Here is a 60,948-nt window from a genome sequence, read left to right as displayed (position 1 = left end):
TAAATATCTGTCGTTCATTTGTTTTACGTGCTGTCAAATAATCCATTGTATGAATACACCTTAATTTACTTTTCCATTCTATTGGTGATGAACATTTTGATTAGTTACAGTTTTTGGTTATTATGAATAAGGATGCTATGGCATTTGTGCATATCTATCCTCGTACATCTAAGCATGCCTTTTTGTGGGGTATATAATTAGAAGTGAATCTGGGTCTGAAAAAAAAGTATATATCCTTAAATTTACTACAATGAAAAACAATGAAAATGAAAATGAATATTTCATTAGTTGTACTAGTTTAACTGGTTTTAAAAAATAATTTCTTAAATTCTGAGGGTAAATTCCATCTATTATTACATATTTCACATGGAAACAAGTAAATAGTCTGACAAAAATTTTCAAAATAAAATGTAAAATAAAGTATTAAATGCCTAAAAGAGATGAACAGATACTGGTACCTTTTCCTGATGAAAATACATATTTATTTCTTATAAAATGGTGAGACTGCATCAACCACACTTATCTGAATTCTTAAGCAACAGTGCAGACAGAAATAGATAGATCCTGTGGATATTCAAAAGTAGACTACAATGCTTAGATTTTCATTTTATGGAATTCACATTTCTCTCATAATATTAACGGAGTTTGAAAATCTTGCTTAACATCAATTAAACAACCATTGTATGGGTTTATTAAAGAACTTGCTCTTAAAATATAACTTCTACTTTTATATTTATAAAATTTCAACCATGAGAAGCAGCTTTATACTGAAAACAGTAAATCAAATCAGTACTCTCTTTGACCTGGGAACTACCGACTGGTTCTCCAGAAAGGAAAGAAAAAAAAAAAAAATTCCCATGCTTTGATTTACCATGAAACAAAATTCCTTTTCTTAAGTTATGTCAGAATTTTTGGAACCAGTATATTTTTTAAAGAATTTTTAGAAAGTATGTGTCATGATACTAAAGATGCCACTGAGAACAAGGTAGATTTCGTCTCTGCTGTCACACAGCTTAGCATCTAAAGGTAAATGCAGAAGAGTAAAGAAGCTGAGAAATTATGGCAGAGTAAAAAGGCACATTAAAAAGGGCACTTGAGCAAGTAAGCCCTCAAGGATGAAAAAGGCATGATGGAGGGGAAAGGATGAGATGAATTCTAGGATGAGGAACAAAAGCCCAGAAATGAGAAAGGAACTATAGGAGGATCAGAAAAATAACATAGGTTCTTTGAAGTCAAGCAGACATAGGATGAAATCTCAAGTTCACCAATTAATAACTAACTGTGTGACTTTAGTTAAGTCACTTACCCTTTCTACTTCTCACTATAAAATGGGGATAATAATAAATAAGATTTTTGCAAGGATCAGCTAAGATAATGTTTATAAAGCAAACATTAAAAATTCCTCCACAAAGGTAAGTAGCAACTTTTATAGCAGAATCAAATGTTGTGGAGTTGGGTAGGGGTTCATATAAGGCAGGACTATGGAGAGAGAAGAAGTCATCAAAAGCATTTGGGCCATATTAAATAACCCAGTCCAGATGCTGAGAACAATGGGGAATGACCCCGAAAGATCTGCATTTCAGAAAGGATGCTCAGGTAGGTTGTAGTAGAAACGGTTGGAAGGGCAAAAGAGGCAGGAAATCAAGTGAGGACCTAACTGAGGTTAGTGGCAGTAGAAATGACGGGAATTGGGTGTTTTTGAAAGATATTTAAGTACAGGATGTCCATTTCTTGCAGTATGGAAGACGAAAACTAAAACTCTTCCTCTGTATTCCTAAATAATAATGGTGTGTGTTTCTGTCTATCTTATCTGTATTTTTTCTTTAATAAATAAGTTATTTTTCAAGTAAGAAAAGGAAAGGCAAATGCTATGGGGCCAGAAATGGAGCATGAGTGTGAATTCAGGGAAGTTAATAAGCACTGAGGGTAATTGCTGCCTTGGGTGTATCTACTGATCTTGAGTAGCCTAGAGCTAGGTTTTATGCCTGGAACATATGGGGGACAAGAGACAAAGCCTTGCTCTATACCCACTCCTCACCAACCTCTGCATGGAGCCTGGATTCATAAAGACCTAGTTTAAGGAAAGGATGATCTAGAAAACAATGCTATGCAATGTTAATATCAGACAAGTAGTTTTTAAGGCAAAAATCCTATTGCTAGAAATGAAGAAGGTAACAATATATAATGATAAATTTTTCAAGTCATCAGAAATATACAATAATTTTTAGCTTGTAAAACACCTAATATTATAGCTTCAAAATATACAAAGTGAAAATTTGACATCAAAATGAGATACTTCATCACAGTCCTCTTAAAAATTATTAGGTCAAGATAAAATAATCAATAATGGTCTAAAAGATTTTAACAATATGATTAACCTAGATTTTGTTTGTTTGACAAGTAAAATATATGTGTAAAGCACATGTAAAGAACTGTGTACCCAACTTTTGTGGTATACTTAAGTTTTTTCAAGCACATATTGAGCATGTTGTTTCATTAAAAAGTCTTAAAAAATTCCAAAGAATCAATACACACAGACCAAAATTGCTTAATACTAAATTACTTACCATCTAAATTGCTAAAATTTAGATACATTTAGAAATCAACAAAACCAAAAATATGCTAAAAAATCTAATGTCATATATGTCATAAACAACTCATAGGTCAAAGCAGATTTCATAACAGACATTAGAAAATATTTAGACCTGACCAATAATAAGAAATATTTCAAATCTTGTGGGATACAAAAAAATTCTCAAAAGTAAATTATAGTATTAATATCTATCTCAGAATAAAGGTTGAAAATTAGTAATCAAACTTAAAAAGTTAGCAAAAAGGATAAAAAATGGTAAAGTGGGAATTCCCTGGCAGGCCAGTGGTTAGGACTTCATGCTTTCACTGCCAAGGGCGTGAATTCAATACCTGGTCGGGGAACTAAGATTTCACAAGCCGTGTGGCACCCCGCGCACCCTTCCCTCCAAAAAGGTAAAGTATATAACAGACATAGAAGTAAGGATATAATAAAGATCAGAAATTAATAAAATAATAGAAAATAAAGCTACAGTGTTAGCAAAGCTAAAAGTTGAATTGTGGGGGAAACAATGACAAAATATTGGCAAGTTATCACTACTTCCAAGATATCACTTTACACTAGATGTTCTGAGTTCTCCATAAAACATAAATAAATAAATAAAGTCTCACGTATTGGAAAGGAAGAAATAGCAAATGACATTATTTGTAAGATAAACTCAAAAGATGATCATCAAAATTAATTAGAGTTTAGCAAGTTAATATATATAAAGTATACCATATTCAAGAACATGGAGATTCAGTACAGTAAAGCTGTCAATTCTTTGCAAATACCTTCAACACAAATCTAATCAAAACCTCAAAGAGAAGTGAACTTACTCTACTGGATATCCAGACTTATGATAAAGCTATAGCATTTAAGAGTGTGATTTTTGCCTCAAGGATAGAAAATATACCAACAAAAGAGAGCCAAGAAATAGACCCACCAACGTATAGCAACAGGATCTAAAGCAGGGAAACTGACACATTGCACAATCAATGGTAACTGACTTGAGTTTCCACTGTTTGTTTAAAAAAAAAAAGAATTTGTCTTTTAAATCACACCATATACAAAAATCAATCCTATATCAGTTAAAACTTAAAAGCTGAATATTTTAAAATTTTATGAGAAATTGTAGGATATTTTTATGACTTTGGGGAAGTGAATGGATTTCTTATATAAGACAAAAAAATCACTTAGTATAAAAAGTAATCATAGGGGCTTCCCTGGTGGCGCAGTGGTTGAGAGTCCGCCTGCCGATGCAGGGGACACGGGTTCGTGCCCCGGGCTGGGAAGATCCCACATGCCGCGGAGTGGCTGGGCCCGTAAGCCATGGCCGCTGAGCCTACGCGTCCGGAGCCTGTGCTCCGCAACGGGAGAGGCCACAACAGTGAGAGGCCACGACAGTGAGAGGCCCGCGTACCACACACACACACACACACACACACACAAAAGTAATCATTATTTTATTTACATTAAAATTAAGAACTTCTGTTGATCAAAGGAAAGAAAAGTTTTCTGTTGATTACAAATAAATACAAAAAAGCCACAAAGTGGGAGAATAACATTTGCACACCTATAACTGAAAAACGTCATCCACATACAGTATAAAGAACTTCACTACAAAATTCACTAAGAAATAGCAAACAACATAATAGAAAAATGCACAAAAATACATACACATAAATTTTACAGAAGGGAAGACAAATGGTCAAAAATAAACTAAAATATATCCACCTACATTAAATTTCAGAAAAATGAAAATTGAACCACAGTGTAATACTATTTTATACCCACCATATTGACAAAAATAAATATCTTTAAAAATCAAGTGTTGGTCAGGATACAGAGCAACTGGAACTCTTAAACACTCCAAGAGGGAGTTTAAATTTTTATCTATACACCGGAAAATAATTTGGCCTTAACTATTTATCTTGGAAATTTGCACGTATTACAATCCAGAAATTCTACTTCTTTTAATAAGAAGTAGACTGGACTTTTAAAGAATGGACTTTTAAGATTCCTGTTCATGACATGTGAATTGAAGATAATAGTAAAAGAAAAATTAAGACACAAGTGACTATTGTTAGGTAAATGTATAAATAAACTGTTATATATTTATAAAATGTATACTATACAAGTTCCAAGTTAACTATCCCTACATGCAACAATATGGATAAATCTCAAGAAATAGTGTCGAGTGAAAAAAGCAGGTTGTTGAAGAAAGCCTGTGTTAGAATACCATTTTTATAGCCTTCAAAACCAGACAAATATAACCATTATTTTGTTGGAGGATACATATGAAGAAGAATGTGGCAATGATGAATACAAAATTTGGAACAGTAATGAGATGTGGGGGAATGAGGAGGAAGTGAGATGTTCTACAAAGCAAGCACCAAGTGGAATTCAACAGAAAGTAACAGTAACTTATATTTCTTAATTTGAGTGATGGGTTCATGGATCTTAATTGTAAATATTGGGAAGCTGAATCGCTAGTATATGTTAAGTTGTAAATGGTGAGGAAGAAGAAAGAGCAAAGGAGTCCCACATTAGTGAATTGAGCCATTGAGTGGGTCATGCTGCTATTTTAATGAGAGGAAGAAGAGGATCAGGCAAGAATGGGTGGGAGCAAGTGAGTGGGGAGAATGGTGATGAATAAGGTTTGAACTGTCCAGATTCAAGTATTTGCAATAATCTTAGTAAAATATTGGGGAGTCAATTGTGATATAGGATTGAATATGGAAAGAGACTCTGGGCTTTAGTTAGATAGTTCTAGGAATCTTTGGCATATAGATTGTCTTTAAGGCCTTGGAATGGATGAAATAACGTGGGGGGTGGGTGGAGGCTGAGTAATATTGGAGGAGTGAGGGGCTGGTATACCCCTTTACAGATGTTATAAGTTGGAAGTCCTAGGGAGTCTCATCTCAGGAGGTAAAGGATTAATAAATGAACTGAAACTCTTGAACTGAAACTTATGTGCAGCAATTTATACAAGTCCTTCTTTGAGTCCCAGAATATATAGCCAAATGATGCAGAGAGATGACCACAGTGCAAGAGTCTTTACAATTCCTAGTTTCAGAGTGGCTGCAAGAAAGCCCCGAATAAATTTCTCTCTCCTTGATGTGGCCTTCTGACAAGTAGTAATCTCTCCATACGTTTATTAAGACCAGAGCCTAGAGAATTTCAAAATGCTCCACTCTCAATTCTTCTGGTTGCCTTAAAGAAGCAGTCAACGTTGTGAGCTACCTATGGAGAGGCCCAGGTGGCACGAAGTACAGACAGCCTGTAGGACCTGCAGGCCTCAGTCATACAGCCTCAAGGAAATGAATTCTGCCTAAACCTGAATGAGTTTGGAAGTGGATTCCTCCCCAGTCAACCTTCCAGATGAGTACCCAGCCCTGCTGACATCTTGATAGAAGCCATATGAGACTCAGAGCAGAAGAGCAAGCTTAGGCGAGCCCAAACTCCTGTCCCACAGAAACTGTGTGATGATAAATATGTGTTTAAAGTGCTAAGTTTGTGGTAGTTTGTTATGCATCAGTAGAAAACAAATACAATATTGTGTGTGCATTCTGTGTGTGTGTGTTTGTGTGTTATATTCATCAAGATCTATGTGGAAGGTAGGGAAAAGATAAAATATGTCAGATATATTTTTATAGGTACATTTTTCCTTAAAGTTTAGTGGTTAGGAGGAACCATCTCTCTCCCTCTAAAATTGTATATATCAAAGTAAGAAGCCCTCATTTAGGTAAGGTGATTGAGTCAGAAACATCAGTTTCTGGATGGGCAAAGGAAGAGTGCTAGAACTTTGCTTCCACATTGTACCACTTATTCTCTGAGATTTTTATTTGTTCATTTTGGATTTTTGCCCCTAACCTCTGTCTCTCTTCTAAGATACATACTTGTAGTAGTTTGTAAGAGCCAACAGCCAATGGCAGTGCACTCCTGGTTGAAACCTAACTTACAGTGAGTAACATTTCTCTCAGTTTAAAATGCTGTAAAGTCCAAATACGGCTGGTTACATAAGCAGAATTAACTCACTTTTTCTGTACCCGTGACATTGATTGATCACTTTTATAAACTGATTGAAATTAACAACCAAATAAGAAAACCTTGGGAGTAATGGTGAAGTACATTGACAAACAAAAGTATTTGATAATATTATGAATTCTTTAATATTAAATTGTATTTAATATTAATAATAAGGAACTATAAGAAAAAACCTATAACCTGAATCTCACTAAACCTTAGTAAAAAGAAATTCTCTGAATGAAATATTGGACCTCTTAAATACCTTTCTTTTTTATGTGTCTTTCACTGATGCTATAAAGAACTCACTGAAGGTCAGCAATTCTTTCTGAGGTCTCCATAGTAACTGTGATCTTAGCCATATCTTTGATTTAGAACATCAAAATGTCATAATTGATATCAAACTCATGAACACTAGATCAGGGCACTGGTGCCATATTTGGTGCAACCTGAAAGCTGCTTACTTGTTTGTTCCTGTGTGTTCTTATTGTTCCTGGCTCTGTTTTTCTATTTTACTTCTTCCCTATCATAGGGGATGAAACTTGGAAATCTTAAAATAATGACAATGGAAAATTTTATCTAGAGTCTGAAATACACCAGAACAGCTGGAGAAGAAGCTGATGTTACTTTACTCGAGAGGAAGCCTCCAGGGCTGATCTTACAAGGCAGGAGCAGCTTTTTGTTTGAACCATTAGGTGAGATTCATGTAAAAATTAAGAGTGTGTGATGTGATCCTGGAAAGAAATTTTAGTCAGAGAGGTTAAGTTAGATGAATAGAAAGAAAAGAGAATGACAATATTCATTGGAAAAATAGAAGAAAGAACAACCACAGAAATGAATGTAAAAGGTTTATATTAACAAATGAAGTTGAGAACTGCCCTAACAGTATAACAGGTGGGGGAAACATCAGACCTTGAAGGGAGCAGAATCCCTTTGAGCTACTTATACTTGTGACCTCAAAGGCTGGTAAAACTGGGAGATGGCCTCAGCTTTAACACAGCTGCTTTTTGGCATTATTAATGGCACAAGAATGGATCTTGGAATTGGTAAAACAGTAACAGCTAACCAACAGTTAAAAAGTAGAATGACGTCTCCAAGTCATGAAGCCTATCCATCAACTGTACAAGAAAGGTACATTCTTGCTGGAAGTGAAGACAAGGCAAGAATCTTCAGCCTACATCAATTTCAACAACTCTGTCTTTATTTCATTTTGATTTTAACCCAGCCTAGTTTGTGTCTGTAGCTTATGGTTTGAATCCACTTTGGGAATCAGCTGAGTTCTCCCTGAACTCTCCCCCAACAGCTACCCAAGGGGACCACCCTGGCAAGATAAGCAAAAAGGTAGGATGGGCCTCTTAATGGTTCAAGCACTGAAAACAATCTTTCTCCCCATTTGTTTGTTATTTATAATTATATCGTATGAATATTGGGCCCTAAGGAAAAAAAGTGAGAAGAGTGTGCGGCTTTTCCAATGGTAACAGCTCACTGAGTAGTTTCTCTATCCTTCAAAAAAAATAATGGGCTACTTCAGGACTCAGGAAAATTATCCTGGAGACCAGTGCATCTCAAGCCTTAATGTTTATAATAATCAGCTGGGGAGCTTGTTAGACCAAAGACTTGGCCCCTGTGCCCAGAGTCTCTTGACAGAGATCTTCAGTGATGACTTTTTTCCTTATCCACGCATACCAGTCAAACCCTTAGTGTGAGGCTTGGCTAGAGAAAATTAGGTCTGTGGGAAATTTTGTATCTCTCACTTTTTCCAAACACAATTCAGTAGACGCTAGAAAGGCAATGTTGTTATGGATCAGTGCATTGGCCTTATTAACATTTCTATTTAAATCAAAACCTTTCATAGGATTGCTTTAGCATCTTTCTGATAGAGGCTAAAGATTAGAAAACTGTGATAGAATTGCTTAGCTTCATGTTCCTTTAAGTGCTTTCCTAGCCAGGAAAGTAAGCTGGTTTTCTTCAAAATTTCCCCATGTTTCTGAGGAAACAAAAAGGGGTGCTGATACTTATTGGGCACCTACCATTTGCCAGGCATAGTACTAGTCCCTTATTTAAATAGTCTTATTTAATCCTTACAATAGCCCTTATGAAATAGCACTCTTCTCATCCTCATTTTATAAATGATGTTACTAAGTACAGAGAAATTGAGTCACTTAATAAAATAAAGTCACTTCATTTGCTCAAAAGCAAATAAACTAAGATTTGAATCTTATTTCTTACTATTTTGCTACATAATTTGTCCCATTTTCTGAATTGCTTTAAATTACAAATTACCCCAGGGTCATTATAGTTATACTTCTAACATCTTTTCTATCTTAAAAGGTAGGAAATCTCCCAATTTATATTAAATAATAATTCTATCTGTTCCTAATCTCAGAGCCTGGAGAAATCAGTATTGCACTTCTTGTGTGTTTTTTTTTCTCTTATTATTCATTGCTAATCTAGACAAATTAAAGTACAAATGAAAATTTCTCTGTTTGCCATAACAGCAGGTCAACACTTCATTATTCCAGGCTTAATAAGGGTTATCACTACACTCCTCGATCTATTTAAAATATCTTTTACGAATAAAGAATAAGAGAACTTTCTAAGACACCATTTCATATGTTAAAGCCAAATTTGTTCTATTTAAAGAAAAAATGCTTTCAAATGCTCCATACAAATCTGGCATCTTTAGACATAAGACAATTATGAAGGAGACCTGTATGTTTCTCTTTTTCTTGAAAAGGTCAGGAATTTTCAGCCACATTATAAACTAACAAAGCCTTCCAAGAAGACTGATACTGACATTTTTTATATTCTCAGCTGTCTCCAGTTTGTTAATCTAGTCATGCATTCAGCAAAACTTTAAAGAATACTTTGGTGAACAAACTGATTAAATGTTATCCCCATTTTCATGAAATCCAAAGGCATGAGTGATCATCACTCATTTCCTCTAAGTTTCTAAATTAAATGTAGTAATTAAAAGCTACAGCAATCTTATGAAAAAGTTTAACTTAAATATAAATGTTAATATGGCCAATGCAGTGATCCATAGTAATATTACCTTTTTTTTTTTTTTGCGGTACGTGGGCCTCCCACTGTTGTGGCCTCTCCCGTTGTGGAGCACAAGCTTCGGACGCGCAGGCTCAGTGGCCATGGCTCACGGGCCCAGCTGCTCCGTGGCATGTGGGATCTTCCCGGACCGGGGCACGAACCCGTGTCCCCTGCATGGGCAGGTGGACTCTCAACCACTGCGCCACCAGGGAAGCCCAGTATTACCTTTTTAGCATCATAAATTTATATGTTAACTGTGTGATTAAATCACAAAACTAAATTTTTGCTGGTTTTTTCTTTTCTTTGGTGGTCGAGTTTCAGGTTTCACATAATAGTAATAATATTAAATCCAATAACATTCACAGGAGGAACAACCTGTTAGACATTTTGTATAGTGCAACTTCTACCCTTAACTTACTAATTAGAATAAATCTTTAGAAACTGAGGTAAATATAATTATATTGCTTATTTTTAGGTATCTTTAAGTATAAACATTGTTTTTAACCATCTACTTCAAAGCTAACTATCTTCTATCCAAACTCTTTTGATTTGTCTCTTTGTCTCAAATAGTCCCTCCTTAACACACCGCTATCTTTCATTCGTGCAAAGAAGAAATCATCATTCTGGTGACCATTAATCAGAGTGCCAACTCTCTTGGATAAAGACCTTATAAAGAATGCATTTGACAAAAGAGCCAAGAATATACGATGGGGAAAGAATAGTCTCTTCAGTAAATGGTCTTGGGAAAACTGGTCAGCAGATGCCAAAGAATGAAACTGGACCACTGTCTTACACCACACATAAAAATCAATTCAAAATGGTTTAAAGACTTGAACACAAGATCTGAAACCATACAACTCCTAGAAGAAAACATAAATCCTTAACATCAGTCTTGGCAATGATCTTTTGGATTTGACACCAAAGCAAAGGCAACAAATGCAAATATAAACAAGTGGGACTATATCATACTAAAAAGCTTCTACACAGCAAGGGAAACCATTGACAAAATGAAAAGGTAATCTACCAAATGGGAGAAAATATTTGCAAGTCATATATCTGATAAGGGATTACTATCCAAAATATATAAAAACTCATACAACTTAACAGAAAAAGAAAACAAATGAACAATCTGATTAAAAAGTGGGCAGCGTATCTTAAAAGGAATTTTCCCAGAGAAGACATACAAATGGCTAACAAGTACATGAAAAAGTGCTCAACACCACAATCATCAGAGAAATTTACATCAAAACCACAGTGAGGTATCACCTTACACCTGTCAGAATGGCTATAATCAAAAAGACAAGAAATAACAAGTACTGGTAAGAATGTAGAGAAAAAGGAACTCTTGTTCATCATTGGTGGAAATGTAAATTGGTGAAGCCACTATGGAAATAGCATGGAGTTTCCTCAAAAATTTGAGAATAGAGCTACCATATGATCCAGCAATTTCACTTCTGAGTATTTATCCAAAGAAAATAAAATCACGAACTTGAAAAGATATCCCCGTGTTCATCGCAGTATCGTTTGTAATAGTCAAGACATGGTAACAGCCTAAGTGTCCTTCAGTGGTTGAATGGATAAAGAAAATGTGGTGTCTATGTACACTCCTACCTCCAAGATATTGCAGGTTCTGTTCCAGACCACTGCAGTAAAGCAAATATCACAGTAAAGTCATATGCATTTTTTTGTTTCCTAGTGCATATAAAAGTTATGTTTATATGGATCAATGGAACAGAATAGAAAGCCCAGAAATAAACCCACACACCTATGGTCAATTAATCTTTGACAAAGGAGACAAGAATATATAATGGGAAAAAAGTCTCTTTAGCAAGTGGTGTTGGGAAAGTTGGACAGCTGCATATAAATCAATGAAGTTAGAACACACCCTCATGCCATACACAAAAGTAAACTCAAAATGGCTTAAAGACTTAAATATAAGACATGACACCATAAACCTCCTAGAAGAGAACATAGGCAAAACATTCTCTGACATAAATCGTACCAATGTTTTCTTAGGTCAGTCTCCCAAGGGAAAGGAAATAAAAATGAAAATAAACAAATGGGGCCTAATCAAACTTACAAGTTTTTGCACAGCAAAGGAAACCATAAACAAAATGAAAAGACAACCTACGGAATGGGAGAAAATATTTGCAAATGATGAGACCGACAATGGCTTAATTTCCAAAATATACAGACAGCTCATACAACTCGACAACAAAAAAACAAATAACCCATTTGAAACAAGGTAGAAGACCTAAGTATACATTTCTCCAAAGAAGACATACAGATGGCCAAGAGGCACATGAAAAGATGCTCCATATTGCTAATTACTAGAGAAATGCCAATCAAAACTACAATGAGGGGGCTTCCCTGGTGGCGCAGTGGTTGAGAGTCCGCCTGCCAATGCAGGGGACACGGGTTTGTGCCCCAGTCCAGGAAGATACCACATGCCACGGAGCGGCTGGGCCCGTGAGCCATGGCCGCTGAGCCTGCACATCCGGAGCCTGTGCTCCACAACGGGAGAGGCCACAACAGTGAGAGGCCCGCGTACCGCCAAAAAACAAACAAACAAACAAACAAACAAACAAACAAAAAACTACAATGTGGTACCACCTCACACCGGTCAAAATGGCCATCATGAAAAAGCCTACAAATAGCAAATGCTGGAGAGGGTGTGGAGAAAAGGGAACCCTCCTACACCATTGGTGGGAATGTAAATTGGTGCAGCCACTACAGAAAGCAGTACGGAGGCTCCTTAAAAAGCTAAAAATAGAGTTGCCATATGATTCAGCAATCCCAGTCATATATCCAGACAAAACTGTAATTCAAAAAGATACATGCACCCCTATGTTCATAGCAGCAGCACTCTTTACAATAGCCAAGACATGGAAACAACCCAGGTGACCATCAACTGGATGATTAGTTTAAGAAGATGTGGTATATATAACTACAATGGAATATTACTCAGCCATAAAAAAGAACGAAATAATGCCATTTGCAGCAACACAGATGGACTTAGAGATTATCATACTAAGTAAGTCAGAAAGACAAAGACAAATACCATATGATATCACTTATACGTGGAATCTAAAATATGACAGAAATGAACTTATCTATGAAACAAGAAACAGACTCACAGGCATAGAGAACAGACATGTGGTTGCCAAGGGGGAGAGGGGTTTAGGAGAGATGGAGTGGGAATTTGGGATTAGCAGATGCAAACTGGTGTATATAGAATGGATAAATAACAAGGTCCTAATTTATAGCACAGGAAACTATATTCAATATCCTGTGATAAACCATAATGGAAAAGAATATAAAAAAGAATGTATGTATGTATAACTGAATCACTTTGAGGTACAGCAGAAATTAACACAACATTGTAAATCAACTACACGTTAAACAAAATTTTTTTAAATCATTATGCTGTATACCTTAAACTCACACAGTGCTATATGTCAATTATATATCAATAAAACTGGAAGAAGAAACAATCAAAAGAAGTTATGTTTACACTATACTGTAGTCTGTTAAGTGTGCAATAGCATTATGTCTAAAAAAGAATTACATACTTTAATTAAAAAATACTTTATTGGGCTTCCCTGGTGGCGCAGTGGTTGAGAGTCCGCCTGCCGATGCAGGGGACGCGGGTTCGTGCCCCGGTCTGGGAAGATCCCACATGCCGCGGAGCGGCTGGGCCTGTGGGCCATGGCCGCTGAGCCTGCGCGTCCGGAGCCTGTGCTCCGCAACGAGAGAGGCCACAACAGTGAGAGGCCCGCGTACTGCAAAAAAAAAAAAAAAAACTTTATTGTTAAAAAAGGCTAACCATCATCTCAGCAAGTTGTAACTTTTTTTCCTGGTGGAGGGTTTAAAATATTTTGAGAATTACCAAAATGTGACACAGAGACACGAAGTGAGCAAATGCTATTGGAGAAATAGATTGGCTCAACACTCAAGCTGACAGGTATGCCTTGCAATGGAATACTATTTGGTCATAAAAAGAAGGAAATCCTGCCACTTGTGATGTGGATGGGCCTCAAGGGCATATGCTAAATGAAATAAATCACACAGAGAAAGACAAATACTATATGATCTCACTTATATGTGGAATCTGAAAAAAGAATCGAACTCAGATACAGATACCAGATTGGTGATTGCCAGAGACAAGGGTTGAAGGTAGTCAAAAGTTTCAAACTTCTAGTTATAAGATAAATAAGTCCTGATGATGTAATATACAGCATTGTGACTCTAGTTAAAAATGCAGTATTGTATGTTTGAAAATTGGTAAAAGAGTAAATCTTAAATGTTCTCACCACAAGAAGAAAAAATTGTAACTGTGGTGATGGATTTTAAGTAAACTTATTGTGGTAATCAGTTCATAATATACACGTATATCAAATCATTATGCTGTACACGTAAAACGAATACAATGTTATATGTCAATTATAACTCAAAAAAAATGCATTTGAGTTTGTTTGTAGTGACTCTCTTAAATAGAATATACAGAATAAAGTAGGGGCAGGTAGATGAATAGTAGAACATTTCTATAAGTGCATTAAATATTATAGATATGTGAAAAATGAAATTTGATAAACTAAATATGTCCATTAAAATACTTATTAGGATTATAGGGTTTAAATGAGAACAAATAAAGATACTCTGGTTCTCTCAGACAAGAGGAGAATCATTCATTTCCTTAAACCAGCTAGAGCAATGAAAAGAAAAAGAAACTGAAACTGAACATTTTCATAACTATAGAATTGACCCCATTCTCCATGACATTACACTAATTTCTATCATCTGGCTTAATACAAGGGGCTTTGTATACACTGAAAGTGACAGAGCATCTTTGTTACTTATTACCTGTGAAGTAGGGATGCGTTTTACTCTGCCTGTGTTTTCAAAGAGGAAAGCAAATTTCTGCTCTACTTCCCTAGAAACGAAAAGTCTGAGAAGGATACTTTCAATTTCTCTCCTTCCTCTTTTTCTCCTTTCTCTGAAAGTGGAGTGACTTACCTGAGAGATAAGTTTGGGATAGAAAGCTAAATGTACTTGACTTAGGCCCGGTGGCCTTTTTCAGAGCCAGACTGTCTGCCTGGTGCATGAATTCTTTTCTGCTCTCTACACTATGGTTAAGCTCATGAGAGCAGCTGTATCCCTGTTGGGGCATCTGTTCTTATCCAATCAAATCTGATTAATTTAGCTAACTCATTTGGTCACAGATCAAAAGTCATTCTCTCTGATGATAAACTTTATTGGTAGTAAAGTTAATATTTTGAGCTCCATTTGCCGGTTTTTGATTATATACGAACAGAATAAAGAGACAAATATGGGTGTCATTTATTGGACCCCTAAAACTCTTCAACTATTTAAATAAACAACTTGTTTGCATTAGAAAAGTCTATTTCTTTATAGAGGAATTCTGAATAATTTTTAGGCAACCTCAAGCATAAAATTCAGTAAGTGGCCTGGGCTTAAGGATGATAGAACTGTCCTTCCATATAAATGTGAATTTAGCATAAATGTCAAGAATATGTAATGACCATAGATAAAATACAGAGAACAAGAAATTAGAGTTTTTAATATTATTTTCAGTAAGTTATCCAATTTATCAAAATTGACACATGAAGCTTATGCACAATTAATCAAATTTTTGAAACATATCATTATAGGAGAAACACATGCAAGTTTGCAGTTGATTATTTAATCATAATTCATTTATTTTAGTTTTTGATTATAATTCTTCAAGTGTTTTATTATAATCGTCATTCTCTTAAAAATTGCTTTTCCTCCCACTAGGTAAAAAATTATGCGTGCGTGTGTGTGTAATGTGTGTAGTTTGTGTACACACACACACACACACACACACACACACACTACATACCTATGAACTAGAATTTACAATTGAATTATTTAAGGATTATTTGCTGTTGAGAAGATCTTTCCCTGGGGAAGCATGTTTTCTAGCATTTATATGACTAAACAGGGATTCTTTGGGTGACCTTAACTTTACACCCCACTAGAAGCAGAACTATAAACAAAGCAACATACCTACACAACAAACATTTCCTTCCTCATCCTCCGAAAACTACTGTTCCCCTTAGTCCTTAAGAACAATTTTTTTTTGTATTTCCTCGTACGTGTTTATCCACAAGAATTTTATGTATACACAAACATACATACACAGTGTTTTTGGTTGCACACTCTCACATGTGCACAAGGATACACACACATACAAACAGGGATACATTGCTCCTCTTTCTCTGGTAAGTAAACATTTAAATGCACAAATGACTGAGGAAATGAATCCATTCAATGCCAATTGTTTGCATACAGTAATTTCGTTTTCAAATGAAGTTTTACGTAAAGATAGTTCTTAGTCTGCTGTTCGTTGTTCAACTGTAGTTTAAAGTTTCAAACATATTAAAATGAAATCACGCTGTCTGAGCCTCAGAGGTCTTTTTTCTGGGTGATCTTCTCACCAACTATGTACATTCTGCATACATATATCTTCAGAACTGTTCATCTTTATGCCTGCCGGATGTCTCCGATATGTCTTAAAGTGAATATCCAAAATCAATGTGCCTAAAAGTAAATTTGGCATCTTTCCCCTCACACATGCTCACCTTCTTATGTTCCCTCTCTAAGAAAGGGCATCTCCACCCAAACCAAAGATCCTGCTTTCATCCTAGTTACCTTCCTCTCTCTACTTCATTCTTTCCCTCATATCCAGTTTGTCATCAAACTTTAGTCCTGCTAAACATATTCTCTCTCCTTTTAGACCATGAATTCTCACTAGATCTTGATGATAGTTTCTTGATTTAGTTCCACTGTGTTCTTCCTATAAGCTCTTACCAATCCACCCTCCATCCTAGTGTCGAAATCATCTTTCTAATGCAGATATGATCACGTTCACCCCCCAGAAGTTATATGGATCATCCCATTACTGATGTCACTGTAACACGGAAAGGTCAGATAATTTAGTAACTTAAGGGCGTGGAGACTCTTACCCTCTTATCTATTACTCTTTAAATTATACCATAACGTGATGTTCTAAAGCAAAAGACGAGTCGAATGATCAGCATGAAAGGCATTCCTACAACGCATGTTTTAGTTTAAGGAAGAAAACTAGATGCTGCTTTTTCTATTTGGTAGAAGGAAATAGTTGAGGCCCTCCTGAGTCAGCAGTTGTGCAATACTGTCCTGACTATTTCAGGCTCTGATTTCTGCAACTAGATATAGTGCTATAGTTTGCAAATCTTCACTTCACCAATTAACTGCCAATTTATTTGACTTCCCATAGCTTAGTCATTCCAACAGAATTCCTGGAGCAAGGAGGCCTAGGCTCTCCTGCACCTAAGGTCTCTGTTTTCCTTGAGAGTTGAGCATGTAGAAGGCTGTGTGCTGAGGGGCAGTCCCACAACAACCGCTCTTCCATCACGAAGCTGTCATCAGCAACAGAGCCAAGCAGAGGAAGCAAGTTTACAAGATCACACCAACACCCCAGTCCCCAGTCAGGCCTCTGGGGTTTCGAAAAGCTTCAAATTCTGCCAACAGCAAAGCCTACATATCCTGTTTCCTGTTCTACTATGGCCTTCTAGTTTATTCCCCAACTCCAACATCTGTCATTCCTTACTCTAGTCATCGCCGAAGGTGACAGTCAAATATTCTCCGCTTTACCCTCTGATATGCTGGTTCCTATCGAACTCACACCTTATTCCTTAGGCACACTTCAACTCTGACTGCCCCTTCATTCTCATCTCTTCCTCTTATGAATTCATTTTTCTACACTATCAAAGACTTTTGCATTACTCTGCCTTTACAGGAACTTGGCTCTATCTGTGATTTTATTATTTTCTTCATGACACTTCACTAAACAACTTTTAGGGAAAGAGGAGAAGGCAGTGCACACCGTTTTTTTCTCATTGAAACTTTTATACCATTGTTTCAAACCATTTCTGAGAGCCTCTGTGTTCACCATGTGCCTTATGGTTTAAATTGCCACCTTAAGCACCCAAGACCCAATAGCCAATCTTGTACAGTGCCATGAATAACTTGCTAGATTACCATAGATTCACGACATATTTACTATTTTCATATGTAAATATTTTAATGTCTATATGTATTCCCTTTTTCTAAAATAAATTGAATTTACAGTATGAAAAGGACTGTTTTTATAAAAATTAATGTATGCAGTAGGTAACCCGCAACTTTTTTGTTATCCAGCCTAATGGATTACTTCATCACCATCATCACATTCTTGACATTCATCTCTAACCTCTAACCCTGGAGTTTACTCTGTCCCTAACATTTACCTTCACCTTAGTGTGAGACCCAGATTTAGGTACTGGTTATTTAAGACTAGGACCAGTCATGTGTCAGGAATGGGATAGAGGCCTAAGAACTGAACTCAGTGATGGCGTGGAGATCAAAGATGGAGTAGCTGTCAAGTATGTTTGACTCTTAGGGATTTGTTGGAGGTCAACAATGGAGTTAACCTCAGGGAGAACCTGAGGCTCAGTGATGGGATAAACACCCTCCAAAATGTTGAACTCGTTACTTGCTAATGCAAAAACTATGAAAGCTCATTGTTTTTTTCAGATCACGAAATGCCCATAATCTTAAAATGGTCTCCTTAATCACTTCTCCCTTACATATTTACTCATTATCTTCTACCACGCCAGCTCTCCTATCTCCCTGGACCTGAATGACATTCTACTGACCATTTCCTCCAACTTGATTTTCAAGCTCCTAAGCACCACTGCAGAAGGCTGTGAACCTAAAATCATCGATGTCTACTATATACCTATATATCCTAACACTTCAGAGGAGCCTGTAGCTCACAGAACCTCTGATTTGACTTTGTATGAATCCTCCTTGTCACATTGCCATTCAGTGTTTTCTCCAAAGTTTTCTAACATGCTCATGCCCCAAAGCCATGCTGTACCTTCCCTTTGTTCTACAATTAGAATGACTTCTTTATTGCCATAGAGTTATCTTCTGTGAGCTCCTTCAATGTTCATTCTGTCCATGTCAGAATTTCTTTTTAAATCATCCAGTTCTCCTTCCTTCTGGCCTCAGATAAAGGATACTCTTACCCTTTACAATATTACACCTTGTACATTAACCACCATCTCTTCCCATCAATTTCAGCACTGATTGCTCAACTTGCCTTCACCTTCAGTCACAAAAAGCGTTTAATGCGTGTGTGTGTGTGTGTGTGTGTGTGTGTGTATGAATGAATGAATAGCTTTTCTGTCCCCTCACTACCATTTGTTTGTGGGCCAGAGATATTTTATGAACACTACAAAAGCATGTTATATTCCCAGCTGGCTGATGTCCTTGCATTGGCACTTCCAGCTCCAGTATTGCAGCTGTGGAGTGTGGGCATCAGTCAGCACATGGTGATGGTTTACCGGTTCTACCTTTTACTCCTTGGTCACATATCTGAGTTGGACACCAGGGTCAAACACTAGGCAATGAGGGCTGACTTGGCTGAGACGTTTTATCCACTTTAGAAGTTTGAGGGTGGGGCTATGGATTTCTCTGAGGACTAAGCAGTGGCCAGATTAAGCCATGTTCAATTTCTGGGCTGGTTTTATCACAAGCCTTTTGTAATTTTCAAGGAAGTTGGAGCTGGGGTTGGTGAATTTTTTAAAAACCAATCTATGGTTTAAAAAAGTTTGGTTGTATTGACTCTATTAATTGAGATTTTCCTCTAAAATGTGTTGAACAAATCATAATTCTCAATAGTTTTGTTTAACTAGAAGGTATAAACAGATTGTATGAAAAAAGGATTTTAAAAAATCAAGAAAACCAAGAATTTGAGGAATGTTTTATACCTATGCAGAATCCATTTTACAGTTTAAATCTTATCAAGAATAGGTATTGTGTTTTATATGCATTTAATTTAAACACTCATAAAATACTGAACTTACCTATGATACTGATTTATATTCTAACACTGGAAATAAAACAAGATTATTTTTCTTTCTTTTGCAAAGAGCAAAGGGTTTCAGAATCGAGTTTGTCTTCAAGCAGCAGCAAAGGCTTGCTGACAAGATATTTTGGAACAACTTGCTATTAGGAAGGAAGTATGAGTGGGAGGATGAGAAATAGCTCATGCCCATATGACACATACAAGTTGTGAATGTGTTAGAAGTCCATGATGTAGAACATAAAAGAGTGTAACAATTTATCTCAGTGACATAAAGGACCTTATTCTAATCTTTTGTTTTTACAACTCTATTCTGAATTAGATTTTCTTTCTCTCTCTCTCTCTTCTGTTCTCATTTACCTCAATCAGGTCATATGCTGATGGCTATAAACATTACAATTTATAACTTCATGAGAAAATGTAGAACCTGTCAAAATATCTTGAACAAATGGCATGGACTTTCATGGCGAAGCTATTTGCCCTTGTTATTCTAGGTATATGGCAAAATTGTTGCTGCATGAGAAATATCAGTGAATTTCGTCTTCTTTTTCATTTAATAATAATGTATAGTTTTAGCATTTCTTTATCTGAAACTGTCACAAGGGCTTTATATGCAAGCGTCTCTGCATCCCACAGACATTGGTAGTAAAAATATACTGTCAAATTACTATCCCAGAACAAAAGATGATCAAGTGATTCTTTTCCACAATGTAGTACACATGAATTGGAAATCCATCCCATAATTTGTTCAACAAACAGTTATTGAGCTTCTATAATTTTCAAAACTCTTTGACAGATGCTTGAGGAATTTGTGAGAATCATGGTATTCCTGCTCTTGAGGACTTTCGAGTCTACTCTGGGCCAAAAGCCTCTGTAATCCCAGTTTCATCTCAACTATATCTCCTACATATATATTTTTTATATCCTCTAGCAAAGAGGCTCTTTCCTTAGTCCCTTTTAATACTCTGAATTTCCATGTGGAACAAGTTTTGTCAATCTTCTGTAACAGTAATATATTTACTTATACAAGTAGACCGAATAGCTTGTAAGCCTTTGGGTTCTCTGAGGACAGGAACAATACCTTATATGTCTATCTTCTGAAATACATTAGTACCTAGTACCTTAACCTTTGTAATGTAATATGAAATATTTTATACCCATATCACAAGGCAGTTTACAGGGAATGCCAGATGGATGGTGCAGATAATCAAGAGTTATGGGTTATAAAGAAGTTATAAAGAAGATGTGATATCTATCTATCTATCTATCTATCTATCTATCTATCTATCTATCTATATCTATACACATACATACAATGGAATACTACTCATCCATAAGAAAGAATGAAATAATGCCATTTGCAGGAACATGGATAGACCCAGAGATTATTATACTAAGTGAAGTAAGTCAGACAGAGAAAAGCAAATATTATATGATATCACTTATATGTGGAATCTAAAATATGATACAAGTGAACTTATTTACAAAACAGAAACAGACTCAAAGACATAGAAAACAAACTTACGGTTACCAAAGGGGAAAGCAGGGGGAAGGATAAATTAAGAACTTGGGATCAGCAGATACACACTACTATACATAAAACAGATAAGCAACAAGGTCATACTGTATAGTACACGGAAATATATTCAATATCTTGTAATAACCTATAATGAAAAAGAATATATGTATACATATAACTGAATCATTTTGCTGTACACCAGAAACTAATACAACATTGTAAATACACTATACCTCAATAAAAAAGAATTAAAAAAAAAAGAGTTGTGGGGAAAAAGAGGAGAGGAAGGCAATTTCCAACCTGAGGCCACATAGAAATGCTAATGGGGAGACAGTATTTGAATTACAGATGGATTGATACCCTTTGATTCATAACATTAATATGTTTATCCCTCCAAGTTTTTTTTTTTTAAATAAATTTATTTATTTTATTTATTTTTATTTTTGGCTGTGTTGGGTCTTTGTTGCTGCATGCAGGCTTTCTCTAGTTGCGGCGAGCGGGGGCTACTCTTCTTTGTGGTGCACGGGCTTCTCATTGCAGTGTCTTCTCTTGTTGCGGAGCATGGGCTCTAGGAACGCGGGCTTCAATAGATGTGGCATGCAGGCTCAGTAGTTGTGGCTTGTGGGCTCTAGAGGGCAGACTCAGTAGTTGTGGCTTATGGGCTCTAGGGTGCAGGCTCAGTAGTTGTGGCACACGGGCTTAGTTGCTCCGCGGCATGTGGGATCTTCCCAGACCAGGCCTCAAACCCGTGTCCCCTGCATTGGCAGGCAGATTCTTAACCACTGTGCCACCAGGGAAGCCCTGCCCCTCCAAGTTTTAAAATTTAAATTACCAAGTTAGCCAATGGGAAAAGAAGACATTCACAATCTATTTTTTGTTTGGACAGGTTACAAAAGTAATACATATTTTTTTCAATTATATCTTGTATATTATTTCAGTTATGGATTTATTCCATCCCAAAATTTAGTGAAAAAAGCAACAACATTTTATTTTGTTTACACTTTGAATTCATGAATTCAGTCAGGGCATAGCAAAGATGGCTTATCTTCTCTACATGATGTCTGGGTCTCAGCCGAGGTGGCTCAAACAGCTAGACATGGCTGAGATGATTTGCCTGGGGCCTCCGTTCTTTCTGCCTGTCACTAGAATTGCTTGGTTCTTCTCCACATTGCTCCTGCAGGCACTGGCCCCTGGGCTGGGGTGCCTGACACAGTTAGGGGCTCGCTGGCAACTCCATTTTCACTTCAGCCTCTCTACGTAGTTAGCTTGGAGATCCTCATAGCAAGATGGTCTTAAGGTGTACATGGTATCAGGAAAACTTCAGTGCACATTCCCATTCAAAAGGAGGGAATGAGAAGTCAGTAGTAGTCACCAGTCCATAGCAGTTCTGAAATCCAGCTAGGACAACGATGCCAGTTCCTTAATTAGAAATTAGAGCCCAGACGTGCTCCTTGGGAATTGTTTCCTATGTTTTTATTAAACAAACAAACAATATATATATATATATATATATATATATATATATATATATATATATATATTTGCCCTTGCCATTAGGTTTATTTATTAGTTTTTAATTTTTAAAAATTTTATTGGAGTATAGGTGTTTTATAATGTTGTGTCAGTTTCTACTATACAGCAAAGTGAATCAGCTATACATATATATATGTTTCCTACGGTTTTAAACTCCACTCTTCAACCTACTGGATCTACATTTGGACTCATCCTTCCTTTCCACAGGAAATGGCCCAGGATTGCAGCTGTTTAACTTTCTTAGGTTGCTCTTCACCCATAGAAAGTTTGGAAAGCCTATGATATTTTTATTTTGAACTAACGCCCTTCCATTTAATTCAATTTGTCAGTCCTTCCACCAACATAATTGGCTTTCTCAGGAATGTTACTGATGTTTATACTTCCCACAAATCTCTTTGAAACAGGTCACTCTCTATCTTGGGCTGAGAGTCAGTAGAAAGGGTGAAAGGGTCTAAGAGACAAATTTACTAGCATTTTTTTTTTTTTTAGGTCTGGTGGAGAGGGTCTGTGAGGCATATCATTAAATCAACCTTCAGTCTCAACAAAGGGTTAGAGCTGCATTCTCAATCCCATCTTTAAACTGAGATGACATTCTACTAGTAGGTCCCTGGATTTGGTCAGTACCCTGAGTCCATTTCTTAGTCTACGTGGTTAACTGTCCTTGACCCTCTATAATCCCTCTAAGTTGTGCTAAAATACTAAATACTTCCTTCTTAAGTTTATCTTTCTTTTCTCACATCTACCATATGTAGTTAGAAGAAGCCAGTTAGCACTTTCAACATTCTCCTTAGCCAGATCAATGAGTTCCTTAGGTACTCTTTCTATTTACCACATTTCCACAGGTAAGATAATATTTCTGCCAATACATAACTTAAGCCCCCTTCCTCCGACTTCCAATAATAGTTTCTATATTGTCCTTCTTGTCTTCACTAACAGACTCTTTAGGTCCTTGCAGTGTCTTTCTATCACCAGTGTCAAAGTGATTGCCACATGTTTTAGTTTTTATGACAAAGAAACCCAGTTCTGGTGCCAATAGCTGTATCAGTCAGAATTCAATCAGGTATGCAGAAGTACTGTGCATATTAGGAAAAAGAAATGGGTAAGAGGAATCAGAATTTCAACACCTGTGAGAGAAGCTAAGAATGTAAAAGTCCAAAAAAAAGTAGTCATTATACCAGAGGACACCAGCCAGCCCTGACCCAGGTTAACGAGTTGGTCCTGTGTGGAAATCTGGAAGCTGTGCACATTCAGCTGAGAATCTGGGTCACGAAGGGAGGGGGAGGCAGGTGTAGAAATCCGTGGAAGGTTATTGGCTCTCCATGGCTGTTGTCTCTGTGAGTTCACAGCAAAGCCCTGGTGGTAAGCCCAGGGCTGCTGTTGGCCAATAGATGTGTCAGTCAGGCAGGAGAGCTAGACATAGGGGAGAGGGGAAAAGCTGGAAAGCACCTACAGCTCTGTATCTGCCTCTCATTTCCACTAGAGTGTATTGACTCTGTTTTGCTTCCACCTTCCAGAATGCACACAGCATTACATTGGTCAGCTAGAACCCAGAACCACACATGGAGGGAGCGGACAACAGAACAGTATGTAACTGTGGTGACTGAAGAAAATGGGAAATTTATAAAAACATGTAAAGAAGCAGAATAAAAGTAACCCATATACTCAGTACTGAGAGATAAATGCTATTAACATGGAACAGAGTCTCATCTTTTTTTTGAAACATTTCTGTTTTATTATAGGAGATTTAGCATCAGCAATTTGCTTATGAAGTATGACATAGTGATTAAGGGCCCAGGTTTTGGGTTGCTTTGCTAGGTTTGAATATTAGATCCCTCACTAATAACTGTATCACCTTTGGGTAAAATAATGAACACCTGTTCCCTCTGTTTATTTTATCTAAAATGAGGATAAAAATAGTACCTACGTGTGTTAGGTAGAATATGGCCTTCTAAAGATGTCCATGCCCTAATCCCCAGAACCTATGAATATGCTAGGTTTCATGGTAAAGGGGAATTAATATTAAAGATGGAATTAAGTTTGCTAATCAGCTGACTATGAGATGGGTAGTTTATACTGAATTATCCAGGTGGAACCCCAATGTGACCACAAAAGTTGTCATAAGTAGGAGAGGCAGGAGAGAAAGAACCGGAGATATGGTAGTCTGAGAAGACTCAGCCTGACCTTCCTGCCTTTGAAGATGGAGAAATGGTGCCACAAATGAGGAAGGAAGGCTAGAAAGTATCTAGAAAAGGGAAGAAAATGGATTATTCCTTAAAGCCTCCAGAAGGAACATAGCCTTGCCAACACCTTGAGTTTAGTCCAATGAGACCCAGTGAACTGTAAGAGAAGAAAGTTGTGCTGTTTTAAATCACTAAGGTTTTGATAATTTGTTACAGCAAGAATAGGAAATTAATATGTGAATTCATGGGATTGTTGTGAGAATTAAATGAGATGATACGTGTAATCATGATTAAAATAGATCCTCGTACATGGTAACTGTTCAATAAATGTGATTATCTTCTAGAAAAAATTATAATTATATATGTCATACATATAATTATAATTCAATGTTATATGTATATATAATCTCCTGTTGTTGCATAGTTAAGTTGTATTCAATTTCCTGTTATTAGAAAAATACTTCAATGGAAAAACTCTATGGAGACCTGTCTGTCTTGATGCCTATTACAGACTAACTGGCTAATACAATGTTGGACACATAACAGGGGTCTATAAATATTCATTAACAGATAAATAAATAAATGATTTGTGCCTATGTATGTTTTTCACATTTGTCTTTTGTCTTTAGGCCAGATTCCCAGACATGGAATTACTGGATCAAAATGAGCTGAACATTTTCATGCTCTTTATACCTACTGCCAAATGGATTTTCAGAAAGGTTACACCAATTTACACTCCCACAGCATTGTATGAATGTGACTTTGTCATCTTACCTATACTAACATTCAGTATCCTACATTTTAAAATCTCTGATAACCTTTTGCCTGTTTTTATCATTCCTTTAATTGTCTCTTATTTATAATGTTGAAAAACTCATTTATGGTTATTTTATTTTTTATTGGTCATTTTTATAATTTCTTTTGTAAATTCTTTGATGGTTATTTTCAAATTACAAGTTATATTAAACATAAGAAACATAAGAAAGGTACAGAAAATAATAAGCCCTTCTGAGCCCACTGGCAAAATTTGACAAATGTTAGCAATTTTACAATATTAGCTTCATTTATTGATTTATTTGTTTTTGAAACAGAATGTTTTAACTATATTTGAAATGTCTTCTATTCTCCTTTCTTCCCCCACCCTCTTCCTAGGGAGTACTTACTTCTGCAGATTCTTGTTTATGTTTTTGTTTCTTTTATGTGTTCACATACAACACACATGTACTCACTGTTAGTATGTGTGATTCTTTTCCTCATATTATCTATTTGCTTTTCCAGATAGTATTTTCAGTCAGTATTTTTCATATGAATTAATTAGTTCTTTGTGTCATTGGATTTTAACTCTTTGCTTGTCATATTTGCTGTACACATTTTTCCAGTTAGTCATTTTAATCATATTTGTTTCTAAATTGATTTCCATCTGATCACATTTCTTTGAAAGTCAGTTACTTCAACTGATTTTTATTGTGTAGAATTAGAACTAAAATTGTATGATTTTCATTCATATATTTGGTTTAATGGCAAAGCATCACCGTAGTAATTATTAATGTTTTCTGATTTATAATTTCTAATCTTAGAATGAACTGCCGTAAGTGGAGACTTGAAGGCAGCTATTAAAATCTGTTATCATCTGATTATTTTAATATGGAATTTGCAAAACTTAAGATCTTTAAAGGTCTTATATCTTAATTCTCTCTTTTTACAATCTTATAGTGGAGGATGAAATGATAGTGATTTCATTAATTAAAATTTATCAAAAGAAAAAAAATTCCAGAGACAATTTAATATTCATCCAGTTTCAAGTAATACTGGTAGAACACAATTTTCCGAGCTATTAAAAGTAAAGGAGTGAAACGTGAGCTTTTCAGTGGTAAGCTCCCCTGATCTTAATGGAAAGGTGCTAGAATGCAATGAACATTATTTAAGGGTGTGACATTTTCCTGAAAAATAAAAATGAATTTAATCAAATAGATGTAGGTATAATAAAATGGCTTCCTAGTATACACAGGCAAGAGGTTATAAAAGAAAATGTATTCAGGACTTGTGACTTAAAAATAAAAAAACTTTATGTTAAAAAATCAGATGAAATTATCACATAATTTGTCAGTACTTCCACTAAACCTGTAACATATCGTCAGTGGGTAAAAATCTAGGAGCCACTTTCTAATAAGTTTTTTTTTAGATGCAAACTACCACAAAAGAGAGCCAAAAATAAACCAATACTTTGTTGTGGGCATTTGTGGAGAAAGAGTTGATTTCCCCTTGCCCCCAGGAAACATATAAAAATATAACCACTTGTCGGACTAAAAGAGTAAGTGTAATTTTTAAATCTCTCCTTGGGAAGTGTGTTCAGTGTACAGTAGCTCTGTTTATGAATGTTCAGAAATCTGCAGGCAGAGCTACAGGGATATATTTCCACCTTTGAAAATAGCAATTACCTAATATAAAAGTGTTCAAAATTTTGAACTTATGCCCATAAAACAAAACAATAAAAAGCGGCTGCATCTAATGTTATATCTTTGAACAGAGATAAAATAAAAGCAAAACAAAAACTGAAGAATTAACAGCTAGAAATTAGATTTAGCTGATATTACCATGTGGAAATATTTCATTTAAATATATGTGAACTTTTAATACATTTCAATAAAACAAACATACAGGCACAATTAAGCCTACACTTATTAAGTAATAATAAGTACAAGAAATTAAAATGTGTTTTGGTGAACTCTCTGTTAAGAATGTACAACCACTTAACCTATCCACTCTGATTTTAAATCAGCACCCTTCAGCTTTCCCTCAGCCAGCTCTGCTGGAAACTGGCAAAGAGCACAAATGGAGACTAAACTTAGATTCTACTGCTTTCCTCCAAAACGGCTCATCAATTTAAAATACTCGGGCAAATAAAACTGACAAGTGGCTTTCTACACTGAAAATACCTAAGCGCTACGGAAATGTTAATAATTTGTCTTTTACTTCTCTATTCATGTAAATAACAAAGGTCACAAATTTCGAAAGAGATAAGGCACTATTTGGGGAAATAGTTTCAGGAGTGAAAACATTAGAAGGTAGGCTATTTATAAGCTGTAACTTTCTATAATCTGATGTAAATATGTATTGGCAGTGGAATAGCCAGACTTGAATTTGAAAACTTGCTACTGATATTCAGAAAGCTTGCTACTGTTTCATTATGATTTATTTATTGATTTATTTTTCTGTCAGGAGTAACGTATATGGCAGGCTATCTTTAGTAACCTGACCTAATGGTCTACTTCATCTACTCCTTCCCAAACCCACCCTACTGGAGGGAACCTTTCCCAAGTGCCCTGGGAAGAAATCTCCTTGGGAAATTCTTCAGAAGGCTATTTAGAGAACACATGGTGACTGAAATAGTTTCTGAGGAGATGCATTGGCTTTTCTTGAGGGAGGGACTGTCTGGGCCTCCCTTGCCAGATTCTTCTGTGGATACTTCTTTGCTCTCTCTGGTCTTTAGCCTGGTGGAACTTTATTCCATTAGATTTAAATAATTTTTTTTTTTTACAGAAAGAAATTTCACATTAAATACTCATTTATAGTAAGAAGTATGGAAAAGAAGTAAAAAGGGAAAACTGAAGAGAAGGAATGAGAGGATGTGACTGGAATTCTAGAAGTTCAGAAAGCATTAGAAATGTAGAGTTCTGGGTGCCACCAACTGGACACTGGGATGGAAACTAGAGAATGCCTCTATGACACTTTTTGCTAGCAGCTCTTGAACAGTAGAAAGATGAAGACATATTTTAATAAATGCGTATTTTGGGTGAGATCTAGCCTGTCTGGCAGAGATTGTAAAATAAGGGAGTCTGAATTTTTAATTACACTTGTAACCTACATCTTATTAATTTCTAAATAGTTTTGTCTCTAACCCATTAGCAAATAGATTCCCCTATGAACAATATAGTTCTAAAGATATTGACTTAATTTCCAAGGATGTTGTATTTTTATTTTGTTGTGTCTTTTTCTTCCAGGTCCACAGGTAGCATCCCTACTGTGGACAGCCATGATCTTTTAAAAATAAGCTTACATTTTTTAAAAGAAACTTTTAAATTAGGTCTCTCCTAAAGCTTTCCACAGACATCCAGTTGTCCAGGTCTAGCAATTAATCATGAAAATAACATGTAGAAAATGAATAAAGTACATAGACTAATGTGGAAACTTCTACTATCTATCCAATACTAGCCTCAATTTCAGAACTGATGATGGGAAATATCTTGTTGATTGAGACTGATAATATCCAATTTAGGTCTTTCCAAGAGGAAGACAAAGATCCTCCAAGTCAAATATTATCTTCATAAAGAAAAGAAGGAGAGGCTCAAACGACAGGCTCAGCTCCTGACTAATTGCCACAAGAATACAATGTGTGGCTTTGCTGCTAGAGAGCTAAATTGGCACACTGTACCTTCTTGTTGGAATTAAAAGATGGCTGGGGGGGAATACAAGAATACTCTTATAAAAAAAGTTAGGAGGTAATCTCGTTATAAGTTTTCCAAACTTCCCTACTGAATGTTTGTTCCAAACTTTATTTAAATAGCATGTTACAGCGATACCTCATTTACATGGTATGTCAAAGTGTTATAATTTCCACATTTCTAGAATCCCAGGTCCAAGACAGCATTGCATAATGAAGGGAAAGGATACAAGATTTCTAGGAATGAATTTCAGTGTAAATAATAATCAGTGATTCTATCAAACTTCCAAGGACAATGAGGAATCTATGATGTAGTGTTTGTTATATGCTCACTCTTTTTACCTTCTATGGATTTCGGCACTTCCCGTAAACATGGAATAGGGCTTTATTACACGATGGAGTATTTTTTAATTCTGTTATTTTTTTTTTTTTACATTTGTGTTCTATCACAAAATTCATCTAAGCATAGAAATGGTTGTTTCTCATTGGGGAGTTTATCTGCCAAAATGTTATTGCTATAGGAAATGTATGTCACATTGGATTATCACTTGGCACTACCAAGCCAGAACAGTGTGAGCTTTAAACTTGGTTTAAAGAAATCTAATTAGTATCAACTGAAAAAGAAGATCCCTAAAGATATTTCGTTTTTACTTTTCCTAATATAAAAGGTGATTTGTGATAAAATTGTTAATCTATTATCATTTTTACTACACAAGATCAAATTTGACATTTTTAGAACATATTATTCTTAATAATAGTCAAATTTCCTTAAAACAAAATTAAAAATATAGAAGTGGGGGGAAATGAAAAGAAAATATTATTCTTAGTGAAAAGCAGCTGTGAGGGAATTAGTGAATGAAAATATTATAAGACTGTAAAGCACTTGTAACTCTATTAAGTACAGTTCTCCAGACAAATTTATTGTTTTATTTATTCAATCAATAATAATTTATTGAGTAACTACTATGAGCCGGGTACCGTGTTAATGAAGGAAAGGCAGACACTATGAAGACTGCAAAGACTATAAATAAGACTTTATCATTGCCCTTACCCACTTTATGATCCAATCTTGGGGCAGACATATATATATATATATATATATATATATATACACACACACACACACATATATATATACACACACACACACACACACACACACACATACATATATATACACACACACACACACACACACACACACACACATATATATATAAAACTAGCTTCAATCTTGAACAAAATTCAGTAGGAGTATGTGTGTGTATATGTTTTATATATAGACATACCTACATATTTGCACATATATACACACATTCATACACATATTAGAATATATTTGTACACACATATTTGCACATATGCACAAGTAAAAGGATGAGATAAAAAACACAAACAGCATGCTGCTCTTTGGAATCTGACACACCTGAATGTTACTTGATCCATGCAGAGCCTCAATTTCCTTATCTACAAATGCCTCCCTCAGAGGATTTCTGAAAGTATTAAAAGGGATAAGAGATGCAAAGCATTTAGCTCAGCGTCTGTCATATAAAAGCAGTAAGAGAGCTATAGCTGTTATTAATTATTATTATTATTTTGTTTTATTTTGGGCAACTTCTTGGAGGAGGCAGTGTATAAGCAGATGTAGACGTGAATGTAAAGGAGTACTATCAGGAAAATGAAGTAATATGAGAAAAGTATATCCTAAGTGGAGAAGGAGAAAGTCATTCAAGAACAGGTATGAACTTCTATTACCACCAAATAGTATATGCCAATTTACTATTCCACCTGAAATAGCAGAAAATTGTAAGGGCAAAAAGAGGGTGTTTTTTTAAAAAAAATTTGTGTTTACTTTGAAATAAAGATTTCAGCTTAGATGTACTTAAAATACACTAGAGACATTAAAATATAATTAGTGAGGAAGATACATTATTTATTCAGAAATGTATACTGAAGATGAGGAAACAATAGGAACTTAAGGCATTATCCATAATTTCAAATTTAAAAAATACATTTTTTTGTGGTAAAAACTACAGAAGATATTTTGGGTATAAGCAGAATATAGAACCAACCTGTCCAGTTACAAACACACACACACACACACACACACACACACACACACACACACACACACACACACTTTCTCTCTGTCAATCTCCCTCTCTCTCTCTTTCTCTTTTACTAATATCTCACATTTCTGCTCATTTATTTTTTCTTTTGATCTAGCTTGTCCATAATTCAAATCTTGTCCTTTGGGGTGACTTCTTTCAGATAGTGAGAGAGATGAGAATTTATATTTAAATTGAGAGTCTTTGTGGTACAGAATTTCACTTATACATTAACTTAAAGGTGTGAGTTTTAGGCACGGTCCTTTTGGAAAATTTCTATGAAAGTGTTTTACAGAGTGAGCTTTGAAGCATTATAATTACTTTGGGCATGACATCTGGGAGTGGTATTTTGAGAACAGCAGGCTTCTGTAAAATATACAGACACATATATGTAACTATAACTACAATGTTATAGACAAAGTTAGGTAGGTGCTACTTTATACATATATAATACTTGAAAAATAGGAATTGATATATAGAAAAATAGATGATATTAGAGATAGAGATAAGAAATCAAAGTCCATTTTACACAAGCTGCTCATTCATGATCCCTGGCTACTGAGGGTCTCCTGAGTGTTTGGATAACTGAGTATCACTTCCTCTCTCTTATAGATTGTTTGCCTTCTACTTATTGAGTCAAAGTGAGTTAATGACTTTATAGCGTTTTATCATAGGCAGTTTTACAAGAGTAGACTTATACTGGCTTTCATCCTTAAATTATGCCCACCCCACCCCATAACTCTCCTTGTTGAATTCTTACCCTTTTTAACAGTACAATCTCAAATGCCAGCCCTGCCACAAGGTCTTCCTGACACTTCAGACCTTTTAGATCCCCATAAACTGCCACAGCATTTTGTTTGTTCTTTTGGAATAATGTGACTTTGTCACGTCTTTTTGTGTTTGTATGTGTGGGGGATGAAGTATTTCTTCCCTTCCTAGAAATTGTTGGAGGGAAAATCTAGCACGTACCATGCCCTTTTTTTAAAATTTATTTTTAAATCTATTATTTATTGATTGATTGATTTTGGGCTGTGTTGGGTCTCTGTTGCTGTGCACAGGCTTTCTCTAGTTGCGGACAGCGGGGGCTACTCTTCACTGTAGTGCGCGGGCTTCTCACTGCGGTGGCTTCTCTTGTTGTGGAGCACAGGCTCTAGGCCCACGGGCTCCAGTAGTTGCAGCACATGGGCTCAGTAGTTGGGGCACGTGGGCCCTAGAGTGCGCGGGCTTCGGTAGTTGTGGCACGTGAGCTCTAGGGCGTGTGGGCTTCAGTAGTTGTGGCGCATGGGCTTGTTGCTCCATGGCATGTGGGATCTTCCCAGACCAGGGATCAAACCTGGGTCCCCTGCACTGGCAGGCGGATTCTTAACCACTGCACCACCAGGGAAGTCCCCGTACTACGTTCTTGATAAACATTTGTCTAGTTGCATTGAACTGAATTGAATTGAATTTGTAGGCAACTTGTAAGCTGATTGGTTTAACAGAACCTTTCTAAAAGCCCATCTATCTGCTTTATTATTTATGTTTTATCCTCCTAATTCTAGTTATATGTATACAGTATAAGTAAATTCATTTCTTTATGTATTCAAATTCCTAGTCTTTTATTAGTTTTTCTGAGTATAGTTATGTCATTTATCAAAAAACATTATGGTAAAAATTTCATACTAACAAGCACCTAGCGCTATTCTATTGTACTCTATGCAGCTGTCATATTTTAAATGGTTTAATGATAGGAAGGCACACATCTTTCGAGTATTTTTTATCAGCCTATTTATCAGTATTCGTATTTTTTTGAGGTATAAACAATAAATAATACATGAATCGATGTATAGGCATGTAAATGTTAACATCATTGTGAACCAACAAAGTGTGTAATACTTTAAAACGTTATAGCAACATAGTGAAGAGTTAAAACAATTCCATTGATTTTTATTTCTAGCTCTTAATGCATCACTGGTCTTCTTCCTTTCATGAGTCAATTTCCTTTACTACTGTTGCTCATTCAGGAGAAATGTTTTCTAGCATAGTTCTATTACCCTCACTAATAATTAAAATATATGTGAGTATCCTGGTGCTTAGCTGTAATGATGTCTCCAGAATCAATGTCAATGGAACTACCATTTGTGGGAAACTGCCTTATACTTTTGCTTTCCAAAAGTCATTTTTGGTACCCTCCTTTGATTAAGAGTCCATGTTTCACTCAAACAGAAGTCTATCCTGAAATTCTGGTCCATTACATAATTTTCAGAAGCTGGAAGAAAAGCATTTGCATCATTTCTGTTCCCAGATCTGTTCAATATATACTCCCAGTCTGTCATGCCTGAAATTAATTTTTTACAATCTGGATCTTTACTATATGCTAAAAATTCAGTACAAAAAAGGACCTCCTTCTGCAGAGAGTATGTAAGCCAGAACACTATGTTCCATCTTTATAATGAAACACATAGTTCCTATCAAAAGGCAAATTTTTTTGTTTCAAAATGTTTGAAGAGAATAATGCTTTAAAAGATTTCAAATGCTTATGCTTACTTTTGTGAAAGTGAAAAGATTCCTATCTCAAATATATTTTAGCCTGAATCATACAATTTGTGTGTAACCTGAACTACTTTTTATTTGTTTCAAGCTATTTCCCTCTCTGTATTTCATGCTTCCGAAGTTGGAAAACAAAAGCAAATAACTATAGAAATAGTTTCTCTCAAAATATTCAGATTCAAGTGTATGACTATTAAAAATGCATACTGATTGCTAATATCAATCTAGTTTTAAACAAAGAAAAATATACCATTTTGACTCATTAATCATGAAGCTTATCACACTCACACCTAAAACTCTTGTTTTCCCAAAAGTATAAAATCAATTCTATTGATTTTTTTAAACAAGTAGAGTAGTCCTAAAAAGTAAATTTCAAATATCAGAAAGAGAAAATATGATAACATTAAATACAAGGCAAACAAACAAAAATTCTTTGTATGATCTTGGGAAAATTATTTACCTCTGAGAGTGCGCTCATTCTTCTGTTAAATGGGGATAGGCAAATATGAAGATATAATAAAATAAGGCATATAATGGCCATAACACAGGACCCGGATTAAGTCTTCCTTCTCTTATTTTTCCTCCTTCTCCTCCTCTGCAACTCCTCTTCCCCTCCTCCTCCTCCTCTGCAACTCCTCTTCCCCTCCTCCTCCTTCTACTCCTCTTCCTCTCATTTCCTTTTCTCCTATTCCTTATTCTCTAATTTCAAAAATAGAAATTTTGGAGGCTTCAGAAATGTATAGCATTTGACTTGGATCCAGGATTCAAACTGAGACCTATATCACACCAAAGCCATTCTTCTCCGTAACAATTAATTTCCTCTAGAGCTTCTACTGATTTTTACATAGTGAATTTGTTACAGACTGATTATAAGAACAATAAAACTTTATCTTGTTTTTGACAAATACTATATTTCTGAAAATGTTTGCCTCATACTTTTGGGTATTATATTGTTTGGTGCATGGGTGTTTGTTAATGCTTGGCCTTTGTAATTTTTCAAACCTAAATAATAAATAATAGACCTCTTTAGTTGATATAGTGTTTTCTGCATTAACTTCTAATTTGTTTAATAATAATATTAACACTCATATCATGGCTTTCTACAAAGTTTATTAATAAATATTTGTCATTATTTTATTTTTAACTTCCTGGATTCGTTTTGTCCTGAATCCATATCTTAAATGTAGCTAGCGTTTTCCCCCTAATTCAATCTGATATTTTTTATTATTTGTACTTTATTTCCATTCATCTTTATATACGTACAGCTCTTCATCATCTATTGCATATCTTTACTAGTTAGACTTAAGTTATAATTCCTTCTGATGTTTACATTTTGTTCACTAATTTAAGGCACTGCACAAATATCCTTATTCCACAATTATGTATATTGGTCTAAATTTTTATGGCATATAAAGAATACTATGCTAGCTGGATAGCTATATGTAAATCAATGAAATTAGAACACTCTCTCATACCATTTAAAAAAGTAAACTCAAAGACCTAAATATAAGACATAACACCATAAAACTCCTAGGAGAGAACATAGGCAAAACATTCTCGGACATAAATCATAGCAATATTTTCTTAGATCTTTCTCTGAAGGCAAAGGAAATAAAAGCAAATATAAACAAATGGGACCTAATCAAACTTAAAAGCTTTCACACAACAAAGGAAACCATCAACAAAATGAACAGACAACCTATGGAATGGGCGAAAATATTCGCAAAAGATGCACCCGACAAGGTAATTTAATAACCAAAATATACGGACAGCTCATACAACTCAATATCAAAAAAACAAACAACCCAATCAAAAAACGGGCAGAAGACCTAAATAGACATTTCTTCAAAGAAGACATACAGATGGCCAAGGGGCAGATGAAAAGATGCTCCCTCCACATTGCTAATTATTAGAGAATGCAAATCAAAACCACAAGGAGGTATCACCTCACACTGATCAGAATGGCTATCATCAAAAGTCAGAGAATGACAAATGTTATATGATATTAATTATACGTGCAATCTAAAAAAATAATACTGAATCTATATACAAAACAGAAACAGACTCACACACATAGAAAACAAACTTATGGTTCCCAAAGGGGAAAGGGAGGAGGAGAGGGATAAATTAGGAGTATGGGATTAACAGATACAAACTACTACTTATAAAGTAGATAAGCAACAAAGATTTACTGTATAGCACAGGGAACTATATTAAATATCTTGTAATAACCTATAATGGAAAATAATCTGAAAAACATATGTATAACTGAATCACTTTGCCATGCACTTGCAGCTAACACAATATTGTAAATCAACTATCTTCAATTTTAAAAAAATACTGTGCTTTTGCACAATGCCTCTCCCTGCTTTTTAAATTTTTCACTGATTTTATCTATATATTTGACAGCCCTGTTTCTCGTTTTTCTTGTTTTTTTTTCTTTTTTTTGCAGTACGCAGGCCTCTCACTGTTGTGGCCTCTCCCGTTGCGGAGCACAGGCTCTGGACGCGCAGGCTCAGCGGCCATGGCTCATGGGCCCAGCCGCTCCGCGGCATGTGGGATCTTCCCAGCCCGGGGCACGAACCCGTGTCCCCTGCATCGGCAGGCGGACTCTCAACCACTGCACCACCAGGGAACCCCCCCGTTTTTCTTTTTGTATTTTGATTACCGTTGCTTGTCCCACTAGTTGTTGAAAGTAAGTTTTCTTGGATTTTTTTAACCCGTGAAAATCCACTTCTCTGATATAGCTAGGCATCACAAACTGATCACAAAGGGGCACTATTTAAGTCATTTGGCTGCATGTAGCTGAAAACTCAGTTCACAGTGGCATAAGTAAACAAAATGTTTATTTTTGTCATATCACCATATTCTGGAGATGAGAACTCCAGGACTCTTATGGTAGCTTTTCCAGGACCTGAAGGACTTGGTCTCCTTCAAGTTTTTCACTCAGCTGAGTTTAGCATAATCTTTTGCCATTGGCCTTGTCATTCCCTCTGCTTGTAAAATGGCTAGACACTGCCAGCATTGTATCTGAATCCTGAGGAAAATGAATATTAAAAGGCCTTTTAAGTCTTTCCCTTTAAAAGCTTCACTGGAAAATTCTACTTATATTTCATTGTGCCAGAACTTTGTCAAATGGCATTTTTATTCATGAGAGGCTAAGGAATGTTGTATTTTATCTGGGAACATTGTTGCCCCATACGAAATCATTGTTTCCCTATACAAAAATCATAAAGATGCAGAGAAAAGATACTGCATAGGCAAGCAGCAAAGTCTGTCAAGCGAGCTCTCCCCCCACCCACCCGCTGCCACTGCTGATTGGTTGTGTGGTGATCCCCTAACTTTGGTTCAAACAAGACTTTCAGGGGTGTCAATTGGGAATCGTGGTTCAAAGAGAATAGTTAATCTCTGTTGGGTGCTGGTGCTAAGAACCGGGGCTGGGATGCTCTTTGTCTACCATACATATACTGAAATAGGGACAGTCTGGGGAAGGAAATGGGAACAAAACCTGAAATTGCTTGGCAGAAAGTTTCAGAACTGAAATATCATGGAGTCTCAGTAAGACAATGAGTAATTCCTCCCTCTGTTCCTTCAACACATTACTCTTTTTGTTCCAGCTAGTTTGATATTGTTTCTGTTTCTCAATTCAGATATATAGAGGAATATAGCATCCTCCTCTCTTGGTGTTTCTGTTTTATCTTTGTTTTGTTTTAGTACTTCTGTTTAGTTAGAATTTTAACTCTACAGGAGCAAATACCCATACGTCTGTTCAACACTGAATTTTGTTTGCCTAGCATGGCATGTTATCAATAAATATTTGTTTAATGAATGAGGCTTTATTATAAACTGAGCATCCCCTAATTCTCTTTATTTCTTATCTTTAATTTCTTTTATTGGTTTTATTAGTTATTTTCTAGCACAGCATTCCCTTTGAAGAGTACTTTGGTACTCTGGACAAGGCTCTTAATGGTCCTGTTAGGAACAGTGTATTTTGGTGTAGTCAATTATCTGAAAGTATAATTAAATGAGGAAATTTTTCTTTTGTCTTCACATAGGTTAGTATTTGAGGAGATAGCTGCACATTTCCTGCCATGTTTTTAAACCAACTGAGAAATCATACAAGGAGAAAGATAGAGATAGCAACCAAAATATCATCCTTGACAGAAGGTCTTCACAGAAGAATCAGATTATATCTGTATTCTAGTCTGCTTCCTAATGCTAAACCTTAGAATTCGGCATACTCATCCACCCAGCACTTCTGGAACAAGAAGATCATGAGTTAAATTACATTGCCCTTATGAGCTAAACTTCAAAGATATTAAAGTAAAGAAACTCACTTGGGAGGACTCTCCCAACGAAACGTTAATCTTGGCATACACATTTAGCACATGGCAGGGCCTATAATCCACCTATGCATAATTTCTCGTCTCTCAAAGAGTTCCATTTGAGCCATCATTTGATTCTTCTATGTATTTATAAATTTGACTTTGGTGACATCCCCACTGTGAGGTCTTTTACAAAGTTCTTTCTTTTCAGCATGGTATATTCAGAGTATCTGAATTCGCATTTGAGTTAGCTGATCTGGCACTGTCTGTCCAAGGATGGAACTCACAATTTAAATTATTATCTCACTATTCCACGAAACTCATTTGTTTGTCAATTTAAAAGCAGTGACATTGTTCTTATACTCATTGCCGTAAAGACATCCAGCTCACCTTCATTAACCCTCCCCCTGCCCGAATTAAACCTCTGCCTCAGTGACTTCTACTTTTGTGTGATCTGGGAAATGGAAATAGGCCAGTAGTGTTAAGCAAATAGAATTCAGACCTACAGAAGAGAAAAAAGCTTCCCCTCCTCCCTAATCCCCTATCCCTTCACTCCAGCCAATACATGAATGACAGTTTAGTTTTGCATGACATTTATGTATTACAGCTTTGCTTTAAGCATTTTGAGGCTAACCTTTCATATGTTCTAACATTGACTTTATACCAACTTTAGATTCAATTTAGATTTAGATTTGGTTGTTATGTCTCTCAAGTCTTTTCTAATCTACTCTCAACTTTTCTTTTTCTCTCCAGTTTATTTGTTGAAAATACTGGACTACTTCTTTTGTAGAATTCCCCATGATTAGATTTTTCTTACTGCATCTTTATAAGTTCCTTTGAACTCTGCATATTAGAAATTAGATCATGAGCCTCAATCACATTTTAGTTTGAGTTTTTAGCAAGAATTCTCCCTAGCTGGCGTTGTATAGTTCCTTCATGAGATATACAATTTCTGGGTATCTCAATTTGCGATGTTAATTGTGTTGTCTATCATTGCCCAGATATAATTTCATTAGACGTTTTTAAAATGGTGATAATCTTTCATTGTCTACCATTTCTGTCATTTTATCTCTTTTTTTCTCATGAAATTAATAATCTCCACATTTCATGTGTTTCTCAATTCTGTTTCCTATTTTATTAACTGATTGTCTAAACCATTAATTTTCACTACTTAATTATTTTCAATGATGACAAGTTGTTCTTTAACACGGTTTAATCAGTTCAGTTTCTGTTTCCCAGCTACTCTGCTTTCTTCTTTGCAAAAAAATAGCAGCTGTTTTCAGAATCTACTTTTGTGTTGGTGTTCTATATCAGGGATGGCACAGATATTTTTTTTCCCTCACCTTTTTCATTTTACTCGGTTCTTTAAAAATTTATTAAGTCAAGTTATTATTATTGCTCCTCATCTTTCCTAGTGATCATCTGGCTAATTCTTAGAGACCAAGTGTAAGTGTAGGCAGATTTGTGGTATTGTGGCCAGTGCTCAGCTTATGGCTCTGTTTGGCAATGGCGTAAGTCCTGCTGATGCCATTGCTAGAAGAAAAATGCCAATATACAGTTATGTACTCAAGGAATGGCTTAGTGTGGGGACAAAGGAAAGATTATATTTTGTTTCTTTCATTCTGAAACTTTTGTTCTTATGTGTGGGTTTTATATCCATAGCAGAATTATCAGCATGATGTGTCATATGGATTTGGGAGTGGGGAGCTCACTATCACGGAGAGACATTTTCATTCCTCTTCCCGTACCCTACACAGTAAATGGTGACTCTACTTAGTAGTAGAGTATATCTTCTGTATTTGCAAACAAGGAGTGTGTCAAGTGGAGATGAGCATTGCACTCCTGCTCTCTTTCTTATACCCACAGAATTGGGTTAAAGCCATTTTTTAGCTTTATGGTGGTATAACTGATATACAAAAACGGCACATATTTATATATACAATTTGGTGAGTTTGGATATATGCATACACCCATGATACTCTCACCACAATCAAGGTAATAAATCCATTGTCTCCAAAAGTTTCCTTGCGTCAATGTGTTTTGTTTTGTTCTGTTTTTGTGTTAAGAACACTTAATATGAGATCTACCCTCTTAGCACCCAGGCCAATTTTTGCATCTCTTCTTTTCATCTTCCAGCCATGACGTTATTGACCATATCAGGAGCTGGGATGATGAGGCCATCCTCAATGTTATATTTCTGACACTGGACACAGTAGATTGGTCCTACTGAGCCATTTTTTGAATCCAAGAGCTGCAGTAGTTGCAGTTCATTCTCCCTTGTTTGCACACCCTAACTTCTGGCAGCATGCCTCTCCAGAAAGGCTGCCTATGGATCTGACTGACCGAAAACACCATTCCTGGGTCCTAACCCATTAGGTGAGAGAATACAGAAATTCTCCTAACACTTGGGAATTTGATATTTCTCTGCCATCCTTTTAGACAATAGTTGGGAACTGTTTTTCTCTTTAGGAAAATTTTATGGACATATTAGAGAGAAATAAAAAAAGGGGAGATTTGGTTATATTTGTATCTTCTATGAAGACCATTTTATTTATCTATAAAAATCTATTCATTTCTTAATACACATTTATTATAATTATTTTACCTTTATATAAGAATGCGATATCTAAGTAGTGCAATATTACTTTCTGTAATTCCCACCCTAGTTTGGTAAAAGTGACTCTTTCTAGACAATCATACCAGAAAATGACTTTGTCCTGCACCAAGCCAGGGAGCTGCTGTGAGAAGCCCCAAGGATGGCAGGGGTTTCCTACAGTCAAGGAGGTTCTTTCTGTGGTGAATTTTACCTCCTTCCTTCAGGGCATCATCAGAATCATCAACAAAGAGCTAACTGGAAACAGTGTCTAGATTACAATTCTGAATATCATCCTTAATTTGTGTAAAATATAGTTCTCTTATTTCCTACCAAGTTAAACTTGAGATTTTCATTTTGATTTTGAAAAAGAGGAAAGGAAATTTCAACTATTAAGTGATCAAAGGCCACATTCAGAACAACAATATTTAACACTGAAACTAGTATACTTACAGTGTAATTGTATAAGTAGAAATTTTCTTTCTCTTTTCCCTTTCCCCTTTTCCCTTTCCTTTCCTTTCCTCCTTCCTTCCTTTCTTTTTGTGAGGAAGGAGTTTTAACTCCACATTTTGTGTTCATTCCTCACTTAGGGAGGAGAAATGGGTTAGAATAAAGAAATGTGTGAAAACTGTATTCAGAGTTGCTCTGTATGATTAATGAGTCAGTATCTCCCTTAATCAGAGAATCAGAATGTTAAACTTTGCTGACTGTGATTATTAGTCTAAAAACCTCTACATTTTGACTCACTATTTTCTCATCCTTAAGATCTTGATCTTCACTGGTGTTCATGTCACAAATGTTTGAACCCAAAAGGATCTGACTCTAACCTAAAAGACTCTAACACCAGTCTTTTTCTCAGACCTGTGGGCCTCTAAAGAGAAATAAGAACATTCTTTTCCAAATGCTACTAACCTCTGCTGGCTGAGTTACTGGACTGACTTATTAATGTTTAACAACTCAGTCTTCAAATGTAGGTAATAATAATTTTATTTAATCAAAGTCCCACATTGAAATTTATGGGATGAACTTATTTTTCACAGTGCCAATAATGAAGTCAAATTAGGTAAATTCCTTTATGAGCAAAGAAAACATGTCATTTCCATTTTTAAAAACAAGAGTATCTCATTGAGGACTGCCTCCATCACATCAGGTGTGTGGTTCAGCAGTTTTAGTCACTTTTCAGCCACCTTTTCTCTCCTTTTTGTATTTTCTCTTTCTAAATGATTGGAGTTATTTTCTCTTTCTTTTCTCACGGTGCTTGCTTCACACGCTCTACCAAATGGTTGATTAATAATACCATGTCATCTACATAGTATCTCTTGAATCAAATCACTTTGCCATTTGTTATATTGTCAAACGTGCAATATATTTAATTAAAGCAAAAATGTTACCCTGCCATGTTGAATTTATTTCATTTGTGGAGATTACATTGCAAATTTTCCAAATCTGTGTTTGCCTTTCTGCCTTCACTACTACGGTCTTACACCATTCTTCAGGACCTCCTGCTTTGCCTGAACTCCACAGCTTGCAACAACTACCTATTTTCCTGCCACTATTTTTCTTTTTTCTACACCACTGCTTTGCACCATTTTGCTTCTAGAGTTATCCATTAAAAAACAAGTGTGATTATATCATTCCATGACTTAGAAACCTCTACTAACTGCCTTTTGCACACTGAGCTCCTCCGTTTGATGCACACTGCCTTTGGAATCTGCCTCAAACTTTGATGAGGTAGATGGTCTTTTCTACTGTTGAGTGACCCTTCGGTACTTTCAATAAGAGAAAAGCACCAGTCTGGGTAGAATTCTGGTTTTATGCCTGGCAGGAGCAGAGGTTTAACACACTTAAATGTCAGTTATGGTATTACTCCTCCAGAATAGTCTATAAATAAAGGCAGATTCAAATAGAAAGTCCAAAACCAAGCAGTTCAGCATAAAAGCCCCACATGTGAGGGAGGACTATCCAGTGACAGTGTAAAGTCTTAAATGGCTCAATAGCCACCATAACCAAGGGCAAAGGAGTCTAAAAGATAAATCCGTGGGTGCAGATCAGAAGGTATTACCATATTAAGCCTGCAAGCAACTATGTTCATTAATTTATATTTACTGAGAGGGACAGTAAGTTGATGGAGGGGCCTGGATGATTAAAATATCAACAGTGAGTATAGAATTACCTCTTGCATTTGTATTAGTCAACATGTACTGCTTTAACAAGCAATTCCGTAATCTTAGTAACTTACAACAGAAATTAAAACTTTAATTTCTTGCTTTCGGGTTTGCAAGTTAGCTCTGCTTTCTCCACATGTCTTTTCATTCTAGCATCCAGGCTGAAGGAGCAGCCACTATCTGGGATATGCCATTCTTTTAGCAGAAGACAGAAGCAAGAAGCCCAACCACACCATGAAGCATAGTTAAAGCTTCCTCCCAGAGGGTATAAGTCACATCCATTGGCCAAAGCCAAGTCACATGGCTAAGACTGACAAGGGCTAGGATAGTACTACCTAAAGCAAGGCATGGTAAGGGTGGGGGTGATACATACTCCTAAGAGAGAAGAGACTGGATAATGGGGAACAATAACAAAATATACCACAGACCTCAAATACGCTATACTTTATGATTCTTCCCTACTCCTCATTTGGAATCCATCATTTTAGGAAGATAGTATGTATGCTCAGCCTTGTCTTGGGGTAATGTGAATATCTGGTATCTTAAGGGTTAAGGTTATACATGACACCAGGTCATCAGCTATAAGAGAATGAATCACAACTTTGGAGTAATATGTAGTTATTTTTTATAATTATTTTTGTACATATCTTTACTCAGGTTACTGGAGCACAACCTAAACTTTTTAGACGTTTATATACCACATATAAGGCATTTTCTTATACTGCATTCTGGCAGCTTCTCTGGTACATGTTTCTTCATTTTTTGGTACTAAAGTGTCTTCAAATACAATTTGTCATCCTTTTTTCTCTGTATGCAAGGTTAGCAGTGGGTACACTGGGTGGGTGACCATAACACACACTACCAACATATTGGACTCATATAATATTTTAGGGAAACTCCCTGTGCTTCCATGTTAAATGAATGTCATACTTTGTACATTTTTATGCAGTGGAAACATCCTTTAGAGATATTACTTTATCATTAATAATATTATGAACACAGATTTGAGACAATGATATTATACCATATACGAAGTCTCAAAATAAGTACATTACTTTGAGAATCAGGGTGGATCACCAAGTTAGACTTGTAAGAAACTCTAAAGATTCTGAAGAATTTAATAAAGTTTTATGGACATCTATTGAATAAGTGGGTTTCACTTTGAAGTTTAGCCATTCGTATGTAAGAAATTAAAGAGAAATAGCGCTCTCTGAGTTTCTGATAGTATAGTTATGCATGAGACATACTGCCTCAGAGTGGGTTAGAATAAGGCTCTGTAAGTGAGCCCATTTGAGCAAAAAACCCAAAACAGAAAAACAAAAAATTAGAAATAACTTCTGAATAAAGAGTATGCACTGAATCATGAAAAGTTAAACCTTTACTCTAATTTGCAATTGGGTTCCTATTAGTTTTTTACCTCTTTTTTGGTCCCTATCATTGCTATGCTGATCTTCTTAGGAGTCGTAAAACAGTGATGACATGCTTATGAAATATGAGTAAAACTATCATAATATTTAGTTCCTGTATTGGGAAGACGAAATTTGGAGAATTATTTACTTTTCCATTTATCAAGAAGAATCTCAGGATGGAGGGATTTTTAGTTAATTTATGTAATTATCTAGTTTGTGGATTATTCCCCTGGTGCTTAATTTGCTAATTTTCTACAGACTGAATGAAATCTATCTATTGTGTTGTTAAGTGGATAGCAATACAAAAGAAGTAAATATTTCATCTATGTGTTTTGCTACAAGATAACTGTGCTAATAAAATTCCATAATAAATCATTGACTGGAATACTTGGTCGAAATACGAGTCCTGTAGAAAGAGAAAATTTTACTTTTCTTAATTTCTCTTTGATTTTTATGTGTGTCCCATAGTAATTTTGCTACATGTTTTTTGTTGTTTGCTTTCAGGACATATAATAATTTCAAAATCTGTTAACCTCCAAATTTTACACTAGTTAACATTTATTTATGGTGTTTTTGGAAAGAGAAGGCTATCAGTAAATATTAATTAAATATTTAGTAATCAGAATGATAATAAGTTAAATAGAGGACCTATCGATTACATGTCAAATATGGAAGAAAAGACAGTGAAAGACACACTACTTATATAGCATCCTTTTACTGGCCCCCTCACATTCCCTTCTAAGTGGCATGTTTACCTGTTTGGTCAGTTAAGAGGTCCCTGCGTGAAAGGTAGAGAGGACAAGAGAGAGATCAGGAGGAAAGTTCAGTCTTTAGCACCGAAAAATAAAAGAAGGTAATACCTGGAGGAAAAAAATATACGTGTGTGTGTGCGTTTGTGTGTGTGTATATACACACACAAACACACACAAGGGGTGATGAAGTTGGAGAAGCTTAGTAAAAGAGAGAAAAGAAAAGTGACTATTTATCCAGGAGGTGATGGAGCATGTCAAAGGAATACAAGAGCCAACCTGAAAGATCTCCCAATGACCAAACCTGGAGCAAGTTGAACAACAAAATAAAGAGCATGGTTGCACTGGCTTCCTAGGGCTGCCATAACAAATTACCACTAACTGGGTGGCTTAAAACAACAGAAATTTATTCACTACCAGTTCCGAAGTCCAGAAATCATTGGAAATAAAGGTGTTCACAAAGCCACGCTCTCTCTGAAGGCTCTGGGGGAGGGTGCTTCCTTGCCACTTCCTAGATTCTGGTGGTTGTCAGCCATCCTTGGCATTTCTACTTGTAAGACACATCAGTCTAATCTCTGCCTCTGTCAAGGTGTTCACGCCTGTGAGCATGCTAATCTCTGTTTCTGTTTCCCTCTTCTTGTAAGGAGATCAGTGACATTGGATTTAGGATCTATCTTAATCCAGCAAGACCTCATTTTAACGTGATTACATCGGCAAAGACCCTATTTCCAAATAAAGTCACATTCACAGAATCAAGTGGACATGAATCTCTGGGAGCTCTATTCAACTCAGTATAATTATATTATATTATAATCCAAAGTATAAAACATGTATATGAATACATACTGATATAAACAAGTAATAAAATAGATAAATATATGGGGGAGAAGAAACAAATGTTACTCACAAAAAAAATTCCAAATACAAATGTAGCTCGCCCCCGACCAGGAGGTGGAACTTATTTCTCCAACCTCCTCCTCTGTCACGACACATGCACCTTCAGTGACTCATATCCAAAGAACAACGGAGTATGGAAATCCTAATAACTTTACAGTGGAGAAACCAAGCAAATATTGCCTCAACCAAATGGTCAATGTTAACACCACCAAGACATGTCACATGGTGACAAGAACACCCTGACATTTTGTGATGAGGAAGGAAATTCATCTATGTGTTATTCTTCTCTAAAACCATAATCCCAGACTAAACATGAGAAAAAGATCAGACAAGCCCATGTGGAGGGATATTCTACAAAATACCTGACCAGTACTCCTCAGTAACATTAAAAAGATGGAAAAAAAATGCCACACATCTTCAGAAAAAACTAAGGAAGGAGACACAATGACCAAATACAAGGTAGTATCCTGGAATCAATCATGGGAGAGAAAAAGAACATTAGCATAAAAACTGGTGAAATTCAAATGAAGTCTTGAGTTTAGTTAATAGTAATGTATCAGTGTCGACTTCTTAGTTTTCACAGATGTACCACATGGCAGTGTAAGATGCGAACATTAAGGAAAATTGCATGAGGAGCATAGGGAACTCTCTATATTACCTTTGCAATATTTCTAAAATCTAAAATCATTTAAAAGTTTATTTAAAAAGCACCTGGTATTTTTTGAAAAGAAAAAAATTACTAACAGTTGTTTGATGTGTGAGACTCTGAGGAACACGCTAGGCGAAGAGCGGTCTAATGAAGTTTTACATTATGCAATGTGCTGTGCCTTCATTGCCTTCTTAAGAGATGATGGAAATCAATTTATTTCTAAACTATTTTCCTCTGATTTGTGTTCTTTTTGGTGTGATTCTATATTGAGATTGACCTTAAAGTGGGAAGCATAAGTTCAGTTTTATTTAGGTTATATATGAAATTTGAAAACAACTTATACCTTCATTGTGTAGTTACAAAGGTTTAAGAAATAGACGTTCTCTTGTACAGAAGTTTAAAGCAAACTTGTGATACCTGAAAAATTCTTAACACCATGGAATTTACCTCTGCTCTTTCTGTGATTAACAATATTATGGAATTCTATCTTTCATTTTAAGTGCTAATCTCTTCAAATGAAGAATTATTCCTGGCTTCTCTGTATCTTTCTCCAGAACTCTATATAATGCTTTACTTACGAGAAATATACAGATATTGACTGTTGGACTTGTGATCATGACTCCCAAAACTCTTAAAGTGTGTAGTCCTGATGAATTGCTTATGTTAATATTAATTAAAATTTCTATTTTTCAGTCATCTGATAGCTTTGAGTAATATTTAATATTTCTGATTTTTAGGCATCCTAAATTGTCAGGTTGTGTGAACTCTCTGAGACCAAATTATTGTATAGAGAAATCCAGTCAGTATTAATAGCCAACTTCTCATGAAAATGTCTGAGGTAGAGCTAGGTTTTTTAAAAGTAAAATGTGCCCTTAGTTCTTGAATTAAATTCCATTTGAAAAATCTTCAGAATGATTGAAAACTAAAACCTTCCTTTTCAATCTATTTTGCCTAGCCTTGTTTAAATTTACCTATTGTTGAATTTTAAACCTCTCTGGGTAAACATATTTGCATGTATGTTAGAGATACTCATTTTACTTAAAATACTTAACTATTGAAATGATTTTCCAAAATACACTAAATGGCAAACTGGGAAGCAAGTTTGGTTTTAGGAACAGAAGAGAAAAATATGTGAGAGCTGTTATTATTAATACTAGTAGAGAGAAAAGTTGATTATCAATATATTCCCAGCTGAAATTTCAAAGTGTGTTTTAATTACAACTCTAATGAAAAGGCATTATTAGGTGCATGCTTAATTTAAACTAGATATTTGCACAGATAGATTGGATAGAAAATGTTTAAATAGTTGTATTTATGCACCACTTTTTATACTGTTTTGAGACAGAACTATTTCTCTTCAAGATAGAAGATGTAGACCCTCTATAATGAACGATATGTATAATTTGTAAGATATTTTGGACAGATAGATCAGTAATAGAAATAATAATTACCTTCAGGAAATTTTAGTCTTGAGTAATTTAAATTATCATTACACTTTTGTCATTTACCATTTACAATTTTAGTCTACAAAGCTAAGGTCCATGAATGAAACATCAAACCAAATCTGTATTCGCTGCTCATAATGAATGGTGATGAGATAAAAGATAATCACAGGAGGGAGGGATGAAAGAATAAGGTGGTTTCCCATACACACAGATCTCTGAAGGCTAAGACAACCACTGATAGATCCTGGACAAAGGGGCTATGACTATGGAGAGAGTGGGAGAAGCAGAAGTGAATAGAAACGAATATATGCCCATCAAGAAATAAAGGGGTACTGAAGGTTTTTGGTTTTTTTTTTTTAAAGCAGAAAAAAGCAGACAGCAAATTGAACTAAGGGCCATTAAACAGGAATCACTGTCTTGAGCAATCATTTTAAAATAACATTGGTACAATTTTATTTAACCTTTAGTTAAAAGTAATTTCTTACCACAGAACCATTTTTTGCTGGTCCCATGGGTTAGCTCCTCAGAGAGATTTAATGGAATTTCTGTGTGAAATGTATATACAATCTGTAGACTAATTTCTAAGACTAGATTTCAGTGAGGATTAAATGTTCGGTGTCCATCAATAATATTTTGTAGCCATTTTGAAAAGAAAGACCCCACACATTTGATATTTCTGGTTTCTTCTTTTTTTAAACCATCTTGGATCCCTTAAAATAATCAATTCCTATGGGTAGATTATGATAATTTTCAAATCTTCACTGAATCATTTATCAATAAACTCCTAGTCGTTAGTAGAGTTCAAAAATGTATAGAATTTAGCTAATTCCTATTAATTACTATAACTTCAATTGACTTTAAAAATGTGATAACTGAAAACTCATATCTGTCTGTATTTTCTTTCTCTCGAAGTCTCCTTGAATTAATAGAATTGATAAATTAAAATGAATGACACCATGACACTCTGCAAAACAAGAAATGAATCATCAATGAATCAAAATTTTATAAAAATTCTGTGAGGACAGAAAATAAATGATACGTGATTGGTAGGGAAATGAAAGATTAAATTTAATAAAAGTCACCAGAGATCTTCAAGGTGAATCAACACATACGGATAAGCCAGGGGGCAATCCTCGGTCATTATTTAGGAGTCTACTTTCCAAACAACTGGGAAAGTTGAGCTCTTCCCCCAACACAGATGTAAACAGAGCTATGGTTTGGCAGGAAATGTTTATTCTCTGTGGCTGAAGCCAAGAGTTATTCTCAAAATCAGGTGAACATATGGATGATGTTCCTAAGAAAGTTATCTTCTGAAGATGCTGGGGTCTAAGACAGAAGTAGAACAGACCTCAGCCTAACTCTAGGTTGCACACAGACACAGGAAATATAGGTGTAAGATGACAGGCAGAAGAGCACTTCCTTTTGGTAGTGTAATGTACCAGGCCTGAAGGAGGTTCCTGTTCTGAAACCTGCTTTTTTCCCAGGGGTACTTCAAAGAGACTGGTTATCAAAATATCCCCCTGACTTCTCAACTTATATAGAAGCTTCAGTCAGCCTTATCACTCAGCTTAGAGGCCTCATGGGGAAAGAGTCCTAAACAAGAGCAAACAGTATACATGCGAGCTACCTTGACTATTCAATATAGTCCATCATTCATAAGTGTGACTACACATCCAAGAATCTTGAGGTAGTTGAAGAAAACTAGCCACACGAAAGACAAGGTAGAATATGAACAAATAAAACAAACTGATCCAGTTGTCCTTAGGGTTCAGGGAAGCAGTATGTGAGACTTTTCGGTAGGGGAGAGATTTGATATTATTTGAATTTTTGGATGATTATATTTACTGCAATGTGGAAAATTAATTTCAGGGGAGCTAGATGATAAGAAACTGTTTAAGAAACTGTTTCAGTGATTCAGGGGAGAAATAATGGTGACTGGAGGGGGTGTGCTAAAGAAAACTCATGAATATAAAAGGAGTTTAAGAGATAGACTTGGTGTTGTTGATTAGAAGTGTGGGTGATGGAGAGTCAGGAGTCAGGAGGACACCCAGATTTCCGACTTACTCTTTCACCTCCATTATTTTCATTTTGGAAGTCAGTGGATTCTTCTGTGACTCCCTGGGCTGAATTACTTAGCAAGGGACATAATGGAACCCACCTTGTCCAGTTTGCTTTCTGCTGAAGCTATGAACAATGCACTGATTCAAAGGTGGCCTTAGGTCTGCTACATTCCCAAGTATTGGGTTTTGGCACTCAAGTCACTTTAATGTCCAATAAGTCAGTGTGTATTAAATTTCTGGATGTTTTATAGAGTTACCAGAACTCTTCATAGATAAAGAGAATAAGAATAATTTAAAAATACAAAATTAACATAAATCCAGGAGAAAACTGACTTTGTGATAGAATAATATTGAGGTTTGAGATTATTAATTATATATGAATATGCTTATGTGTATTTCCATATGTGTATATCAATATATGTAATATATTGAACATACATTATAAATACATATTTAAAAATCTGCTTCTAATTGGTGGAAACATATCATGCTTTACATTTTAGAAATAATATTATCCATTGTGAGATATTTTGGAGCATGAGTATTGAAAACTGTAATTAATTCAGATTTTTATCAAATGGAGCTATCCATTAGGCATATAATATGACACATGTCATAGACCCAAGTCTGTGCAATTGCAATCTATAGAAACTAGTCATACCGTGTTTGGTTTTGCACCATACCATCTCTTTGGGTAAAGGAGAAATGTCTAGTTGAGTTAATGGCATTGTGGCTTGTATTTCCTAATGCTTCATGGACGGCGGGTATAAACAGACCTCGGTGACAATGATACAGAGATCTTTACTCTTTCCTGTCTCCATTTCAATCTGTTTTACACAGGACCCAATCTTCGAAATATTTCCTTACCTACATCTTGAAGTTACCAAAGGCTGTTTCTTGGGTTCCAAAATAAAACCAAGCACTCTAATAAGTGCTTTGTCTGATATAAAATTAAAACCGTATTTTTAATTTTAGTTCAGTTTTAGCTTAATTTTAGTTTAGTTTATCGCGTATGCTCAAATATCTTTGAATCTTTACCTAGAATAAGACTGGTACCCCAAGTATAAAAGAAAAAGACACAGACCATAAAAGGGAGAAAAAACTTTTGTCTTGAGTGTTGAAGGATCCTGAGAAGTACATTGATTCTCTGGCATTCTGAAAGGTGGAAAGCAAGCAGCTGCATAAAGGTTTCCCAACAATTACTTTATAAAATGGAAACTGCATCTTATTTTCAGTTTAAGAAAGTAGTGATATATTGACTTCACTAAATCTTGACCTTGATTTCTATAAGAAATTAGTTCTAATATTGAGTTAGAGAAAAGTATTTAATGCTGCGTTTTGTTCCTTTTCCTAGTTTTATTAAAACATGTTAAATTTGCATAATGTTCCTAACGCTGTCTAAGCATGTTAGCATCTAATAGTCTGTCATGTCTCCACCAGCATAGAGCACAGCTAGTATCACGATGCCATTTGACTCATGAGAGAACTGAGATCCAAAGAGATGAAGTGATTTTCCCCAGAACATAGGATTAATGAGTGCTAGGACTATGGCTATGAAAGCCAGGCTTATGATTTACAAACTTCATCCATTTCACTTAGAAATTAGAAAAATGAATATTTGAGTTACAAATAAAGGGTAGAAAAGGCCACCCAAATGGTATGATTTGAGGGACTTCAATATTTTCTCAACTGCCTTCCACAAAGCCTGAATGTCTCACAGTTCCAGTTAAGGCACTATCTCCAGAAAGTCCCTAGTTGAATGCAAATACCCAGGGTTTCTGATTTACCCCGAATCAATGTACACAATACCTTCTTTCCTGCCACACTTTTCCCACACACCAGTGCCTTGCAGCTGCTGAAATGGGAACTACAATGAAGACAAATGGGACTTTTTAGAGATTCTCTGGTGCAAAAAGTTAAAAATAAAAATGGTACCCAAATAGTGAGCATTATAGACAAAAAGATTCAAAAACAAGTCTACACTGATATGATCTGCCCACGTGCTGGCTGAAAAGTACATCCTTAACATACTATCTGAACGTTTTTTACTTCAGTTTATTATCTTGTATTAAGATTCTACAAATTCATTATTTATTTGGGTAACAATTACTCTACTCAACCTTTGGGAATTTAAAGGATTAACGGTCATTCACACTTTCATGAATTAGTGGAAATTGGTACTCTCAGATAATTTTCTATTAACAAAGCTGAGATCGACCTTTTTAGAAGACTGACATTTCTGACCAGGAGATGGGGCACCTAGGAGGGGAGCACACATACTAAATGTAACATACAAGTTCAAGATTTGTTTTAATCTGTTTCCTGTGAACTTAGAAACGTAATGACCATTTGTAACATTATTTCTATAGAAAATTCTATGAACAAAATCCATTGATAGGATGGATATTTGCTTGCATGATATAGAGGATGTGTAGCATATTGATATCCTTAATACACTATAGTCCATAGCACTTAGAGCTCTAGTCTAGTAAACTTGTAACAATAGATGAAAGTGAGTAAAATCTATAGATCAGCACTTTCTATAAATCCTATTATTTCTGGGGCACTAAACTGTGGGCTCCTAGGAGCTTTGAAGGGGGAATAAAATCTAAAAAAATATACTAGAATAATACAAAGAGATGCAGAGAGCAATAGAGCAGAAATACACTTTTCCCCCCATTATATAGGACCAGCCTTGACAAAGAATAATTTTCATGACAAAACATACATAAGAGATCTTGGGCACTATTCCTAGCCTCCATTTTCAATTTTGATTTCACAAAGAAATATAGGACATGTGCCCTAATGAAAGCGCCATCTTTATTTCAAAGCAGCATGTGAACAAAGTGAGAAATCTCACAAACAGCATCACAATATAAAACAGCAGAACACAACTTTGCCAGTTTCAGTTTGAGATTCTCTGTGTGTGTGTGTGTGTGTGTGTGTGTGTGTGTATGTGTTGAGTTTAGAACAAATCTCAATTTGTCCAAACATCATGGACTCACCTTCACTTTAAAATGAAATCATACACCTCACATTCAGTCAATGCTCAATTATCCATAGTGAATTTAAATCTAGTTTGACTTGTCCTGTCACCCAGCATGCACCTAAGTTACCTTACTCTGGTGGTTATGTATTTAATCCTAACTTTAATTATGATCCAAAAATTTTTTTTAAAGAAGCTTCATTTTAGTTAAGAACATACTTATTTTAGAAATTACAAAGTATCTCTGTTGTTATAACCCTTTGTATATGTATATATGTAATAAAAGTATATATACCTATATGGATAGTTTACTGTAATTAAGCGAGCTTGATGGAAACTTCTTGAACTTTTGGGGTCATAGCTATAACATATCTAATTATCCTGTGAAGAATAGATGGATGGATGACCATTATTGTAAGAATCTTATTTTTAATCCTAAGTGAAATTCCAACTGGATATAGCAGTTGATTTCTTCCATAGGTGACTGTCTGATACAATTTGTTGGTGGACATGTACTGTCTTCAAAATCCAAAAATCCTAAGGTCAAGATTTCTCATAATATTCAATGTGCTATAAGTGCATTTCTGTAGGGGAATTTTCCTTTGCTTCTCAACTGCTTGGGTTGAGAGCCTGGGTGTCCAAAATTACAACTGATACTAGAAGCACAATGTCAGAGATGCTTTCTCCATTCTGGCTTACTGCTCCACTTAAAATTGTTGTATTACATTTCTGCTAATAAAAGCCTTTCTAAGGATTCTGTATCACTCTTCTGCAAGGCACATTCACATCCTTCAATGAAAGTTGCTATTATCAGAGCAGTGTGCTCTTACTATTTATTTATTACAACAGCCCTCATGACTGCTTACCCAGGCAAGCACTAGAAATATCTAACTCATTACCACTACGTAAAATAGCATGGGGTATTTTCAGAATGAAAGAGATCAGAGCATGACAAATTCTAAAGCTGCCCGTGTCCCTGTTTCCAAAGAAAAAGACTGCTATTCAACAAGCACTGGTAACTTTTAACTATCGAAGGGGATATATTAGACTCAGTGAAAAATACTGCCAAGACAAAAGCTTGTTGGAAATACCTATTTGCTACCCTTTTGTCATTTAAGGTCTGAACACCCTTGGACTTTCTCAGCCCAGCCAGTGAAAGAAAACTGACCCAGAGGGAGCCAGAAACTGAAAATGCTTATTGACTTATTCAGCTGGAAGTTGATCCTGGTCGCTATTTAAATCTACTGCTTTAAGTGTCAGCAGACATGCTGCATTCCTTATGATGGTTCAGAGGGCAGACATTCAGGTCAAAATTTTCTTACCAATTCTGTACCTAATGTGGGCTTTACAATGTTTACAAACAGCTGTTACAATAACCCAAAGATCCAAAGAAAAATGTGACACATCCAAGAATCTGACAGTTAAAACCAAGCATTTGTTCAGATAGCACCTTGTGGTTTGACGTAACAAGACCCATGATGATAATGGTATTTGTCACATTCAGAGCAGCTGTATTCATGAGAGTGGAAGTGACTACCCTCTTACACACCCAGTTACTACTTTGAACCCAGGTCTATATTTTGGCTGCCTTGGCAACATCACAGCAGTAACAATTGGAGCCATAATGGCGATGTCAATCCAAGGACATTTTTGGATAAAGCAGGAGCCCTGACTTTCCACACAGAGAGACAGAAAAGAGCTTACAAAATAAACTGGAAAAATGATGTCCATAGCACTGTTATACTGTGTATACTGAGACTCATGTACTGAGACTCTAGGTTACTTATTGTAATAGTTAAGTTTTTACAAGTCCAGTAATTTTCCAGCGGCTGTTCTTTTGTGGAAAAACCATTTCAGGGAAATGGATACATAGGAAACTATTTTTTTGTCTGAAACAAAACTATAAAGGATAAATTACTCATTAATTGTGACCACATTAATCAATGTAGGTTTCCCATAATTATTACAATGAAAGGGATTATAAACAACAATTAAAATAGACAAAATTAATCATTCAGCCTTCTCACTGGTTGGTTTGTCTCGTGTGATTGGTCACTCGTAACTCTTCTCTTGGTCACATGGCAAAATTGCATTTCCCTGTCCTCGTGACATGAAACACATTTATGTCCTTATGACTTGCTTTGGTTAATGAAATGTGAGAAGAAGTGACAGGTGTCATTTCAAGATGGATCCTTTAAAAGAAAAGTTCAATTTGCTGTTGTTCCCTTCTCCTGCCAGGGCAACCAGCAACTTTCCAGATGGTAGAAGCATCATTTGCCTAGAGTGAGAAGATGTAGAACAGAGTTCCCAGTTGTCCTGTGATGAACATGTAATAATAGCAAGAAGTACACTATTGTTATGCTAATCTACTGCGTTTGGGAGCTTTTATCTCAGAATAAACTATACTGTCCTGGTCACCCTCACAGTGTGATTTGGAGAAATTCAAAGAAGACCATTCTTTATGGAAATATGTTTGACATATAACATTATGCAAATTTAAGTTTCAATTAAAAAAAATAAACACACATGTTAAAAAAAGAACACCGTTCTTTATCTTTTTGTAGAATCAGAGGTTATAATGAAGATAATGCTTCAAACCTCTTCACCAAAATGAGATAGACTGTTTCTGTCCTGGCTAGAGACAAGTGCAAAATCATGGGTTTATGGTCAAACTATGTTCTCTAGACAGAAACTCAAATGCACACTTAGACCAATCCAAATGAACTGTTTTACTACTTGAACTAGCCAGAAACAATTTCTTTAACTTATCTTGTAAAAAAGCCAAAGTTTTATGAAAAAATATTCCTTGTCAGGCAGAACCCTTTTATCTTCCCTTGAATTAGCCTTTTTCTTTGTATACTTCACACTCTATCCTTTTCCCTTACAGCAACTTTCTCTCTCCTTTACTTATGTGGTATTCTCCTGTCTGACAACAAGAGAAAGTAATTACTATTACTTTATAGAACAGATTCTGGCAAAGTATCTGTGCTTCTGTTTCCACAGTAACTTAAACTGTTTCTGCTGTTAGTGGAAAGCAAAGTTAGATGTTGGCCTTATGGAATCTTTGTGAAGTGATGTCAATTCCACTAGGTTTTTCTAGGCTCCAAAAATATTTGAACCCCTTGTAATACAGGTAAAATAGAACACAAGTAATGTTAAAGCAACTCTACTATGTTTCTCTGTTGATTTCTGAGATCAGCCTGGAAAAATAGCTTCAGTAGTGTTTCTTTGAGCAGAGTTAAATGCATAAAAAGGGAGTGTATGTGCACGTGTGTGTGCCTATGTATGTGTGCATACATACATGTTCATGTGTTTAAAGTAAAAGAGAAGACATTGTAATCAGCTAAAAATGGACATTTATCAATTTTTAAGTTATGACAAATAACACCATTATATTTGTTCACACTCTTTCTCCAGAATTACTACAATAAACTCCACACTTATAGACTTACTTGTTGGAAGGACAAAATGACTTCTAGAAAAATCTAAATAGTGGCAAAGTATATTCTTTATATTACTCACTAGAAGTAAATTCCTTTTCTCAAGCCACAGAAAAGAAATTTTAAAATTTTATGAAGCATTATGGTATGGTATAATTTTTTCAGAAAGGTTATTTTTCTCATTTGCAGAATATCAATTTTTCTATAGAGTAGTGGTTTTGCGTAAGATTTACTAGTTGTCAGCTCCATCTACGTTTTATGTACCAATGCAGACAGTCTTTAAAAGAGATTTTTAAAGGTAACAGATACATTAATTTCACTTTTTTAAAAAAAGTTAAAAAACAGTTTAAAATAACTGTTTAGAAATAAATTCATATTTCCCCAAATTAAATATATGTATTAATTTCAAAATTGCTTTATTTCGATGATTTATTAATTTATCACAATATTTAACACAAGTATCTAAATTTAAAATAATTTGAATTCATTTTTCATTGCCAAATATTGAGAGAAACTCATTGATCAGTTTGTAAAATAATAATCCCCCTTTTACCCAAATCTGTATATTTGTAAAATTTATTCAACTGTGACGATATCAAAACTCTAAGTATTATATGAATAGCTTATATTCCATATTCATACTGTTCTCTCTGTAAATCCATGGAATAGGAAACATGAATTAAGGGGAATTTGTTACTGAAATAGTAGTTTTGATACCTTATTAGAACTCAAGATAGTCATGGCTTTCAATAGGGGACTTTTTTTAAAGAAAACTCCCCTACTAGAGTTACCCACATACATCTTTAAAATATGAAAATCCACTTTACATTGATCATCGTCTTTATTAAGAAGACTGTTGACTTCAATACTAAAAGTATCTGATTGTTCCAGAAAATTCTTAAGCAATCATTTTTTTTGGTGATTAAACTGATCATGTACCATTACATAGTCCAGGTTGAGGGAGGTAGAGGTTGGGGACTTTACATTTTCAGAGCACCCACTATGGCCCCAAACCTCTTTTGGACACTTTACATATATTATCATGTTTAGTATTCATAATCAGTCCATGATGAAGCTATTACTATCCCCTGATTACAGAAGAAGAGGCTGAGGCTCAGAGAAGTGGGTAATTTGATAAGGGGCATATACCTAGTAAGAGGTGGAGTAAGAATTTATGATTTACGTCTTGTGATTTAATGTCTGTATTATTCCATTATTCTAGGTTGCTTCCCACAGAATGCAATTGCTCCTTCACTAATTTGGGGCTTATTTTCAATTGGACTATCTGTAAGTTCTCAGCCAATTATTTTTCTTGTATAAAACTTAAAACATACAGAAGATGTATGGTTCAAATTCTTTATCCATTGATATTCATAAGAATTTGACACAATAAACTGAAAAGAATTATGGAAGAAAAATTCATTAATGGGGCCCACAAATGTACAAGAAATGCCTTACACTTGTAGCTTGCATCTTAAGTCATATTAGGGAGGGTTGGACTGGCCCTCAGAGCCAGATGTTTCTACTCCCTGGTCTTTCTTCCCAACTTCTTTTCTTCCATTAAAAAAACGCAAAGGTTTGGTATAGATGAAGCAGTTCCTTGATTTCTACCCATTTATCCAGGATTTGGAAAACTCTGAGTTAGAACTATAATTTGCTCTCCCCCTGTCAGCCAAAACGAAACTGTAAATGTATGGGCATTTTATCTACTATCTGTACAGAGTTCTGCTTGCCTGATCCTGCTTTCTTCCCAAATCAGTTCCCGAACACATCTCTAATTCTAGCTTTATATTTCTCAGAGGGTGCTGTGCTTTTTCTTTTCAAACGTATAAAATCCTTTGGTATTTTTCCACTCATGTTTATAATTCTGACTTTGATTTTGGCATTCACATTTTCTAAATTTTAAAGTAAGACCTTTCTACCATACTTTGTTCCTCATTTAAGACTTGTTGCAAAATTCTAATTAACAGACTGAACAACAAAAGAACCCACTGAACACCCACTAGATTTTTTTTGAAGGGGGAAAACATTCTATAAAAAACACTGAACATTGTAAGACACACACTGATGAACACCTACTGCTTAATGAAATTTATCACCAAATTCAGTTCCTTCTTTCCCACCTCGTTGCTTCTACCCACTACACACACATACACATACACATACACGCACACACAAACACACACAACACACACACAAGCTCTCATAAGACCAGTTCTAATGGCATGTATACCAAGATTTTTCAAAGAGGGTTTGTAAAACTAAAAATCCTGGCTTGTGTTTCAAAGAGATGAGATGATAATTTTTCTGCCTAACTTCTGTTTTGTTGCATCAAAAGGATGTCTTATTGTTTGTGCCATCGTAATTTAAGGACCATCTAAAAAATACTCTTTTCTTTCTAGAAATTATAAAAATAAATTTTGCTAAAATCTTTTTACTGTAGACTTTTTTAAAGAAACAGATTTTTTCAAGCAAATTAACTAGTAATAACTGGAAGTAAGCCAAAAACACTCTAAGAAAAGATTTATGATGGTCTATATAGATAACAGCAATGTGGAGCAAAGTTTTTTCTTTAACATAAAGTACATGACAGGTCGTGTTCAGCCATTTTGTAACTTTAGTTCTAGAAGATACCATTTTGGGCTATACTTAGGATAGGTGGAAGTATATATAGTACAGGTGTAAGAATGAAGAAACACTGGCTTATACATAATTTGTTAAGTTTCAGGGAAAAAAATGCCTAATGCATTTTACATAAGCAAGGTTTAGTCCATAAAGAGGATAGGAATGTCTTATCTTCTATTCAGTTAACAGGTTTTAGCAGTTTTCTGAATACTTATGAGTAGCTCAGAAATTCATATAAGTTCGTGTAATTCACACAGCATCTGTTGTGAAAAAATAAAGTGATAATTTACATCCAATTAAAATATTTTTCATTAGATAAAATGCTTTAATAAACTAACAAACTTATGTAAGAAGATAGCATTCATTGGGAATAAAACAAGTCAATTTTCTATAGAGTGTGCAAAAAATCAAGGACTGGTCAACTGGAAAAGAAAAGAGAGTCAGTCTTTTGCGTAAAATTTTAATCCACTGAATATTCTTTTTAAAAACTCTGTGTCCCATTATGTCTTACAATTTATGTAAGTTATTTGAAAGCATATCTGCTCATTGAGTGCATTCTTATTAAATTGTTAAAAATATATATCTACCAATCCCCTCATATCTACTATAGAAGTGGAAATTTCAGGGGTGCTTCTTACACATAATTACCTTTCTGTCTTTTAAATGTTTGCCAGTTATACTACAGGGGAATATACGCAACCATGGTTTAAAAGGAAGTTAAAGGTTGTTTTTAAAAAAAAATTTTTTTTATTAATTTCTCTTCTCTGATATAAGAATTCTTTAACTTTAAAAATAAGCTTACATCTAATTTGGCAGGCAATTATGCAAATGAATTCTGTTAGGGCAGATTCCAATGGTAAAACATAAAATAAACTTAAGAAAAAAGGGGGAGTCAAGTAAAGAGAAAGTTGGTGGGTCTTGCTATTTTTTTTTTTTTTTTTTTGTACTTTAAATATTTTTAGGCCTCTTTACCACTGCTGTTGGGTCATCTCTCTCAGCTATGCTAAAGAGCCTTTGTCAGTCTGGAGGAGGCAGCCATGTGTCCACGAATGCTTATTTAGTATGGTGAGGACAGATGGCCTGGACTTGCTGAAGAAGACCTTAAGATATATTTAAAAGAGGAAAGGGAAAGAAATGATAAAGGAGGAAATAAATTAGAGAAGAGGCAAATGTTTGGCCAGGAAAAGGACGTGCACATAAAGAAACACACACATAGACATACACATGTACTCAAATGAAGACAGGCTATGAAGTGGTAAGTGGGGCCTGATTTCTTATAAATCTCCTTTTTCTGTAGAAACTTGAATTTCCATTATTGTTGATATATTGTATTTTCAGCAGAAACCTGACAATCACAGTAACTGCTGGTCTGAACTTCGTCTGTTCTGGTTGATATATAATACACCTTTGGCTTCTTATAGTATCCAAACTTAAAATATGAAATTGGATTCATAAAAACTCAAGACAGTTACCTAAAATCAAACTGAATTAAATTGAACTCCCTGACGCCCTAAGAGTCAATGTGTTAACACAATTGTTTTAGAGTCTATCATTATTACGTTATCTTGCTTAGCATTTTATTTCATTTTTTCCTATTCTTTCAAGAAAACGTACACATTATTACCCAATCAAAATATCATGAAGGGATGTTTCATATGTATTAAGGATAGGAGAGGAAGTGAGGGTGGAGAACGGTTGGGCATGGGGGCACCAGT

At 35.4% G+C, this 60,948-nt stretch overlaps 1 long non-coding RNA gene across 1 annotated transcript; it reads left to right on the top strand.

Moving 5' to 3' along the window:
- Positions 1–7,257: 7,257 nt before the first annotated feature.
- LOC116750422 lies at positions 7,258–10,382 on the top strand. The gene is made up of 3 exons (XR_004349024.1): positions 7,258–7,293; positions 7,824–7,939; positions 10,214–10,382. It is a non-coding gene; the product is annotated as an uncharacterized LOC116750422 (long non-coding RNA).
- The last annotated feature ends 50,566 nt before the right edge of the window (positions 10,383–60,948 follow it).

Source organism: Phocoena sinus, chromosome 3 (assembly GCF_008692025.1).
Source record: "Phocoena sinus isolate mPhoSin1 chromosome 3, mPhoSin1.pri, whole genome shotgun sequence".
Classification (NCBI taxonomy): domain Eukaryota; kingdom Metazoa; phylum Chordata; class Mammalia; order Artiodactyla; family Phocoenidae; genus Phocoena; species Phocoena sinus.
This window is presented reverse-complemented; position numbering and strand designations above follow the sequence as displayed.